The sequence below is a fragment of the Rattus norvegicus genome, chromosome 10, assembly GCF_021556685.1.
Source record: "Rattus norvegicus strain SHRSP/BbbUtx chromosome 10, alternate assembly SHRSP_T2T, whole genome shotgun sequence".
Taxonomy (NCBI): Eukaryota; Metazoa; Chordata; class Mammalia; order Rodentia; family Muridae; genus Rattus; species Rattus norvegicus.
The window spans coordinates 90,054,158-90,113,031 of NC_141543.1; the positions used below are offsets into that span (position 1 = coordinate 90,054,158).

The following is a 58,874-nucleotide window of genomic DNA, read 5'->3' on the forward strand; positions in this document are numbered from 1 at the left end:
GGATTTAGCTCAGTGGTAGAGCGCTTGCCTAGCAAGCGCAAGGCCCTGGGTTAGGTCCTCAGCTCTGAAAAAAAGAAAAAAAAAACTTATAAAAAAAATCTTTACTCATTCTTCAGCGGGAATTAATCACTCCTGTGACATTCCATCACATGTCACAACTCTAATCACACGCTGACTTGGATGTCAGCTGCCTATTTACATGCAAGCCTGTGCATCGAGCACCAGCATGGTGAGTTCCTGGAGGGCAGAAGCTGTCTGCCTTAGTCACCCCCGGAACCATCTCCAAGTATCTAGCTCAATGAATGGCCCAAAGCAAATGCTCAATGTGACATTTAATACTAGTGGGTGGGGCCCAGCACTTACGACAGAACAGAGGGAAAACAAAAAATAATAACAGCCTATGGCTTATCACATGTTTTCCCATTCATTACCCGATGAGCCTCCAAGGACTCTATGAGAGAGAAAGGACAAACAGTATGAGGTAGCTGACACCCAAGAGCACACAGTAAGTGGGGATTAAGTGCCAATACTGCTTTGTTACTTCAGGTACAGCCCTGGTCACTGGATTGACTTGAGGAGCAGTGAGACATAGGGAAGCAATGGGGTTGCTTAGAGTGGTGGCGAGCTTTGTGTATGAAGAGATCCTTAGTCATCTGCAACAGAGTTAAGCAATGGAACCCAGCAAAGGACAAGGATTCTTCTCTCATCCAAGCATCTAGAGGAGTTCACAACACCATGTCTTAGCCTAGTGAGCCAGAGATCCTCGAGTTCAGTGGTTATAATGACCTAACCAATGACTTGCTAGCAGAAGCTCGCCTCTCTGTTGCTATGACAACCGGAACTTGTCAACTGGGCCTCTGTAAGGGTACTATAGATCATATTAGGGCTGTGTGTGTGTGTGTGTGTGTGTGTGTGTGTGTGTGTGTGTGTGTGTGTGTCTGTGTCTGTGTGTGCGCGCGTGCGCTCAGAATAAACACGAAAAAACATATTTGAGATACATCAGTTAGCTCAGTGGTTCTCTACCTGCGCTATTTTAAAGGTCTAGATGCTTTTGACCAATTAAATAAGCATCTCCTGGACTGAACCCTGGCATCACTAGTTACTGAAAGCCTCGCAGGCGGCCCCAGTTGCAGCCCGAGATGCATACCCGGCATCTAACTGCGGAGCTCCGCTCGCGACCTTCTCAAGATGGTGGCGCTCCGCCCCCACGTGCGCCGGTAGAGGGCAGGCTTCCCAGGGCGCATGCGTCCCGCGGCTCTCAGCTCTCGGCTCCCTCCTCCTTTTTTCCCCCGCCTCCATTTTGTTCGCGGACGCTGGGGACGGTGGGAGCGGATCCATTTCCGGGTTGGTAAAAGGGGCGGCGGCGAGAAAGAGAGCTTGCCGCGGGGCGAACGGGCAGGACTAAACCCGGACTGAGGTGACGGAGGATTCGCTCCCGGAGTAGCCCCCGCCAGGTGGGAAAGACGCCGAGGCGGCTGAGCCCGCCGCTGAGGTGACCTGCGGACCTGAGTGGGAGGGAGAGCTGGGAAGGGGGGCTGTGGGGGGGAGGGGACACCGGAGGAGGGGCCTGAGGCGGAGAGGGGCCTGGGGGCGGGGCCTGGAGACCCTAGAGAGGGGGCGTGGGCTATCGGAGTGGAGGGTGGTGGAGGGCGACGGGTACCGACTGAGCAAATGGGCAAGAGGGAGGTTTTTGAGAGACAGGAAATTAGAGATCCTGAAGGGTTGGGTGAGGTGAGTAAGACAGCAACTCTAGGTGAGGAAGGAGGGGAGCCGTGCGCGGTGGGGGAGATGGGGAAGGGAGGACCTGTTGGGAAAGGTAATCATTGGCAGGATGCTCTTGAGTTGAGGAGGATGGCGTGACGTTTCGGGGTGGACTTGGGTGAAAAGGATGATTGAGAGGGAAGCTGTTTACACCGGAGGAAGATCTTGAGAGTGTTGGATGAGAGGGAGTCGGAGAGATGTCTGAGATGCGCTTGGAAGCACCTGGAGTTGAAGGCTCCAGTTGGAGCGGCGTGAGTTGAGGGAAGATGGAAATCTGAAGGCGCTAAACGTTGGCTGTGTGCGCGGTTGAGTTACTGATTAAGAATGATTAGGAAGGGGCTGGGGATTTAGCTCAGTGGTAGAGCGCTTACCTAGGAAGCGCAAGGCCCTGGGTTCGGTCCCCAGCTCCGAAAAAAAAAGAACCACAAAAAAAAAAAAAAAAAGAATGATTAGGAAGGCATATTCTGGAAGGATAATACTGAAACAGGGAGCTGGAGGAAGCTGGTGTGCACTGGAATCTACCCCTGTCCCCCTCCCCCACCCCCTTCTGCTGGCTTTTAAATCCTGATCCACCTGCACGCCAGACAAGGACTGTACCTCTAAGCTACATCCGATCCCTGAACTTCATTCTTTTTTTTCTTTTTCCTTTTCTTTTTTTTTTTTTTTTTTTTTTGAGACAGTTTCTCTGTGTAACCCTCGCTGTCTGGGATTTCAGTCTGTAGACCAGGCTGACCCGGAACTCAGAGGTATGCCTGCCTCTCTCTACCTCTGGTGCACTTGGGAGGCGTGAGCCACCACCACCACTACTGCCCAGCCGGAACTCATATTTTTGTTTTGTTTTGTTTTGTTTTGTTTTTTTCAAGACAGGGTTTCTTTTCTCTCTGTAACAGCCCCCACTGTTCTGGTACTCACTATGAGGATCAAGCTGATCTTGAACTCACAGAGCTCTGCCTGCCTCTGCCTCCTGAGTACTGGACTTAAAGGTGTGTGCCACTACCACCAGGCTGGCTGGCTGGCTGGCTATCTATCTATCTATCTATCTATTTATCTATCTATCTATATATATACATATATACATACACATATTTTTTAAAGGATTTATTTTATGTGTATGAGTACACTGTTGCTGCCTTTAGACACACTAGAAGAGGGCATTGGATCCCATTACAGATGGTTGTGAGACACCATGTGATTGCTGGGATTTGAACTCAGGACCTCTGGAAGAGCAGTCAGTGCTCTTAGCTGCTGAGCCATCTCACCAGCCTGCTATCCTAATATTTTTAATAGTCAAAATTTTCATATTACTGTGTTGTTATCGCCAAGCGGAAGTAGTGGACTTTAGAGACTGGAATGAATGAATTCAGCTCTTAGTGACTCGGAGAATGCACTGCCTTATTTTCTGATTACCTGAGTATTGTAGAGCTTTGAGCCATACGCCTTGGTTCAGTCGCTGAAGGTGTGTGGCCTTGCTGTCACTGGTTGGGACCATGCTGAAGACAAGATTGGATGCTTTCTTGTCAATCCTTTGAAATTCTGTTTTAGCTTGTTCTCTGGTTATAATACTCTGAAATGCTTGGCTGGTAAGTGAACTTGTTTAGCCTAGAAGTGTTTCTGAAAGTCTTGGCATTTCTGAGGTCTGACGTGGATTTGCCAGAGACTGGGCAGTTTTAATTTTCTCTCTTGCTATCAGAAAGGGTGTTTACTCTAGTTGGTGCTGATTACTTCTGTGGACACAAAGGTGAGATTCAGAGGAGAGGAAGGGTATTGGGAATAGAATAGCTGGGTCCCCCCCTCACCCCCACTTGAAACAGGGTTTCTCTGTGTAGCTCTGACTGTCTTGCAACTCACTCTGTAGACCACGCTGGCCTTCATTTATAGAGACCCACCTGCCCCTGCCTCCTAAGTGCTGGGATCAAAGTCAAGTGCCACCACTTCCTGGCCAGAATAGTTTTCAAGTTTGACTTTGGACTTTAAGAACAAGGAATCCTGCTCTGTCGAAGGGAGTATCTTCGCATGCTCTTGATTGCCTGCAGCCTCTCTATCTGCTCCCTGGCATATTTGAGTATGCTTTCCTGTTGCCCTGAGGTAATTCTGAGGTTCATGGGCTGTCCAGCCTGCTGTGGCCAACCCCAGTTTTCATACTGACCCAGGAAGAGCTCCAGACAGCGAAGCGAGAGTGCGCATTTAGACACGAAAACTTGTGTGGTATTGTGCCGCAGGGTTTTGTTGCTGTGTATACCTAGCTGTCCTGGAACTTGTTCTGTGGACTAGGTCTCGAACTCAGAGAGCCTCCTGCCTCTGCCTCTGGAGTGCTAGGATTACAGACATGCACACCACTGCCAGGCTCTTTTGGTTTATTTTTAAGAGGGTTTTTGCTATAACTTGTAGAGACGTAGAGCTCTTGCAATGGCCTGTTCTTTAGCACAGTGATTTTCAGTCTTTCCTGTCCTGTCACATTTTCCCACTGCTTTGCTTCAACTAGTCCTAAGAGGAAAGTGGCAAGTCGTCCCCTCCTCCTCTGGTGGGCATCTTGTCCGTGTCACAGCTTGATACCACCAAAATGAAAGGATTCTTGACTGCTTCTAATGGGGACAGCGACAGGAGCGGAGCTGGGTTTCTCGAGCTAGAGAATGGATTCTGTCAAAGCAAAGAATAGTTGCAGAGACACAAACTGGGACCTTGAAGCTGTGACTAATGTTTTGGCAGCATGCATCCCTCTGCCAAATAACTTCTTTTCTTTAGGAGTGTGATTGTTGATCTCTTTCTCAAAGTAAGTTCTTGTTAACTATCCTTCACACAGCTCCCAAGCACAAGTTGGCGGAATTCCGTCTGAATGACCGCCTCTTGGGGAATATTCCCTGGCCTAGAGTGGATGGGGTGGTCCATGTTGAATGAAGTCCACTGGTAGATTTCGAGGATCGCTCTGCAAGGAAATAGAGGCGGAGCTCTTTGCTGAATGTCTGGCGATCCTTTTCCTCTAAATTCAAGTCTATTTCTTATTTATCTGGTGGTTGAATGCACAATCATTCCATTTGCCTGACTTTGCAAGACCAGGGCCTGAGGAAGACAGTGTTTCAAGCTTGCCCACGTTTTCTCTCCCGAGTCTCTGAACCAGAAGAGCCTTCCACGAGGTTAGGAACAGTTCAGCAGGTCCGTGTCGCTCCTATGTTCTCTCAGTGTCTGGGGATAAATCTCCTGAGGTTCATGGGTTCTAGACAAGTGCTCTGCCTCAGAACTCCACCTCCAGCCTCAGGAAGTGCTGGCTGGCATTGTCTGTGACTGTGACTGAAAGATGTTAAGTGGAAGCCAGGTGTCAGGGTTCATGCGGGTAGTTCCAGCACTCAGGAGGCTGGGGATGCTGGCAGATTCAAGGCCAGTTAGGCCAACAGCGTAAGATCCTGTCTTAGACCAAAGGGAGTACTCTAAAGAATGTAAGGGTGTCAGAGGAAAACCGCTGACAGGCGCGTTAATATCTAAGTCAGTCTTTTTTTTTTTTTTTTTTTTTTGGTTCTTTTTTTCAGAGCTGGGGACCGAGGACCGAACCCAGGGCCTTGCGCTTCCTAGGCAAGCGCTCTACCACTGAGCTAAATCCCCAACCCCTAAGTCAGTCTTAACTAACTCAGTAGTTTGGCTTTGCACGCAGAGGTTCTGTGGAGGCAGGGAGCACTCAGATGGCTGAGCTAGGGATGGCCTACCTGGCCTTTTCGGCTATTTGGTTGTGTTCTACCTAGTAAATAACCTTTTGTTTTTCGGGAGATAAGTAGTTGAAGATAACATTATTTGTACTAGGTCTTGGGGTGGATTATGATGATGTCTTCTTGAATATATGGCAGTAGCCCCAGTAGCATTGGCGATATCCCCAAATGAATCCTTTTTTGTCTTTGAATCCAGACTTTATTTCTCATCATTAGTGTTATTGTATATATGCATGGCGTGTGTGTGTGTGTGTGTGTGTGTGTGTGTGTGTATTATGAGAGGGAGGGAAGGAGGGGACAGGAGTATGTGCTGTGGCACAAGTGTGTTTGTCAGAGGACTACTGATGGAATTGGTTCTCCCCTCCCGCCTTTATGTTCTGGGGGTTGAGGTGAGGTTGCCAAGGCTTACCTGGCAAGTGCCATTGCCCATGGAACCATCCCAGCAGCCATAGAGTATTCTATCTTTAATACTCAGATTTAAAAACCTGGTAGGGCAGCTAATGATGTAACTCAGTGGAGGAGCACTTGTCTACCTGAGCCAGAGGTAGGGTGAGTCCCCATCACCCCTCTCCCAAGGTGGGGAGAAAAAGCCAGTCGGTTTAGATGTGGAGATTTGACTCTGGTCCAGAGCTTTGATTTTTGATTGTGGCAACAGCATGAGTTATGCTTATGTTCCAGATCTTTCTTTTCTGTAAAGTGGTCTATGTGGTAGATTTCATCCCCTTACTTACGATTAAAACAGTGTGTGTGTGTGTGTGTGTGTGTGTGTGTGTGTGTGTGTGTGTACGCGCACGTGTGCGAGCGCTTGTGAGTAAGAGAGAGAGGTGGTAGATGCACAGATGGAAGGCAGGACAAGTGTATAGCTTCAGTTTTTCCTACATTTATGTGGGGCTCCATGGCTCAAACTCAGGTTGTCAGGCTTGCATCATCGTTGAGTGGCAAACACTGTTTAGCCTCTTCACTGGCCCCCACTTTATGAATTTTGAGACAAGGTCTCACTCTGTAGCACTTTACTAACACTGTCAGATGTGACTCACAATTGCCTATAACTCCAAATCTAGGGGATCCAGCATCACCCTCTTCTGGATGCTGGAGGCACCCACATGTGTGTTCTGCACTCACGTAGACACACACAGACACAGACTTACACACACAAAACCACTTTTAAGAGAGAAATAAAGTTGAAGTTGGTTTTTTGCAGATTTTAGATGTTAGGCCAGTTGTGGTGGGGCTTGCTTTTATTATCTGGCTTTAGAGGTTAGAGACAGGTGTGTCAGGAGGTCCAGGTCTTCGTCAGCTGCATACATAGCAAGTTCAAGGCCATTGTGGGCTATAGGAAACCTCGTTCAAAAAACAAATTTTATAATTTAAGTAAGTAGTCCAGAATTCAAGTAGCAAAAACTAAATGAAGCTGAGCCTGTTGACTCATGGCTGCAGTGTCAGCGCTCCAGGGGCGGGGCAGAGGCTGAGGTTTTAAGGTCAGCTCGAGCTGCTCAGCACAGCCCTGGGGGAGTATATAATAATCTACCTCTGACTGCCTTCAGCCCAGCCCGCCGTTCATCTTCACAGGGTTGGAACTCGAACTCAGATCTTCTTGTGTTCTCTCAGTGTCTGACCCTTTTCTGCAGCGTGAGGCTACACTGTTAATACTACCTGCGTTTTTTGTTTTTTAAAATATAAAACACCTCATGAATTTGGATGAACTCCTTCTGCAGAGATCATGCTAATCTCTGTAGTGATCCAGTTTTAGTGTCTGTGCTGCCGAAGGGAGCGTGCATGTTTTTGTTTGTTTGTTTGTTTGTTTGAGATAGGGTTTCTCTGGCTGTCCTGGAACTCAGTCTGTAGACCAGGCTGACCTTAACCTCAGAGATTCTCCTGCCTCTGCTCCCAAGCACTAGGATTAGAAAGGCCTGTGCCACCACTGCCAGGTTACATCTTTTGTCTCTTGATGTGTTTTGGTCATTGTTCCCCATTAGCAATAGACTTGCCCTATCCTGATACTCAGACTTTGCAGCCTTTTACAAACTGTGCTTCAAAAAATTACCACAATGAGCTTAAGCTTTTGAAGTGGGTTTTAGACTTCTTTGCTCAGTCTTCTTCATTTTCTACCAACTGAACTACAGCCCTACCCTTACCTCATTAAAAAGAGATTGCATGTGTGTACGAGACGCTCACGCGTGCCTGTGGACGATAGACCAGGGTGTCGGATTCCATGGAGGCGGAACTATGGGTGTTTGAGAGCCTCGGGTAGAGATTAGACTTGGGTCATGTAGAAGGACTGCAAGTGCTCTCAACAGTGGAAATGTCTCTCCAGCCCCTTGCTTTGTTTTCTTGAGGTAGGGTGTTGAAGCGGAGGCTGACCTTTAAGTGTGTGCACTACATTCGTGGTGGTTTGTTTGTTTGCTTTGAAGTAATCCTCAAGCTCATGGTAAATAAGGGCATTTCCCCATGTGTGCCAAGCACCGTGCTGGGTACTAGGGATACGGCCGAGCAAACCGGCTTGAGTGTTTGCCTCTGTGACAGTTATGGTCTAGTAGAAAAGACCTCCATTAAAGAAATGATTAACTGTTGCTGTGTTCCTGGTGTAGGTAGCTAACGGGGAGTCCAGGCTGACTGAGTAGAGGGCAGTCAGGAGAGAACTTGGAGGAACTGACTTTTAAGGTGAAACCTCAGGATGAGGGAGGATTTAAGGGTGATTTAGGTGAAGGTCCTGAGGAAGGAATGGATTTTGAGGAACAAAGGCCCTCATACTGCTCGGGTGAGGAGCAGAGAGGTCACGGGCAAGAGAATGTGACTCATTCGAGGCACTTCAGTTAGCTATCGAGTTAATTTTTGTGATACTGAAGACCAGACTCAGGGCCTCAAGCAGGCCAGGCAAGTCTCTGCCTCTGAGCTACACCCCCGACCGCAGCTTCAGAGAATGCTGAGCTCAGCGTCAGGAAACTTTCGGGTAACTCTTTCCACAGTGCTGGTTACTGCTGTGGATGCTGGACTTGTCTGCATCTTTGTCTTTGGATCTTGTTTTCCACCAGAATTTCCCTTAATAATGCCTGTCCCTTTAGTCTCAACTTGTCCTAGTTTTGTAGATTAATCTGGTTGGCTGGGTTAGGTTTTAGGATACTAGGGAGCAGCCCTTAGATTATGGGGATGCTGGGGTTATTGTTGACCATCGAGGAGACAAAAGAGCTGTAGCTGTAGGGAACCGACAGCTTTTCTCAATCTTCCCAGGGCCAAGCAGAGAATACAGATGTTCTCTTATGAACTTGTGAGAATAGTGTTCTATCATCCAATCACCTGGGTCGTGTTTTTCCACAGGACACCTAAGTCTTGCTGAGCGTGCAGGTGAATGAGTACCTGAGGGGAGGGCTGTCCTGACCCAGACTGTATGAAAGCATTTTTATCTGGGGCCATTCCGAGGAACAGCATTTGTAGCTGCTGACTTTTGTTCAGAAGTCACAGCATTCAAAGCCCAGATGGTCCTGTGTGATTGACTTTTCTTACGTAATTGGATCAGCCTGCTCTGCTTTCATAACTTCACGTAGACTCTTGATTTAGCTCCATCGCTGGCGATCAAGGAGTGACGGTGTGCAAGTGTTTCCAGCATCTCTGCAGGAAGCGCCTACACTTCTGGTGGCTCAAGGGTATTAGAATGTGAGAGAAGACACTTCTACAAGGAATGTCATGGTGCTGCCATTAGATTATCTGTGGTGAGTTGGGACTGAATATATTGTTTGAGATGAGGCATGGAGCCTCTCCCTCTTTGTGAAGTCTGTCAGCGATTCATGGAGCATCTGCTTAGTGTTTTTCAGGCCTTTTCTTCATGGTTTGTCACTGGCTCTCCTCTTCTCTCTCTATCTGCTTCCTGCTTTGTGTTTGGGGTGTGCACATGAAGGATGCTCTGATGGAGGTGGGCAGCTACTTATAAGAGATACAGCTAGCTTACAGGAAGAGTAGACTATTTTGCCATCAGTGACTAGGTCTCTGCCTTTTTTGTTTGTAATAGATTTCTTTCTTTCTTTTTTTTTAAATTTTTTTTTAAAAATTTATTTATTATGTATACATCATACAGCTTTCTGCCTGCATGTATGCAACTACAGGCCAGAAGAGGGCACCAGACCCGATTATAGGTGGTTGTGAGCCACCATGTGGTTGCTGGGAATTGAACTCAGGACCTCTGGAAGAGCAGACAGTGCTCTTAACCTCTTAGCCATCTCTCCAGCCCCTAGATTTCTTCTTTTAAGGTTGTTTGTTTGTTTTAAAGACAGACTCTCACTATGTAGGCATGGCTGGCCCGGAACTCTGGGTTTGGTCAGTGTAATGTTATCCTTAAGAAAGCAATAGGCAGGGCTGGAGAGATGACTCAGTGGTTACAGCACTGACTGTTTTCAGAGATCCTGAGTTCAATTCTCAGCAACCATATGGTGGCTCACAACCATCTGTAATAGGATTTGATGCCCCCTTCTGGTGTGTGTGAAGACAGCTACAGTGTACTCACATATGTGAAATAAATAAATCTTTAAAAAGAAAAGGGTAAAGTAAGTGTCTTAGTTAGGGCTTCCATTGCTGAGAAGAGACACCATGACCAAGGTAACTTATAAAGGATGACACTTAATTGGGGCTGGCTTACAAGTTCAGAGGTTCAGTCCAGTATCATCAAGGCAGGAAGCATGGTAGCATCCAAGCAGGCCTGGTGCTGGAAGAGCTGAGAGTTCTACATCTTCATCCAAAGGAACCAGGAGCAGACCAGCTTCCAGCCAGGAGGAGACTGGCTCCCACGTCGTTAGGAGGAGGGTGGCATTGCCCACCCCCACAGTAACACACCCACTCCAACAAGGCCACACCTCCAACTCCCCCTCCCACCACCCACCCCCCTGTGCCAAGCATATTCAAACCACCACAGTCAGTGATAGGTCTCCATCGTGTGATCCTCCTGCCTCAGCCTTCTGAGATCTCTGATTCCAGGCATGTTTCCTTTCCTTGTGTTTACTTTTGCCATTATATCTGACTTTTTAAAAAAATCTTTATTTAAATAAATGGGTCCTGTTGTGTTACCCACGCTGGCTCCAAATTCCTAGGCTCATGTCATTTCCTGCTTAGTTGGGACTATGGTTGTGTGTTGCCACACCCGGTTTGGTCATGATTTCTTTTAGTGTCTTGGAGGTTGCTCACATATTTGGCCTGTGATAGAGTAGGTGCTGAGGCCACCGATCACTGTGTGGTTACACCCAGACTGTGGCAGAGTTCCAGGTCACCGAGGGCAGCCTGATTCCATTAGAGGTTCAAGCGAGACGCAGGCCTTCGTGTCTGTTCAGTTCTTCACGGTTGTGGGGAAGCACAGGTGGCTCGCCTGGGCGCTTGTGAGGTCAGAGGGAATCATCACGGAGTTGTTGCTTATCTTCTACCTTTGCTTGGGTTCCAGGTATCAAACATAGGATGTGAGGCGCGAGGGGCAAGCACCTTCACCTGTGGAGCGGCTTTGCTGCTCTTACGTTGGGGTGGGAAGGGGTAATGTATACATTTTTCTCCTCTTACTAATATATTTGGTTTTGTACTGGGTCCAAGATTGGCTTGAACCTTTGGCCGTTCTTCTTATGTGATGATTTTGTTTATACCCTTTCTTTTTAAAATGGAGTCACACATAACACATATAATCAAAAATGAAGTAAATCTTAAAAAATAAATTAACCTAAAAAAAGCTGAGAGCAGGAGCTAGTGAGACATTTCAGTAGGTACAGGCATTCACTGGCAAGCTCAAGCAACCCCAAGGACCTGCATGGGGGGATAGGGGTTATCCTCTGTCCTCTGACCTTCACAAGTGCACTGTGGCACACACAAACTCCACTCCCCACCTCCAAATAAATATTAAAAAAAAAAATTAGGGCCTGGTCAGATAGCTCAGAGTAAAGGCATTTGCCACTCATGCCTGTAACCTGAGTTCAGTCCCTGGAACCCACATGAAGGTGAACCGAGAGAAGCAACTCTATAACGTTGTCTTCTGACCTCCCCTTACGTGTATACGGTGGCACACAGACACACACACACACACACAGACACACACACACACAGACACACACACACACACACACACACACACACACACACACACACACACACTTACTTAACTTACTTACTTAAATGAAGTAAATAAACGGGGTGGGGTGGGGCCATGTGGCCCTGATCTTGCTTTCTAACTGGGGAAGACCTTGAACCTGTGGTACACCTGCTGCCTCTGCTTCCCAGGTGTGGGAGCTCTAGGCGTTGATCACCACACCCCACCTCTTCCCAGGGGTTAGGATCACAGGCGTCCGTGTTCAGACCCACCCGCCCCTGGAATTGATTGCATTTTGTAGCTCAAAGTGGCCTTGAATTGGAAGCACTCCTGCCTCAGCCTCTAGAGAGCTAGGTTACAGGCATGAGCTGAGTCACTATACCCAGTTCGTCCTTTATTAAAACAGTGAGAATATAGAGTTTAAAGAGTCGAATAGAGCACTTGGGAGGCAGAGGTGCGCAGATCTCTAAGTTTGAGACCAACCTGGTCAACAGAGCGGGTTCCAGGACAGCCAGAGCTACACAGAGACACTGTTTCTAAGAAAGAGGGGCAAAGAAAATCAAACGGATTACAAGGCTTGAAATTAAAAAAGCAAAAACAAAACCAAACCCAGCGTTGTAGTTGCAGAGTTGGTTCATGGCTAAGAGCCTTTCCTATGCAGTCATGAGGTCAAGTTTGGTTCTCAGCAGCCATGTAACAAGGCTGGCCTTGCATATGCCTGCAACCCCAGCCCAGAGCTCTTCACCACTGAGCCATCGCTCTAGCCCTGCTGTTTGTTTGTTTGGTTTTTTTTTTTTTTTTTTTTGGTTCTTTTTTTCGGAGCTGGGGACCGAACCCAGGGCCTTGCGCTTCAAGCGCTCTACCACTGAGCTAAATCCCCAGCCCCCCGCTGTTTGTTTTTTGACACAGAATCTCACCATGTGGTGGGTTGGTCTGGAGCGCTCTATGTAGATAGATCAGGCTGGCTTGGAACTCACAGATATGCTTGCCTTTTGTCTCTGAGTGATTAAGTCCACCATACCTGACATTGTACTCTTTCTTAATCTTTATGACGTGTGCATTCTGAACCTGTATTATAGGAGGTAAAGCTACCCCCACCCCACCCCACCCCGACACCTTTTTTTTTTTTTTGAGACAGGTCTGTCTACATTATGTATACCAGACTGGCTTCAAAAACTCAGAGATCCACCTGACTGCCTCCCAGAGGTGTGTGCAGTCTTAAAGCCTGGGCGCCTTTCCTCCCTGGCCTGCTACTTAACTCTGATCGGCTCCGGTTCCACCCGGAGCAGAGCCGCCACCGCAGCCTTCAGTGTCTCGTGTGTGTTACTTACTCACTGCCTTTCCAAGGTCTTGTCTTTTTAAAAGATATTTTGAATTTTGTTAATTTTCTAAATACATTTTTGATTTTATGTGTGGGTGTTTTGCTTGCATGTGTCTTTTTTTTTTGGTTCTTTTTTTCGGAGCTGGGGACCGAACCCAGGGCCTTGCGCTTCCTAGGTAAGCGCTCTACCACTGAGCTAAATCCCCAGCCCGCTTGCATATGTCTTGTACCATGGGTGTGTGTGTGTGTGTGTGTGTGTGTGTGTGTGTACAAGCTCATGTGCTCATACATGCATTTATGTTTATAAATGCTGGAGTATGGATGTCAGAGGTGGGGTCAGTTCTTTTCTTGAACCACATGCCTCCAGTTTAGACCTCAGGTCTTTTCTGTGCCTGTGAGGAACTTTACCCACGGAGTAAAGTCACCTGGCTGCCCTAACGCCCCTGCTTCCATTGCCGCCCTCTTGTCCTTAGGCTGTCCCTTAGTTTAGCAGTTGCAGAGGGAAGGAGGGATCTGGTTCTTACAGGCTTTCAGCCTCCTGCTACCCGTCTTCCCTAGGTTCCAGGGGACTCTATTTGTGAACGCTTTCTAAATCTCTTCCGTGTGAATCCACTGCCAAGTTGAAACAGCCTTTTTCTTTCTGTGTAGTTAGTGATGGCCAGTGCACCCGCACTCCATGGGTGCAGTTTTTCAGCCTCCCTGTGATCTATCTCTTTCCCCATTTTCTTTGCTGTTGTTTTTGATTAATTTAATGCTGGGTATTAATCTAGGGTCTGGAATTTGCTTAGCTGCTCCTCTGCTGCTGAGCTGTATTTCAGCCTGGCGGTTTTGGTGTTTGTTTGTACCTTTAGAAAGTTCATCCCCTTGTATTGAGAGTCTGCTGTTTTATGAGGGCCGGTGAAAATGCTAGCCTAACGAACATTCATTGTCTCGCCTTTGCTGCTGTCCACTCCCATGCCAAAGGTGGTTTCTGGTGACTCCTTCGCTTTGAAGTTTCTCTGGCTGTTTGGGTTAAGGCCTTGTGTTTTAGTTTCTTTCTTAAACAAATGTCCTAGATGTGGCTAATTACAGGTGAGCTCTGAAACCCAACTTGAGGAGAGTTCTTTGTAAACAAAGGTGCCCTCTTATGTCTCCAGGGCAAACTCCGTAGGCTTTCCCTAGTATTGCCTCTATTCTGTTCAGACAGTTTCAGGCTTGGACTTTTGGTCTGAATTTCTAAATTAGAATATGTGTCTTTTTTTTTTTAAAGATTTATTCATTTATTATATATAAGTACACTGTAGCTGTCTTCAGATACACCAGAAGAGGGCATCGGATCTCTTTACAGATGGTTGTGAGCCACTATGTGGTTGCTGGGAATTGAACTCAGGACCTCTGGAAGAGCAGTCGTGCTCTTAACCACTGAGCCATCTCTCCAGCCCAGAATATGTGTCTTTTATCTGATGAACTCCTCTCTTCTCTAGAGTGTTCCCTCCATATTGAGGAATTTATTCAAGAAATTCTTCAGTAAAGGAGCTAAGTCAGTCAGTATCCTAAATCTTGACCTTCCCTAGTATTCAAGCTAGCTGACAGTAATAAATTTTAGCTGTGTGACTCCATTTTTCTTGTTCGTATCTCTTAAACTCCCTGATTGCTGGGATATGTGGGTGGGGAGGAAATATTAATTATGAACATTGAGATACTCTATCATTTAACTGTCAAAATTCAGGAATGTGTTAATGTCTCTGGTGAGTGGGAAATGGCTGCACTCTGAAAGCACACGTAAATTATCTGCTGTGGATTTCCACGGCATCCTTTTGGAGTCCGTAAGGCACTGAGATTTTTGGAAGTTGGGTTTTTTTGGCTTTGGAGACAGGGTCTCATGTAACCCCAGCTGCTCTCAAATTCTCATCCTTTTGCTTCTGTCTCCCAAGTGCCACCAAGCCTGGCTTGGAAATTTGTTTTTAACTGTGGTATGTGAAGGGCATGTGTGCATCTTCTTTTATATTAGAGTCGTAGAAAAACTGCTTGGTCCTTTACTGCTGGCCAGCAAAACATCTGTTTGCAGCCAGCTCCGCCTTGGATGCTGCCAGTTACCTGGAGGTCAGGAGCCGTGTAGTACTTACAGTTAATGTATCGCAGGCTGAGTGTAACACTTAGTGACCAGCTCTGGGAAGCCCCTGTGTCTGTTAGTGAAGCCACGTTGGCGGACTCTGGCATTGAGTGCATTTGCATTCTCTGTTGAGCGAGCGTCTTTATAGTAACAGCTCTGTGGTTTATGTATTTATTTTCTGCTGAGGAATAAACCCAAGGCTTTGTGCATACTATGCTATGTACATACTCTACCACAGAGCCACACCCCTAGGCCCTGTCTTTGCTAAAATTTTAATTTATTTTGATTGTATGTATGAGTGCATGTGTAGTGTGTGCAAGTGCAGACATACATGTGGAGCCAAGGGGGCAACTTTAGGGAGTCAATTCCCTCTTTCTGCTATGGCTTCTGGGAGTTGAACTCAGGTCCTTAGGCTTTGGTGGTGTACTTCTACCTGTTGAGCTATCTCCAGAGCCCATCTCCATCCTAGACCCTTTCTTTTCTTTTCCTTTCCTTTTTTTCTGTTTTTAAAAAGATGTATTTATTTTATTTATGTAAGTACACTGTAGCTGTCTTCAGACACACCAGAAGCAGGCATCGGATCCCATTACAGATGATTGTGAGCCCCCATGTGGTTGCTGGAAATTAGACTCAGGACCTCTGGAAGAGCAGTCAATGCTTATAACCACTGAGCCATCTCTCCAGCCCCCTAGACCCTTTCTAAAATGCTTTTATAAGTTTTAGCAAGCTGTCCCCCACCCAACCCCCCACTCCTCCCAACCCCCGATTGCCTCAGCCTCCCATGTGCTGGGGTTACAGGAGTGCTACACGCCCAGCCTCTGTGCTCCTTACAATGGTGAAAAATCACTGGTCCAGAACACTGGTGCCAGCTGTGGTGTGTGCCTGTAATCCCAGCATTCAGGAGGCAAAGGAAAGAGCGTCAAGAATTCAGGGTCATCCTTGGCTGCATAGAGTCCAGAGCTAGCCCCAGCTATGTGAGACTTTGTAAATGTATCCATCCATCTATTGTCTTTTGGGACAGTTTTCTCTAGGTTGGCCTAGAACTTGCTGTGTAGATTGGGCTGGCCTGAAACTCATAGAAGTTCATCTGTCTTTGAGTCCTGATATAAAAGTCTGTGCAACACTCCTGTCTAAAACGTTGCTTAAAAACAAATCAACAACAACAACATCCTGCCCATTCATATCTGTTTTAGAAAATCTAGGGCAAGCCTGGGGAGATAACTCAGCAGTTCCAGAGCACAGGAGGGCTACCTGCCCCTTCACAAAATCACCTCAGCATTTTAATGCCATCTCTGCATGTAACAGAAATCTGTCAGCCCTCTGACTCAACTGAAATTCAGAAGAGCATTGGTACCATTTCTGTTGAGAGATGAGAGCTCTGTACTCTGTAGCCCTGTAGTGGAGTAGTGAGGGAAAATAGGTGAGACCTGAGAGTTGCTCTTGACGCTTCCTTGTAGACACACTAGAAATGCACTGGTAGACGCCTTCGATCGTCTGACCTGCCGAGAATGCAAGATGCGAGTGCTTTATTCTCTGTGGACTTCGGTTCCCAGCTGAGTGCAGGAACCTGTTTGGTCCTTGTCTGTCTGTCTGTCTGTCGTCTCCTGGGTAGCTGTGGTAATGCCCTCCTGGGCATCTCCTGCTCTCCCTGTACTGAGGTTCTTTGTCCTCAGTGCTAGATGCCATTACACCACTGTGGCAGGGAGCTCCAGATCTTCCAGCTCTCTTGTTTTGCTGCTGTTGTTTTGGGCTATTTTGTTGTTTTCGTTTTCTTTTTTTTTTTCTTTTTTCTTTTTTTTTTCCGGAGCTGGGGACCGAACCCAGGGCCTTGCGCTTGCTAGGCAAGCGCTCTACCACTGAGCTAAATCCCCAACCCCAATTTTGTTGTTTTCTGTGTGTGGTTGATTTGTTTTTGAGAAGTGGTTTCACTATTCAGCCTGGCTGGCCCGGAAGTTGCTATTCAGAGCAGGCTGGCCTCAAACCTAGAGCGCCACCTGACTCTGCCTTGAGTGCTGAGGGTAAAGGCACATGCCAGTATATCAGGCCTTTATTGGTTTTTAGGAGCCATATTAAAGGAAAGTGGACAGGCAGGCACATTCCGTGTGGTGATTTTTAACCCTAGAAGGCACCCCCGTAGTGCCTAAGTCTCCATCTTCCTTCCAGTAAGAGATTGCGTTCTCTGTGGCGCTAGAGCTAACTGTGCTCCTGATTCTCTGTGAGTGGGAAGCTTTTGCCCCATTTTGACTTCTTTGGCATATTGGCTAGAGAAGGACACTTCTGGGTTTGGAGAACGACCCCTTACATTTATTTTAAAATCGCCCCCTTGGTGATAGGGTTTTCACATATGAAGATTTATTTACCACTTCGATTAGTATTTTAGTGACGCTAAGCGTCTGTTTGGGGCCATTGACTAGGATGCGGTTGTGTTTTGCCCAGGTTGGTCTTGACCTTCTGGGTTTAGGTGATCTTCCTACCTCAGCTTCTTAAGTAGCTGGGAGCACAGGTATTGGGCATTGCCCCTCTTAGCATATTTCTTTTTTTTTTTATTTTTTTTTTTGGTTCTTTTTTTCGGAGCTGGGGACCGAACCCAGGGCCTTGCGCTTCCTAGGCAAGCGCTCTACCACTGAGCTAAATCCCCAACCCCTCTTTTTTTTTTTAAATATTTATTATATGTAAATACATTGTAGCTGCTCAGACACCCCAGAAGAGGGCATCTGATCCCATTACAGATGGTTGTAAGCTACCATGTGGTTGCTGGGAATTGAACTCAGGACCTCTGGAAGAGCAGTCAGTGCTCTTAACCACTGAGCCGTCTCTCCAGCTCAGCATATTTTAATTAAAAAGCAATTGGTGCAGTGCTTGTCAAACAGTTTCTCTTACTGTGGTGACCTCCAACCATAAAATTATGTCATTGCTATTCGTAACTGTAATTTTGCTGTTGTGATTTGTAATGTAAATATCTGATATGCAGAATATCTGGTATACAGTCCAAAAAAGGGTCAAGACTCAGGTTGAAAACCTCTGGACTGAAGAGTTAGATCTTGGTAAAGGGAGACTACAATACTCAACTTTGGAACTAGAAGTGGAATGGTATTTCCCTTTGGGGGTGTGTGTGTGTGTGAGAGAGTGTGTGCGCGCTTTTTGTTTTGTGTTTTTGAAACGATTTCTTTGTATATCCCTGGCTGTCCTAGAACTTGCTCTGTAGACCAGGTTGACCGCAGAGTCAGAGATCTGCCTGCCTCTGCTTCCTGAGTGCTGGGAGTGCAGGTGTGCACCAGCACCACCCAGTGTAAACAGCTTTTTAATGTTGGTTCTGGGGATTGAACTCTACGCACGTTACCAACTGAGCTATCTCCCCGTCCCTGCCTGGGTGTGTGGAAGTTAGAGGACAACTAGTTGGACTCTTTTTCCCACTGTGGCCTTAAGGATTGAGCAGAGCCTGTTAGGCTTGGTGGCAAATGCCTGATTCTCCAGCCGTCTAACTGCCCCCACGGCTCCGCTTCAGAGAGAATGTAGGCCTCGGCCTCCTGCGAATGCCCAACCAGGAACTGTTCTTCAGATCGCTGTGTCTTTGAAATAGCCGGCTCTGTTGGACAGCACAGTGGGAGGAGTTGGAGATTTGTCAGTCAAGTTTCTCATCAGTTCTGTTCTCCTGCAACAGTTCCTGGTCTAGAGAACCGTTAGGATTTCTTCTCTTTTCTATCTTTACTGCTGGTCATCGAGAGACTATTGGAAATACTTGTTATTCACGGTGGATCACAGATATCCCTGTAAGGAGTTCAAAACTCGGCCTTCCTGTGGCCTTCTTGCCACGCTAGCTTGACTGTTAAGCTTGGCTTAGTCCACACGGTCTCCATCTTTACTGTGGACTGCCGCAAGTCTCCTTGCCCCAGCCATAGTTGCTTTGTTCAGAAGCAGTTCCTCTGTGCACTGACGAATTGACCTCTTTGTTTCTTCTTCTTCTTTTTTTTTTAAAGATATGTTTTTTACTTTTGTTTCTGTGTGTCTGTGTGCTGCATGTGGGTGGGTTCCCATGGAGGTCAGAGAGGGCATTGGATCCCCTGGAACTGGAGTTACAGGTTCTTGTGAGCAGCCTGATATGGGAGCTACAAGAGCAGCAAATGCTCGTGACCTCTGAGCCATCTCTCCAGCCCTTTATTTTCTCTTTCCTATCTGAGTTTAGATTCCTTGTGCCCGGGTTATTCTGGCTTCCATTTTTGGAGATCAAGAAAAGAGATTTTCTTGGGACCAAGCTTTGGAGAACTTGATGTTCTTGAGCTCTCCGTTTTATCTTTAGCCAGTGTAATGACTTACATCAGTCAATCTGTCCGTCCATCCCTCAGTTCAGTCCTGTATGAACTTAAGCAAATTGTAATGGGCAGATAGCTGTAGGTTTCAAATGCTAAGTGTTTTGTGACCAAGTGTGTAGCTAATTTCTCATGTGGTATTTATTCTCTAATCAAGTCCCATGGGTGTGACTATTCCAAGGTACAGGTGAACTGTGGCCTATTAGTCAAATACGGTCACAGCCTGCTCTTGAATGCCTCTCAAACTGAGAATGACTTTATATGTGTGTTTGTACATATGTGCATATACACACACATATATATATACATATGTGCATATATAGAGAATATATATATCCTAGATATGTGAAAACACACACACACACACACACACACACTTTCCAAGACAGGGTTTTCTGTATAGCTCTGATTTGTCTACCAGGTTGGCCTCGACCACTGCTTCCCAAATGCTGAGACTAAAGGCCTGGACCACTGCTGCCAGTGACTTTATGTTCTTAAAAGGCTGTTAAAAAAAAAATCAGGGGGCTGGGGATTTAGCTCAGTGGTAGAGCGCTTACCTAGGAAGCGCAAGGCCCTGGGTTCGGTCCCCAGCTCCGGAAAAAAAAAAAAAAAAAAGAGCACTGATTGCTCTTCCAGAGGTCCTGAGTTCAATTCCCAGCAACCACATCCAACATTCCCAGCTCACAGCCATCTGTAATGAGGTCCGATGCCCTCTTCTGGTGTATCTGAAGATAGCAATAGTGTACTCATTTAAAAAAAAAACTAAAATAGATAAATCTTTTTGAATAGCTAATTGATAGAATATAGGCTCACCGCACCTTCAAGCCCTGACACCCTCCACCCCCAAGTCAGAGGACTTAAACAGATGCCTCAGCCAAGAAGATGCACAATGGCAGGTGGGCATATGAAAACATGATCAACACCAGGCTCCTTGGAAATTGTGAATTAAGCAAGATTGCAAACTGAACAGTACATGCTTACTAGCGAGGCCAAGATCCAAACCGACAGCACCAAGTGCTGGCAGAGATGTGGAGCAACAGGAATTCTGTGTTGCTGATGCAAACCCAAAGTTGGTATAGCCATTTGCAGCATCTTATAGAATCAAACACACTTGTACTGTATGACCCACCAGCCAGTCACACGGTGGCGAGGTGCGTGCATGGACAGTTACCTAGAAACTCTTGGTGCTTCTTGCTCTGTTTTGCTGTGAACCTAAAACTTCTAAAATTGAGGTTTTTTTGGTTGTTTTTGTCTTTTAGTTGGGCTGGGAATAGACATCAGTGGTGAAGCCTGTGCTTAGCATGCGTGAGGCCCTGGGTTTGATCCTCAGTACCACAAAACAGAATCATTTATAAAAGGAGTCTGTAAGGTGGCATTTTATAGAGCATTTATGTAGGGGACGAAGTGTTCAGGACCTCTGGTCCTTGTCTAATCCTAGACTTCCTGGGTACTCAGAGCCTCTAATTTTAACGCTGTTCTTTTGAATTCTGGTTTTGTTTATAGGTCTATGAATGACCTAAAGCTGCAACTAAAAACGGAGAGAGAACGGTGCCAACTGGGAGCAGGGCAAGCATGCCAATTCCTCCTCCCCCCCCACCCCCGCCTGGTCCTCCCCCACCTCCCACCTTCAGTCAGGTAGGTAACCTCTCCACTGGGTTATCTTCAAACCTCTAAGTAAATTGGTGGGCTTCTCGTACTGTTCTCTTCTTTTTCTTTCCAGCCTTCTTTGTTTAAAACTTCTAGATTTTCTTACCTAACTGCTCTTTCACTGTGAGCTTGCTTTTTGCTGTGTTTACTTTTCTTTTATATACTTGACACGGATGAGTGTTTTCCCTGCTTGTATGTATATGTGCCACTTGCATGCCCGGTGCCCAGGAGGTGGAAGTTAGCCTTGGGATCCTCAGGAATGGAGTTACAGCAGCTGTGGAACCTGGGTCCTCTGCAAGATCAGCAGTGTTCTTAATCACTGAGCCGTCTCTCCAGCACTTACCCTCTTGTGGTTTTGTTTTTTGTTTGTTACAACAAAATCTCGCTATATAGTCCAGGCTGGCCTTGTATTTGCCGTGTAGTCCAGGCTGGCCTTAAATTTGCCTCATTTCTCTTTTTTTTTTTTTTCTTTTTTTCCAGAGCTGGGGACCGAACCCAGGGCCTTGCGCTTGCTAGGCAAGCACTCTACCACTGAGCTAAATCCCCAAACCCCTGCCTCATTTTTCTTAACTGCTGGGATTACAGACATAAAATAACCCTATCTACTAATTGTTTTAAATACCATCTATACTTTTAATATGTATTTAAATTTTTTTTCTTTTTCTTTTTTTCGGTGTATTTAAATTTTAACTAAAAATTTTCTCCTCGGATTTTGAGACAGGATCTTACTATGTGACTGGCCTAGAGCTTACTAGCCTGTAACTTGCAGTGTGATCCTCTTTTCTCTGCCTTGTGGATTGTAGCCCTGAGCATCTGCCCAGCTGCATCCTGGATTCCTGTCGCATTTGTAGACACATTTAATAGCAGGCAATGTAGATAGACAACAAGCCTGTCTGCCTCAACGGGTTTGCATTTCTGAGCAGTCCCCATAACTATCTATTTTATAAATAGGTTAGTCTCAGTTGGGCGGTGGTGGCACACGCCTTTAATCCCCGGCATTTGGAAGTGAGAGGCAAGTGGATCCCTGAGTTCAAGGCCAGCCTGGACTACTGAGCAAGTCCCAGGACAGCCAGGGGCTACATAGCGAAATCTTGTTACCAAAACCAACCAACCAAAAACATAACAAAAATGCGAATAGGTTAGCCTCCTTTCTCTGGCGTTCTTGAGAGAGGGATGAGGACCTGAGGAGGTAGTTTTCTGCTACATTTCATCTTTCCTGCGCCCAGTCAGTTCAGTACAGTTTTTAAAATTGTTTTCTTTTATGTGTGGGTGATTTGCCTGCATGTATCTGTGAACCATATGAATGCCTAGTGTCCTAGGAGCCAGAAGAGGCTGTCAGGTCCTGAACTGGAGTACAGACAATGATGAGCTGTCATGTGAGTGCTGGGAATTGAACCCAGGTCCTATAGAAGAGCAGCCAGTACCCTCAACCATTGATCCATCTCTTCAGCTCCTTGGGTTTTTGTTTTGTTTTGTTTGAGCCAGGTCTCACCGTGTAGACCTGGCTGGCCTGGAACTCAGAGATCTGTCTGCCTTTGCCTCCCCAGTTTTGGGATTAAAGGCGTACACCACCGTGCTCAGCCTTTGTTGGTTTGGGCTTAAGACAGGGTCTGACTGAGCAGCCCAAACTGGCCTGAATGTAACTAGTCCTCCTGCCTCAGCCTTGACCATCCCCAGCTTTCATCTGAACAGTTTTTGCACTTTTCCTCTCTGTGCCAAGCACTGTAGAGTACTGAGTGGTGGTCCTGTTGTCATGAACATGTCATGTTGTCAACAGTTGTAAACTATACTAACTTAATAGGTAAACTATATTGACTCTTAGCCTGCTTTCTTAATAAATTAAAAAACATACAGATTATACGTATGAGTGGTTTTGCTTGCCTTTGACAGCTTGTATGCCTGGTGTCTTCTGAGGAGGCCATAGTAGAATGTCAGATTTGGAGCAGGAGTTACAAGTGGTTGTCAGTTGACTGATGTGGGTGTTGGGAACTGAACTCAGGTCTTCTGTAAAAGGAACAAATGTTCTTAAATCTCTGAGCCGTTTCTTCAGACCCTGCATTCTTTTTAATCTTAATTGTTGCTGAAAAATTTTAAATATCTGCTTCCTGTTTAATTTCTTTTGTGAGGGGTTGGGGGTTTAGCTCAGTGGTAGAGCGCTTGCAGGCCCTGGGTTCGGTCCCCAGCTCCGGAAAAAAAAGAAAAAGAAAAGAAATCTTTTGTGAAGTACGGTCGTGTCCTTGGATTATTAACTGTCGGTGTGTGTCCTAGTCAGGGCTTCCATTGCTGAGAAGAGACACCATGCCTAAGGCAACTCTTATAGGGACATTTAACTGGGGCTGGCTTACAGGTTCCATTATCATCATGCCAGGAAGCAGGGCAGTGTCCAGGTAGACACGATGCTGGAGAAGGAGCCGAGAGCTCTGCATCTAGAACTGAATGAAGGCAGCAGGAGACTGCCATCCTCAGGCAGCTAGGAACTCTCTCAAAGCCTACTCCCACAGCGCCACACCTTCTCCTTCAACAGCGCCACACCTAATCCAACAGGGCCACACCTCCTAACAGTGCCACTCCCTGGACCAAGCATATTGAAACCACCAGTTTGTAAAACGTTTTTATATGTTAAGGTACTGTAGAGCCCAGGCTTTCCCTGTGCTTTAGTTGTGTTAGAAACCGTGAGCCTTTGTGCATAGTTACACTTGTATCTCAGGCTGGACTTGAACTCCAGATCCTGATATCTCAGCCAGCTAAGGTTATCTGCAGTGTGTGCTATCGTACCCAGTTTTAGAATGGTTTTGATTTCTAATGATTTACAGAAAGGTTCATTAAGAGCTTGGAAAGCCCTACCTGGGTGTAGGCTGGTAGAATGGCTCAGAATGCGTGGCAGCCTAAGTCTGGTCCCATGGTAGAGGGAGAGAATTGACTCATGAAAGTTGTCTTTGACCTTCATACATGAGCACATGCATGTGAGTGCACATGTATGTGCACACACAGAGACACAAATGGAATAATTGAAAAAAAACTCTGCATTTAATGAGTGGTGTTAAGATTTAACAGATGGACTGGGGCTATAGCTCAGTGGTGGAACATTTGCCTAGGCTGCAGAGTGTCTGAGTTTGGTCACTCAGACACACACACACACACCCCAACCACAACGGTGTGGGTTACATTTTAGGTATATGTAGGATATTCATTTGGGGATGTATTGTATCTGCTGCTGTGCATGTGAAGCTGAGGTCAGACATGAGGGTGAGATGGAAAACTGGGAGGGTTGTGGAGACAGGCCCCAGTCAGTGAAGTGCTCACATCACAAGCAGCACGGCTTCAGTTTACTCTAGCACTCCTGTTTAAGGAAAAAGGAAGCTGAGTGCAGCAGGAGATAGAGGTGAGTGGTCTCTGAGTGCAGCAGGAGGTAGAGGTGAGTGGTCTCTGAGTGCAGCAGGAGGTAGAGGTGAGTGGTCTCTGAGTGCAGCAGGAGGTAGAGGTGAGTGGTCTCTGAGTGCAGCAGGAGTAGAGGTGAGTGGTCTCTGAGTGCAGCAGGAGGTAGAGGTGAGTGGTCTCTGAGTGCAGCAGGAGGTAGAGGCCAGTGGTCTCTGAGTGCAGCAGGAGTAGAGGTGAGTGGTCTCTGAGTGCAGCAGGAGGTAGAGGTCAGTGGTCTCTGAGTGCAGCAGGAGATAGAGGTGAGTGGTCTCTGAGTGCAGCAGGAGGTAGAGGTGAGTGGTCTCTGAGTGCAGCAGGAGGTAGAGGTCAGTGGTCTCTGAGTGCAGCAGGAGGTAGAGGTGAGTGGTCTCTGAGTGCAGCAGGAGGTAGAGGTCAGTGGTCTCTGAGTGCAGCAGGAGGTAGAGGTCAGTGGTCTCTGAGTGCAGCAGGAGGTAGAGGTCAGTGGTCTCTGAGTGCAGCAGGAGGTAGAGGTCAGTGGTCTCTGAGTGCAGCAGGAGATAGAGGTGAGTGGTCTCTGAGTGCAGCAGGAGGTAGAGGTGAGTGGTCTCTGAGTGCAGCAGGAGGTAGAGGTCAGTGGTCTCTGAGTGCAGGCCAGCCAAAGCTGTGTATGAGACCTGGTCTCAGAACTAGAATGCAGCACAAACATTACCAAAATGAAGTGGAGAGCATTTGAGGAAGACACAGGACATCAACCTCTGGTCTCCGTATGCATGTGTGCACACGTATATACACAGGAATATGTCTGCCCATAGTGTGCAAACCATGATGGGCTTTGTTCATTAACATGTAGATGGAGGCTGAGGATGGAACTTGGGGAAGTGACGTAAGAGAAAGATGAAGAGGGTTGAAAGAGGCAGGAACTCTGAGGCAATCACATCATCTTAGTCAGGGTTTCTATTCCTGAACAAAATACGACCAAAAAGCAAGTTGGGGAGGAAAGGGTTTATTCAGCTTACACTTCCACATTGCTGTTCATCACCAAAGGCTGGAACCTGGAGGCAGGAGCTGATGCAGAGGCCATGGAGGGATGCTGCTTACTGGCTTGCTCAGCTTGCTTTCTTATAGAACCTGGGACTATCAGCCCTACCCACGATGGGCCCTCCCACCCTTGATCACTAATTGAGACAATATCTTACAGCTGCATCTCTTGGAGGCATTTCCTCAAGCGAGGCTCCTTTCTCTGTTATGACTCCAGCTCATGTCAGGTTGGCAGACAAAACCAGCCGGTGCAAGCATGTAGAACTACGCTCAGGTTTGACAGGTGTAGACAGTTGTTGATGCAGAAGCCTGGTGACCCGAGTTCAGACTCCAGAACCCAAAGTGGAAGGGAAGAACCAGCCCCAGAAAGCTGTCCTCTGACTTCTGCATGTTCAGAGGGGCACACACAGTAATGACTAATAACATTTTAAAGTTTAAAAAATTATCACACCCTTAATCCCAGCAGTCCAGAGGCAGAGGCAGGGCAATCTCTTGACATCAAGGCCAGCCTGGTCCACAGAGAGTATTCCAGATCAACCAGAGCTACACAGAGAAACCCTGTCTTGATAAGCCAAAATAAATAATAAATACATTTTAAAAAAACAAAAACCAGGGGTTGGGGATTTAGCTCAGTGGTAGAGTGCTTGCCTAGCAAGCGCAAGGCCCTGGGTTCGGTCCCCAGCTCCAAAAAAAAGAAAAGAAAAAAAAAACAGAAACCAAAAAAAGTTTGGGAAATTGACTCAGAGTATGCTAACCATGAGCCTCAACTTCCCATGATTTCCTCAGTGTGGGTAGGGCTGCCAGTATCTGCTTTAAACATTGTGTAGAAGACAGAGTAGTAGAGCGGTGACAGGTCATGCTGGGATACAATTCTGCAGTCAGGGTGGGGGTGGGGATTCTTTTTTTTTTGGTTCTTTTTTTTCCCGGAGCTGGGGACCGAACCCAGGGCCTTGCACTTCCTAGGTAAGCGCTCTACCACTGAGCTAAATCCCCAGCCCCATGGGGGTGGGGATTCTTTTTACCGATTACTAATCGCATGACCACCGTGGGAAACTATTCAGCTTCTGATCCACACTTTCAGTATGGATAGTGGTACTCATGCCTTTCTCAGGGTGTCTCCGGTTTCAGATGAGGTCATCTGAGTAGTACTTAGCACAGTATTTGAGGCATAGTGGGTGCTCAGAGAAACCCTATGCTGGTGATTGTGCTCTGTTAGCATGTCCGAGATGCGCACTCATGGTTAGTCTTGGTCTCCTCTCAGAAGTGGTGAGTTGGAAGCGGGGAGCCGAAAAGGGTGGCCGCACCACACACACCAGTACTGCTGCTCGGCACAGGTGTCTGTGCTGCACTGGCCTAAGTCACTTATTCCAAGCTTGTGATAGAAAGAGCTCTTCAGGGTAACCTCAACATTTCTTCTTCCTCCAGGCAAACACAGAACAGCCCAAACTCAGTAGGGATGAGCAGCGGAATCGAGGCGCCCTCTTACAAGACATCTGCAAAGGGACCAAACTGAAGAAGGTGACCAACATTAATGATCGGAGTGCTCCTGTCATCGAGAGTGAGTCTGAGCTTTTTTCCTAGGGTGGAGTCAGGAGCCAGGCTTAGAAGAAATCTCTGGTCCATCTTGTTTATTGTAGTCTCTTGAGTGGGAAAATGGTGTCCTGGGTATCTTGACTTTCCTTCCAGTTGCAGAGTTGAATACCATGAAGTTCTTCCTAACTCGGAGATAAAAGCCCTCGCCTGCTGCAGTAGTGTTTGTCAGGGCACATCCTTGGCTATTCCCTCCGGAGACCACCACATTCCTGGAAGCTTCTTGGCTGAAACCAAGGATGGTTCTCTGATTGCTGTTCATGTCCATTCTTGCAGGTGCAGGAGAGTTTGCTCACATTTCATCCCCCTGAGCCACTAGCTGTTCAGGAAAGAGAGCCCAGGGAGCTCTGCTGAGCATATCTTTAATTGAGTTGTTTTCTTGCTCCTTAAAGATGGTCCCTTTGTCCCTTTGTCCTTTCATTTTGCTTGTTTGTCTTAATAATCCTCATGTGGAGGTGTGCAGCTCTAAGGCCTACATGGTCTTGGGTTGTCTGTGTGTTTGCTGTACTGTGCACTGTTTTGCTGCTTCTTGATAGAAGGGCAAAGATAAGGTTGGTACGCATGTAAATGAACACCTCGATAGAGGGATGGTCACCAGCTCAGAGCATGTGACATAAAACCCTTACCTATGTCTTCCAGAGCCCAAAGGGAGCGGTGGTGGCTACGGCCCTGGAGCTGCTGCTTTACAGCCCAAGGGAGGTCTCTTTCAAGGAGGTGTGCCGAAGCTCCGCCCTGTGGGAGCCAAGGATGCTCCAGGTATCTCAGAAAACGGTCTCCCAACTATACGTTTTGACTTGTTCCAAGTGTACCTTAGGATGAGGCCTGGGGCTGAGGGTAGGAGGAAGAAGAAATGAGAGTAGTTCCACAGGAAAGCAAAGCTGAGGGGTAAATTAAAATGTGTTTAACTTGGGTAAGGAAAAGGGGAGCTGGTGGTGTGGTGCATGACTACAGTCCTCCTTGGGAGGCTGAGGCAGGAGAATCCCAAGTTTGAGGGCAGCCTGAACCCAAGAGTGAGAGCAGGCTTAGAGAAACAAAGCAGATTTCAGTGCTGAGTTGTAGCTCAGTGAGGTGAAGGCTTGCCTAGTGTATGTGGAGACCTGCAGAGGCCAGGCTAGGTGTAATCCCAGTGCTGGGGAGCGAGAGGCAGGACAGTCTCAGACACTCAGGATCATCCTTGGCTACAGCCTCAGTTACACGAGACCTGTCTCTAAACCCATAAATACATTCAGAATATTTACACACACACACAGAGGTATATACACAGAGAATAGACTTATTATTTGGCCCTTAAGAAAGAAATTAATGCTCTTCCAGAGGTCCTGAGTTCAATTCCCAGCAACCACATGGTGGTTCACAACCATCTGTAAAGAGATCTGATGCCCTCTTCTGGTGTATCTGAAGACAGCTACAGTGTACTTATATATAATAAATGAATAAATCTTTAAAAAAAAAAAAGAAAGAAATTAATGTTTTGTGAAAACACAGATAGACTCAAAGGACCTCTGTCACGTGAAATAAGGAACAGAAAGACAAGTCAGTCTGGCCTGGTAGTACGCACCTTTAATCCTAGAACTCGGGAGGCAGAGGTGGGCAGATCTCTGACTTTGAGGCCAGCCTGGTCTACAGAGAGTTCCAGGAGCCAGGGCTACACAGAACTACGCCCTGCCCCCCAAAAAGGGTAAAATAAATACATGTAATTCAATTTAAATGTGCTCAAGCTTATGTCAGCAGTGTCTATTACAGGTTCCCAATCTGTTTATACGGACTAGAACTCAAGAGTTCAGGCTAGAGGTAATAGCTCAGCAAGTGGGGGGCCTTGCTTAGCTCTGGGTTAGATCCCAGGGCCACAGGAAAGCAAACACTGAGGAGGCTGGGTCAGCTAGGGACCCGACTGACAGGCTCTGCCTCTTCACACAGTGTTGTCTGCTGTGTTTGCAGAGACCCCAGCTGGTAAGCCGGCTCTTCAGGTACCCAGTTCTCGAGCTGCTGCTCCAAGGCCTCCGGTGTCTGCAGCTAGTGGGCGACCTCACGATGATAGCGACAGCAGCCGAGCCTCCCTCCCAGAACTGCCCCGGATGCAGAGACCCTCTTTACCGGACCTCTCTCGGCCTAACACCACCAGTGGCACCGGAATGAAGCACAGCTCCTCTGCACCTCCCCCGCCCCCTCCAGGCCGGCGTGCCAACGCGCCCCCTACCCCTCTTCCTCTGCACAGCAACAAAGCCCAAGCCTACAACAGGGAGAAGCCGTTGCCTCCAACACCTGGGCAGAGGGTGCACCCGGGTCGAGAAGGACATCCTGCTCCACCCCCTGTAAAGCCGCCTCCTTCCCCTGTGAACGTCAGAACAGGACCCAGTGGCCAGTCTCTGGCTCCTCCCCCACCGCCTTACCGCCAGCCTCCTGGGGTCCCCAATGGGCCCTCAAGCCCCACCAATGAGTCAGCCCCCGAGCTGCCACAGAGACACAATTCTTTGCATAGGAAAACGCCAGGGCCTGTCCGAGGCCTTGCACCTCCCCCGCCCACCTCAGCCACCCCCTCTTTGCTGAGTAACAGGCCACCTCCCCCAGCCCGAGACCCTCCCAGCAGGGGAGCAGGTGAGTGCTTGGAAGCCCTGAATCCTTTTGCTTGCTCTCAGAATGTCTCTGCCGTGACTGGGGAGAGTAAGAACTCAAGTGTTTTAGTGGATGCCTTTTTATGTGCTGGTGATGGTTAGGGAAAAGAGAAAGAAGAACTTGTGGACAGCCTAGTACATACCTAAAATAATGCTATGTTTTGAGCTGGGGGAGAAGTTAGAATGAGATGCCAGTGTGAAAAGACCTGAAGTAGGAACACTTGGGACAGCAGGGAGGTCACCATAAAGTGAGGGAAGGATAGTAGGAGTGAAAGTGGGGCGCTAGTTCTCCCTAGAACAGCGCGTGGGGTTTTGTGAAGACTTGAACTGAGCCAGTCCCACACCCAATGGGATTGTTTTGGTTTTGAGACAAAGTCTCTATGTGTGTCCTTGGCTGGCCTGGAACTCATAGAGATCCACCTGCCTCTGCCTCCAGAATGATGGGATTAAAGGTGTGCACACATAGTTCTAAATACATTTTAATTAATAATAGTAAAAACAAACAAAACAAAAAACCCGTGTGCTTGGTGGTTGGAGAGATGGCTCCATGGTTAAGAGCACCCACTCTTCAGAGCACCAGGGTTAGTTTCTTAGCACCACAGGCTGGCTCTCAATTGTGTGTGACTTCAGTTTCAGGAGATCTGATGCCCTCTTCTGGTCTCTGAGGGCATCAGGCACACACGATGTACAGGAATCAATGTAAGCAAAGCACTCATGTATACATAAAATATTAAATATTAAAAGGCAAAGCAGGGGCTGGGGATTTAGCTCAGTGGTAGAGCGCTTACCTAGGAAGCGCAAGGCCCTGGGTTCGGTCCCCAGTTCCGAAAAAAAAAGAACCAAAAAAAAAAAAAGGGCAAAGCAAAAGTCATGAGCTTGGTAGAGTGATGGAAAAACTCCAAGATGAAGGGTGTGGTCCTCTGTGCGGTGTACAGTGCGCAGGCAGGGCGGTTGGACCCTGAGAACTGACCGTCCGAGTGACGGGGACCCTTCTGTGCAGCATCAGTGCAGAGTGGTAGGTGAAGGAAGAAGCAAATTGGAGTGGCTTGAGAAATAAGGAATGGGGACGGGGAAAAAAGAAATAAGGAATGGGGGAAAAAAAAGAAATAAGGAATGGGTCTCAGCCAGGTTGGAAGTGGAAGCAGGAGGCTGGCTTGAGCCACAGGAGTTGAGTCCAGCCTGGACAACATAGGGAGACTGTGACCCACATGAGAAAAAGCCATTTCAGAAAGCAGCATAGGAGCCTCAGTGAAGGCCTGTGCACACACATAGAGTGGCTGCCAGGGCACTTGCTGCTCTCCCTGAGGGCCTGGACTTGGTTCCCAGCACCCATATCACACAGCTCACAGCCTCCTGGAACTGCACTTCCAGAGGACCTGATGCCCCCTTCTGGCCTCCATGAGCACCTGTACATAAAAAGTGCATATACAAATGTGTAGGCACACACACATGCATAACGAAAACTAAATACAAATTAAAGATAGGCCAGGCCTAGTGTCGTTTTCCAGCATTTGAGAGGCAGGAGGAGCTCTGAATTTGAGACCGGCCTGGTCTAAAAGTGAGTTCCAAGATAGCCAGGGCATTACACAGGGAAACCCTGTCTCACAAAACAAAACGGGAGTTAGTGAAAAGGCCATTGTGCTACTCTGTTGCCTGGTTAGGATGACATAGATGTGTGCTCTCCCCAGCAGTCTTTTAGGGGGTACCCCAGACAATAACCTGATACACTGATGTGCTGTTTCCCTGCTTAGAATAGCATAGCATAAAGTAGCTCAGGATTCTGTGAAGTTCAGGTTTAAAAAAAAAAGCTGCACCCAGTGGGTAGGGGTACAGCTAGAGAGATGGATGGCTCAGTAGTTAAGAGTGCTGGGTGTTCTTCCTGAGGACCCAGGTTCAGTTCCCTGAACCCACATAGCGGCTCATAATCCTCTGTAATTTCCAGTTCTGGGGGAAACTGGAAAACGCTGTTCTGACCTCTGCTGGCACCAGGCATGCACATAGTTCACACACACACATATGCAGGCAAGCATGTATACACATAAAATATAAAATAAAAAAATTAAAGCTTTTAACCTAAGAGTTTTTAAAGAACGTAAAGTGAGCAAACCCCATAACTTCCTAATCCCATTCTCTAATAAGAGCAGAGAAAAAGTGACGTGTGTCCAGGTGAGACAGTTCAAGTGTCTGCACACTTCCTGCTTTTCACATCCTAGGAGTCGTATTCCGTCCATTAGCTGTGAGCAGTGTGAACCAAGAAGAGGCTTAAGCCTGCTGCCCCATCAGGAGCCAGAGCAGCAGTGCTTGAGACGCCCACAGTCTTCTGAATGGTGTCTATATTGTTGTGTGACATGGGGCAAACCTCTTGGTTTTCTTGAGTTTGTTTTTTGTTTATAAGCTAGGAGGAGGGTATGAAATGAGCGCACTGATAATGATCAACTTGCTGTACAGAGAGGGTTGTCTAAGCGGTTGGTTCATGGACTTACTCTATTAAGTTACATTAGGACAGTATCACATGATGATACATATTTGTTTCTGTGGAGGTGGAGCAGGAAGTAGCAAGTTCCAGACCAGCCTGGGCTGCGTAGCAAGTCTGAGTCAAGCCTAGACAAAGATAAGATCTATTGCTGGGTCATGGTGGTGCGAGCCTTTAACCCCAGCACCCTGGTGGCAGAGACAAGAGATAGGAGATTCTTGAGTTCAAGACCAGCCTGGTTTACAGAGTTCCAGGACAGCCAGGATTACACAGAAAAACCCTGTCTCAGGGGATAAAAAAGAAAGAAACAAAGAAGAGATCCGTCTTAAAAATGCAAAAACCATAATAAAACCCCAATAGACCAAAACTAAACAAACAGATGAGGTGGGCAGCCGCAGCTCTGGATGCGAAGGTAACTGGAGACTTACCTTGCCACTCAAGGCTCCTCTTAGAGCCTGAATCTCTCTCTTATTTTCTATGATTTTTTGCTTGTTTTGTTCTTTGAGACAGGGTTTCTCTGTGTAGCCCTGGCTGTCCTGGAACTCTCTGTAGACCAGGCTGGCCTTGAAGTCATAGATCCACCTGCCTCTGCCTCCCCAGTGCTGTAAAGGCACGCACCTCCACTCACTGCCTGGCATTGTATGTTTTTATAGTCAGTGTATAATGATAGATTTATTTTAGATTTAATCATCGCAACATTGCTGCGCATCTGTCTGCGTCATTGGGCATTTCTCACACCCGCTCCTTTACTAATGCCCCCAGACTGCTTTCTTATCTTAGCTCCTGTCTCTCAGACCTTTTCTTCCTTGGCCAGCTCCAGCCCAAGCCTAACCGTTTTGGATTTTAATTGCAGCCCCTCCACCCCCACCGCCCATGATCCGAAATGGTGCCAGGGATGCCCCTCCTCCCCCACCACCTTACCGGATGCATGGGTCAGAACCCCCAAGCAGAGGGAAGCCTCCACCTCCACCCTCAAGGACACCAGCTGGGCCGCCCCCTCCTCCACCACCACCCTTGAGGAATGGCCACAGAGACTCCATCACCACTGTCCGCTCCTTCCTGGGTAAGTAGTTAGTGATTTTGTCTGCTAGTTCTGGTGGTGACTTCGCTGATTCCTGTGCCTCCAGGTTGCCGGAGGAGATGGAGAATGCCCAGAGCAGTACCCTTCAGGCACAACAGGTCCTCTCCTCACTTTCTGTTGATGTCCTTTTCCTTACATGAACAGATTGAAGTCAAGTCATCAGGGGTCATGCTAATTCATTCGAAAGCTACTCTCAGGTCCTCACTCTCAGGTCTGGTTCATATATGTCCTAGAGTTATCTATCCAAGAGGGGATACTGGTTATTTAAACTCAAGAGGCTCAGGAGGAAGCTCCATGGTACAGCACTACCCTACTGTGTGTAAGGTCCTGGGTTCAATCCCTCGCACTACAGAGAAGCACAGAAAGCTAACTGCGCCTTGCTTACCGAGGCCTCAGTTCGAGCCCCAGCACTACAAAAACAAAATAGAAGAAAAAGCAGCCAGTCCTGAGTTTTTGGAGGAAGTCATTTCATCTCTTTGGACTTCACTTTTCCTATGTACAGAACCAGGAAATGACTAGACACTAGCGAATCGGGTCACCTTTCCAAGTTATGACTGTTGAGGACTCTACTTAAGTAGAGAGGTCACCTCATGAGTTCAGCACTTCACTGTCTGGAATGAGACCACAAGAGAAGATGTGCAGAGGGGTTATCAGGCTCTGTTGAAGACTTTTAGAACAGACCGTGAAGTTTCCTGTGACTCCCCATACTGGACGTTCTTTTTTTTTTTTTTTTTTTTTTTTTTGATTCTTTTTTTTCGGAGCTGGGGACCGAACCCAGGGCCTTGCGCTTCCTAGGTAAGCGCTCTACCACTGAGCTAAATCCCCAGCCCCATACTGGATGTTCTTGAGTGGGTTCCTCCATTGCTACCCGCCAGCACATTCTAGACTGTTTTTAACAGATATACCAGGGTTTGGCTTTGAACATACATCCACATTGCAGAAATCTTTAAAATGTAGTAGGGCATGGTGCACATGTCTATAATACCAACACACGGGGTTAGCCGAGTCAGGAGAATCCTAGATTTCACAACTAGCCTGCAATCATAGCAAGAACCAATCTAAACAAACAAACTGGAAGCTTTGAAGCGGAGAAGGAACTCTTTTTTTTTTTTTTTAAGATTTTTTTTTTTTCTTTTTTCTTTTTTTCGGAGCTGGGGACCAAACCCAGGGCCTTGTGCTTGCTAGGCAAGCGCTCTACCACTGAGCTAAATCCCCAACCCCTATTTATTTATTTTATATGAGTACACTGTAGCTGTCTTCAGACACACCAGAAGAGGGCATCAGATCCCACTACAGATGGTTGTGAGCCACCATGTGGTTGCTGGGAGTTGAACTCAGGGCTTCTGGAAGAGCAGTCAGTGCTCTTAACCACTGAGCCATCTATCTCTCCAGCCCTGGAGCTCTTACAGTTTGAACAAGCTGTATCCATAGGACTTTTGAATCTTGTGAAGGCTCCTAGAATGTAGGGGTGGAGCAGGACAAGGCTGTGTGAAATGTATTGCAGAGCAGTATAGAGTAACCTTGGCTGAAGGAAAACTTTGTGGTAGAAACTCACCAGCTAGAGACACATATTCCCATTTGAAGTTACTTTAATTGTAAATTTAGTTCAGTTCATTTCCCATAACATCTTTTCAGCCCAGATGTTTCTAGAACGAAGTGACACTTCTTTCTGCCAGCATGCACATGCACACGTTAGCTCCTTTTCGATGGTGTCTGGAGAGAAGTGAAGGATAAGCTTAAAACGCCTTTCACTTAGGAGTTTTAAAAGGGCTGGTGCTAGGTCTGGTCATGGTGGCGCACACCTTTATCCCAGCACTCGGGAGGCAGAGGCAAGCTGAGCTCTCCAGTTTTGAGGCCAGCCTGGTCTGCACAGGTTCAGACTAGCCAGGTCTACAGAGTGAGACCCTATCTTTAAGACAAACAAACAACAACAATAATAAATTGTTGGGGTTACTGCTGCTGTTAAGAAACACCATGACCGAAAAACAATCTGGGGAGAAAGGGAGTATTTGGATCGCTTTTCCAAATCGCTATTAATCATTGAAGGAAGTCAGGACGGGAACTCAAAACAGGGCAGGAACCTGGAGGTAGGAGCTGATGCAAAGCCCATGAAGAGGTGGTGCTTACTGGCTCGCGCCCTGTGCTTTGCTCAGCCTCATTTTTTTTTATAGAACCCAGGATCACCAGCCCAGGGATGGCCTCACCCACAATGGGCTGGGCCCTTTGCCATCAGTCACTAAGAAAATGAACCGCCCTACAGGCTGATTTTATGGAGGCATTTTCTCAACTGAGGCTCCCTCCTTTCAGATAACTGTAGCTTGTATCAAGTTGACATAAAACCATCCAGCACGTAAGTAAAGGGACTGTAGAGGAAGCTCAGTTTTGCAGAGTATTGACTGTTTATAGAGGACCCAGGTTCAATTTCCAGAACCCACACGGCCTCACAACAGTCTGGAACGCCTGTCTCAGAAATCTGATGCTCTCCTCTGGCCTCTGTGGACAGACACTGTGTGTACACGATGCACAGACTTACATGTAGGCAAAACACTCAACACACACAATTTTTAAAGAATGAATAAATTTTTTCTCTGTGTGTACATGTGTGCACATGTATATGTGTGCATGTGTATATGTATGGGTGTTTGGGGCCAGAAGCCACCGTTAGGTAACTTCCTTGATCATTCTCTCCGCACCATACTTTTCTGGGACAAATCCTCTCACTGAACCTGTGAATCCACACTTGGCCTGTCACTGGCCAGCCAGCCCTGGTGACCTTCTCTTCTCTGCCTCCACATCCTGGATTATGGGCTCCGGTCACCATACCCAGTCTGGTGCTCTGGATCCAAACTGAGTCCTTACCCCTGCATGACAGCACCACTGACTGTCCCACCTCCCCACTCCCAGATGAGGGCTCTTTGGACATCCACTGTAGTGAGATGCACCAGGGCGACGCTTTGGCTGGTGTGGGGTCTGCTTTGGTGGATAGGGCAGGCTCTCGATGTAGCAGAACTCGCAGGACATTAGTAACTAGGGAGGGTCCTAAGAAGTCAAAAGTCTGCGGGAGGGTGACTAATGACTGTCCTTTTCACAGATGACTTTGAGTCCAAGTACTCCTTCCATCCGGTGGAGGACTTCCCCGCTCCAGAAGAGTACAGGCATCTTCAAAGAGTGTACCCCAGCAAAACAAACCGAGGTGCGAGGCAGAGAAGAAAGCGTCCATGGTTGTATGCAGCAGGGCTTGTGTGTTCTCTGAGGTCGCTTGTACTTCCACACGTGTAGATGTCACTGGGTGTTCTCTCCTCCCACCAGTGAATCCTGGGTTAGATCTAGGTCAGCAGGCTTGGCTGCAAGCACTGCCTACCAAGCCCTCTCTCCAGCCCGAGTCTCCCGAGTTTAAAGATTGACTTAAAGAGCCTGCTTGGGGGCTGGAGAGACGGCTCAGCAGTTGGGAACACTAACTCTTCTTCCAAAGGTCCTGAGTTCAGTTCCCATCACACACATGAATATCTGTAGTCTCATGGGATGAGATGCCCTTTCCTGGTGTACAGATAGATGTATAAACAGTCAAAGAGATTAAAAACACAATCTTTTTATAAAGAAGCTGTCCTGTCTGGAGTGTGTGCTGAATATGTTTATTTTTGTTTTTTCTCCTCCAGCTGCCCGTGGAGCCCCACCTCTGCCGCCCATTCTCAGGTGAAGCCTGGCGTGGTCCTGCTCCTCAGGAAAAGGATGAACCTCCTCTTCTCAGATGGTCCCCAACCCCTAACACCTGCATGAGAGCTCCTACAGTGTTTCTCCAGTGCAACCAACCCTAGACTCTGAGCACCCTCCCAGCCCAGCGCCATCTATGCATCTCCTCTCTGGACTTGGTGATTGGACTCTTTCTATTGGCCACGGGGCCTCACGCCCATGTCCACCTTCTTCCAGCAAGCCTGCTAGCCAGAGGAGCAGAAAGCTTTCACGCCTCCTGCTTTCTTCCAGAGAAAGGTGCCTTGTTAAGGTGAATGGACTCCCAGGGGCAGGGTAGAAAACGTGACCCTGTCTCTGTCATTCACCGAGGGCGAAGTGTGCTGTGTGCCGTTATACTCCATAGTTTAGGAGGTTGGTGTGGCCAGGACTTCTGGGAAAGGGTATCCCGTGATGCGGGAAGGGGTTTGCAGAGAAGTGATCTGTTTTAAAGGTCGGGTTACGGAAAGGACAAGGAAATGGGTCTTCTTCATTTTTAAGAGTGTTTGGTTTTGTTCTCATCCCTCTTCCCCCATCCCAAGAGATGAGTTGTACATACACACTAAGTACTAATCAGTTAACCGAACAGTAAAAGGGCATGAAGTACGCTGAGGATCATCTCAGAGCTAGTCCGCTCTTGTGCAGCTGAGGGCCAGAGCTGTCTGAGCTCTCTCATAAGACATGAAAAGATAGGGCCTTAACCACAGCCTCCTGATTAACCCTGAAGTGGTCACAGCCTGAGCCCTTCAGCCTTTGGGAATGCTCCAGGGAGACTGAGAAGGGAAGCAGGAAGCACTCAGTTCTAGGGAGTGTCTGGTTCTTCAGGGTCAGTAAGATCTTGACAGCCGGCTTATATGAAGCAGGCTCTTCCTGCTTTCTCTGCCACCCATACCTTCCTGCGACTGCAGGGTTTAAGGCCACAGAGGAGAAAAGGGAGCTTCAGGGGGATATGCTGAGTCCTTTAAACCAAGAAGCACAGAGACGTAGTCCAGGAGCCTGCTCTTCCCTGGCGGCCAGCAGTACACCGTGTGCTTGTCTTCCAGGTTAGGCAAACAGCACAGGAAGCGAATGGTCCAACTGAGGCTTGTCTGTTGGCCAGGGAGTGTCTTCTCCAGCAGTGTGGGGCACCTGAATTCCACACTCAGACAAGTTGGTTTCCTCTGGTCCTTGACCTAGGCACACGCTGCTCAAATCTTGCATGACAATAAGGAGATCCGACTGTTCTTTGAGTTGGGTAGGGGAAGCAGGTGAAAAACTTCCAAATACACCACAGGGTTAAACTGTCCTAGGGACCTTTCTTTTTTTCCTTCTTATTTTTATTTTTACTCCTCTTTCTCTCTCTCTCTCTCTCTCTCTCTCTCTCTCTCTCTCTCTCTCTCTCTCTCTCTCTCTCTTTTCCTGAGACAGGGTTTCTCTGTTCATTCCTGGCTGTCCTGGAACTCACTCTCCAGACCAGGCTGGCCTCACACTCAGAGATCCACTGCCTCTGTGTCTGCCTCCACCTCCCAGGTGCTGGGACCAAAGGTGTGTGCCACCACACCTGGCTCATAGGGACCTTTCTGATCTAGTGGATCATAGGATCTGTGCGTTACGCCAGGTCAAACCCAGATCTTCTGGGACCGGTGAAGGTGGGCCTAACTTGGTTTATTTATTTATTGTTACCCATTGCCAGCTCCTGGACCACTTGGACTCTTGGGACAGGCAGTGGTTCGATCTCACCAGATTTTTAATTGTTCACTATTTATCCTTCTCAAATCTGTTAGCCGTTCCGCTCCCAGCATCCTGAAGTGAACAGAGCTAAGAGGGAGAAGAGCTAACACTGGGAGAGCTCCAGGGTAGATGCTAAATGTTGAACTTGACTGTGAAGTCCTCCCATTTGTTGTTGAAATGGGAGCTGATGCCTTTTATACAATGTTATCAAAGTGTGAAAATTTTCCCTTACTGAAACAGAGAACATTAAAAATATATGTGTGCGTATATATGTATACACACACACACACACACACACACACACACACACACACACACACACACACACACACACACCCTACTCACAAATAAAGCCAAAGCCCAGCCTTTTGCTCGGGCTGATGTATCCTCCTCGACTTGACCTGCGCCCTTTCTGTTTCCCAGATCCCACTGTGTCATGTGGGCATTGATTTTATTCTCATTCTCTTTGGTGCCACAACCACCAAAACAAGGCCTGGGTCTAGACCCAAGTGAGCTCGCTCCTCCACTTGAGCGTGTTGGTGACACACCTAACTTAAATGTCTTTGCCTTATTCATCATTTGGTCCTGCTGTTAATAACAAATTTATTATCGTGTATATTTGCTATTGAAGATGGGAACGTGATCCTCAAATTGTTGGTCTGTTTTGTATGTTGTGCAAAACTTGTAACACAGGTTTAAGGCGGGTGGGCTGTGAGAACACTGAAAACGTGCCCTTTGAAGCCGTTATGTCCTCATGGGAATGTCGTCTCTTCAGTGGAAGATTGGGTGGTCTCACGTTGAGGTTACTGCTTAGTCCCTTTAACTCCCCGTGCCCTCCCAAAGGGGAGAGACATTACTCAGCTAAGCAGCCAGAAGCTATGTCAGCAGCTTCCATGGTATTTTTCCCTAATGGGAAGCACTTGATAGCTATTTCTTCCTGCCCTGCCCGAAGCCAGGCAGTGGTCTGATGTTCAGATGAACTAGATGCTCCTCTTCCCCTTCTCCAGTCCCCAAACCTGGACCAAAGTACTTCAAGTTCCAGGTGTGGTGTCCTCTCTCCTGGGATGTGCTGCAGCTGCAGAACCCTGCCCTTTTCACAGCCTGGGCCACAGTGTGAGCCTCTCTGGCTATCCCAGCTCAGGACGTGAGGCGGTCATCACCAGGAATTTATCCCTGCCCCCTTCCCTAGCAGAGGCAAAGAAACTAGTCACTGGCGGTTGAGGGGAATTCCCTCACCCTATGGCTTCCCAGCTTGAAACCCGGACTCACCTCCTGGGAGAGGTGAGGGGCGGGGAGAACTGTAAATAGATTTGCTGCAGAGCAACTCAGGGTTGGGGTATGTTTTAATTCTCCTGATCACTTGAAAATAATCTGTAGGCTGAATGCTTCTGGAGTGTGGGAGAAATGTGACTCCAGGGTCCTTCGTTCTCTGAGGCTCTGGGGGTGGAGTGTAGGGCCTGAGAAGCCCTTTGATAGCGCGACTGCACTGTCCTTCTGGAAACCCAACCTGCCATCAGCCGGAAATCCAGATTCCTCACATTCCAGTGTGAGCTTTCTTTCCCTGTGACTCTCAGTCTCTAGCTATGTGGTCTGGGGAACTCTGTTAAACCACCCAAATTTAGGGAATGAGAGGGAAGAAAGGAGGCCATTATAACTCTGCCTTCAAGAATCATTTCTTGAAAACAAAATGGAAAAAAAAAAAAGATAACCACCTTCAATCACAGGCAAAACCAAAACAAAAAAAAAAAAACCAACAGCAACCATTTAACTGAAGGAAGGGCCTGGTTCCACTCCACCCCACGTTCATTGTGCCTTTACTTGTGTTAGCTCTCTGTGCTTTCTTCCTCCCCTCTATGACGCCATTGATTAAAACCTTCCTTAATAACCGCCGTTTCCTTTCTGCTCATTCCTTAAAGCTTGGTGGGTTCCTTCTCTGATTGTCTTCCGCCTTACTCGCCTGGTGGCCGAGGGGCTCAGCGCACCCCCCTTTTTCATGTCTAACCCGTCTCCTTCCCCACAGTTTCCAGCCTGGAAGTTAACAGTCAACACTGAGTGAGAGACCAGAGTGCTGTGTGTGCATGTGCGTGCCCGCGTGTGTGTCCATCTGCATGTGTGTCAGTTTCCTTGAAAAATAATTTATTGTGTGATTTATTCTGGAGTTTTTGTTGGGGTTACAGAGCCGCTCCTCGATGGCACGGATCCCTGCATCCCCCCACCCCTGGCATAAAATGTATTATCTGGTCTCAGGTTGGATTCCCTGGTACGGTTCTTTCTGTGCGGTTTAATTAAACCTTAAAAGCAAAAAAGAAAGCTCTGTGTATTTTTGTCATGAGCAGTACTGTTTCAAGGGACGGCACGGAGAGAGGAGGAAACCCACTGCCTCCTCTTCTGGGCAGGCGTGGCGGTTTGATTTCAGGCTCGTGTGGGTGTGTGCGGCAGGAGCACCCGAAGCTTTCTGCAGGCCTCTGCCTGTGTGTGTTTTTTTTTTTTTTTTTTAGATTTATTCATTTATTATATATAAGTACACTGTAGCTGTCTTCAGATACACCAGAAGAGGGCATCGGATCTCTTTACAGATGGTTGTGAGCCACCATGTGGCTGCTGGGAATTGAACTCAGGACCTCTGGAAGAGCAGTCGGGGCTCTTAACCGCTGAGCCATCTCTCCAGCCCCATGCCTGTGTGTTTTAAAAACCACCATTTTGGCCTGGCTGACCAGTGATTCTGTTTTGTATTTGCTGCTTAAGTCCGCATTGCCTTCCATGGGTTCTGTTCCTTGTGACCCCTTCAATTCTATCTTCCCGTGCCTGTGCTTTGAGGCTGATTCTCACGCAGTCAGTGGAAGAAAAGGTGGAGGCAGGGCCCTCCTCTTGTGAATCCATTTGTATGTGGGTGCTGTCTATTTCTCTTTGTTTTCCAAGACAGGGTTTCCCTAGGTAGTCCTGGATGACTTGGAACTCACTCTGTAGACCCGGCTAGTAGCCATGAACTCAAAGAGATCCTCTTGCTTCTTCTGGTGATGGGCGCAGAGGTGTGCACCGCCACATCTTCATTGCCTTTTCAACAGAAATCTTAGCTGGTTTTCTTGAGCTTTGACTTTAGGTGTGAAAATTCAACCAGGCCTCTTTGTCTCTGTGTTTGCCACTGACAGTAACTACAGCAGAGTCCACTGAATGTGACTTGAACTTTCACTGATAGCAGACCGGCCAGTTACTTCCCTCTGGGTTTATAGTGGGTGTGTCTGTCTGTCTGTCTGTCTGTCTGTCTGTCTGTCTGTCTCTGTATCGCTCTCATGGAATCTAGGCAGATATAATGGGTGTGCGTGCATGTGTGCGTGGAATGCTCTCGGGGGATCTAGATTAGAAAATCCTGCCGGGGAAGGGTTACTACCAGAGTGGCTGAATTCTTGATTATTTGACCCATTATGTTATTAATATGAATAATAATAAACTATTTATTGATTTTATTGTTCTTTCTGACTTAATAGCCTGCCCATGGCACTTGCTTAAGTGACCCTCAACGTGTAGCCTGGTAAATTCTCTCACTCAGATAGTATAGTTGGTCCATTCGGAGTACCTTTGTACATGCTCAGAAACAGGTCTTTCCAGTGTGACTTGATTCCTGCCCCGTGACCCTGTGTGAGTTAAGTGATAAGAGGACCAGCTTGCTCAGTGATGGTTGCGCAGGCACAGCTATGTGTACGTGCCTCTTAAGTATTTCCTGGCCTCGACCGTGAACTACACCTCAACTAGACCATGATGCTGCCTTCCTCTTGCTTCTCAATACTCTGTATCCTCAGGATCCTGACCACACCAGAGAAGAATTCCAAGAAGGGTTTTGCTTTTAACACCACAGATGCCCAGACTGATGTTTTTACACAGTTAAATTTATTCTTCTGTGTTTATGGCTTAGAGATTTAGAGGACTCTATATGTGCTTTACAACCATAAAAATTCCTGCAAACAGTGGACATGAACCTGACAGAACGTCCTTTTCATCCTTTAATCTGGCAAGCACTTGTCATGAACTTTATGAATCTACACACGAAAATGGGTTTGCCTTCAAAGCCTATACTCTAGTAGATCATAGTCACCAAGAAGAAGCTATGCAGGCTATCGAAAGACTTTAATAGGGGCTGACCAGGAAGAGACAGTAACACATTCCAGCCAGGAACCTGGGTCCAAAGGTACAGAGATGAACTGCTGTGTGTGTGAGGTCACTGGATGAGAAGCCTCCAGCAGGTAACCTTTTACAGGTCAGTCCTGACCTTCTGCCTGCTAGCCATCATTTACTCTTGCAAGCTTCTCTTGAGCTGATGCCTTTAAACAAACAAACAAACAACCGAGTGCATGCTTTTTTTTTTTCTTTTTTCTTTTTTTTTTGGAGCTGGGAACCGAACCCAGGGCCTTGCGCTTGCTAGGCAAACGCTCTACCACTAAATCCCCAACCCTGAGTGCATGCTTTCTTAGGTTGCAATATGCACACTAAACACAACTTCCCTGCTCCCTCCCCTGTGACTCAGGTGCCACCATCTCCTAACCTGACCTGGCATATATTGCTATTTCAGACAGTGTGGGCAGGTTTTAGGTCCTCAGGTTACAAAGATGTGAGCCTTAGAGGTGGTCTCAGGTTCCATTGTCCTGGCAGAACCAGCATCCTCTCCTCTGTCTATTGTAGCTTGTTTTCTTCTGGAGTTCTTGGCTGCTAGAAAACCTGGACAAAAATGTACCCCTTCACCATCTTGACCTGTTTACAACCCAACTCTTTTTAATCCTCCTCCATAATTAAGTAGTCAAGAGTTTAGTTTTCTGTCAGACTTTAAAATGCAAATATCAGCTCTTCCATCTAGTTATAAAAACTGCCTAGGGTGCTCATTAAGGTGATAGAGGTAAAATACCAAACTCAGCCCTATACACTTAAGACTCATTAGCTCTGGGGTTAGGGATTTAGCTCAGTGGTAGAGCGCTTGCCTAGGAAGCACAAGGCCCTGGGTTCGGTCCCCAGCTCCCAAAAAAAAAAAAAAAAAAAAAAAAAGACTCATTAGCTCTTACCAGCTATTTGAAATAAGTTAACTGATGGTTGTCCTGTTGCTCTCCTATTCCTAGCTTTATGTCTATTTTATTTGGTATCGGAGGATAAAAGATATGTTTTATAGCTAGGTATGATGCATTCTTTTAATCCCAGCACTTGAGAAGCAGACCCAGACAGATCTCTGAGTTTGAGGCCAGCCTATTCTATGTAGTTCTAGGACAGCCAGAGCTACAAAAAAAGGGAAAAGTCTCAAAAAAAGAGAAAGCAACAAAAAACAAACAAACAACAAAATCCCATAAACTTCACCATTACCTAGATTTGGGTTCTGGTCTTTAAAAGAACCCAAGGGTTATTAACCTTAGAGCATGCAAATTACTGCTCTAATTAACATTTTTCATTAAATGCTCAGCTTGCCTCTCCAATAACTGTCTTCCCTGGCTCCGAAACCCTAGTGCTTGGCCATAAAAGATTTTCAAATTAAAGGGACATAATTTTACTCCCTACGATGTGTAGATAGATTAATGTTAAGAAGGCACTTGGAATGTATTACCTTGAAATTGTACGTTTGGTGTTGGACTTGCTTCTCACTTTTCAAGCGCAAGTCAACAAATAGTGAGATGATGTCAGTTTGCTTATATAGGTCTAGAACTTGCCCCCCCAAACCCTGGTTCAAGTCATCAGCCCCTCAGAAAACTGTGACCTTATGCATTCATTTGCTTCCTGCCATACAAGACTGCCCCCTTAAAATCTAGCTCACCAGAATAATGAAAATAGGTACATTTGGCAGAGAAGAGGAGCAAAGATAGCCCAGGAGAATGAGAACGTTAGGCAATACCAGGAACAATGATCTCCCTGTAGAAATAAAAATGCGGAAGTAGACTGCGTGGAAGCAAAAACTACACTTCCCGCCAGGCCTTGCGGCGTGGCGTGGTCGCAAGCGCGCGCCCTTCCTCCGAGGTCTCTGAAGTTAACGCCCTCCTGGACGAGTGGGTGTGACTTCGTGTTGGGCGCTGAGACCTGGGGCTGTCCCTATTGGCTGCCAACTGCCACCGGCGAAGGCGTGGTGATTAGTGACAACTAATCAGAAGCCTGGCTGGGCTTTGGCGGGAGAGGAGAACGCTGAGGTGGAGCGAATTTGGCGCGAGCTGACTTTGCAGCAGCTGTGGACCTTGTGGCCGGAGAGTCCTTGCGGTTCTGATCGAGATCAGGGGAGCGTGCACTGAGCGACACATTCCTGAAGAGTGCAAAGCTCCGTGAGGTCTGGTGCCCACAGAATTGAGGCTGGTCTGAGCAAGGCCGGTGGAGAGCGGAAATCGCCTGGGGTCTGAGGCTGGGTCAGGGAGGGCGTTGTGAGCTCTAGAAGCGGTCCGAGCATGGAGTGTTGGGAAGGAGCAGAGAGCTGCTGGGAGGAAATGGTGTAGGGTGGGGTTGAGAGCTTTGTGGAGTGCTGGCTAGTTCTGTGCAGGGGAGGACGGAGCTGCACTGCCTGGACTTGGGAGAGCCTAAATGTCTGGAACTAAACTAGTGCTAAAGACGTCTCGCATGTCTGGAGTGAAGGAACTAGAAGTATTATAGAAATTACTGGAGATAAACTTCTGGCATCGCTCAAGTGTAAGAACTTGGGTTCTGGTCCCTGGATGACCAGGATAGCCGTGGTTTTCTGTGATTATCTCTTTAAGAGAGGGCTAATAGTTTCTACCTCTGAGGTATGGTAAGACTGAAGTGTGTAATATGTGTATAACGGAATGTTACGCGTACTAGGCAGACCGATGTTACACTTTTACATAGATTTGCACCGGAGGCAGGAAATGTTAAAAATGCTATGTTAACATGACTTATGGAGTCCTGGTCCCCAGTATAAAGTAAGCTCTGTGTGTTTTTCTCTTTGCTTTTCCTGATTCTTCTTTGTATCCAGTTGTGTGGCCATCATGCCTCAAACCCGATCCCAGACACAAGCTACCATCGACTTTCCGAAAAAGAAGCAATCTAAGACCCTGAGCAAGACAAACTCCCGTGACAGTGAAGTAAAACTTAGAAACGTCCAGCCTGTACCCACCACTCCGTGTGCGGACATAAAAATTCTGCCTCTCAGTCCCCGAAAACGTTTGGGTAAGCTTTCACTCTGCGAGTGTGACTATGACTGAGCTGTCAGCCTTTCTTACCTCTGTGCGGAGATGCCTGTCCCCTAAATCCTGGGCTGTATTTGTTTCCATAATGGCTGCCAAGTGTGTACTGAACTTCACAGTTAAGTCGACAACTAACAGGGACCATTTGCTGAGGAACCTAGGTTTGATCTTCATTTCCTTGGTTCTGTCCTTTAAATTTTCCGTGAAGTTATAGTGTTGTGAGATTTGCCTGCATACTTGTGAAATTAAGAAGCAACAAAGTAAGCCAGGAGGTGGTGAGCACACTTGGAACCCCAGCACTTAGAAGGCAGAGGCAGGTGGATCTCTTGAGTTTTGGGGCCAACCTGGTCCACAGAGTAAGTTTCAGGACAGCCTGAGTTACACAGAGAACCCCTGTCTTGAGAAAGAAAAAAAAAACAATTAGATGAGATTATTAAATTTTTTTATTATTTTTGTTTTTCTTTTTTTAAAAAAATATATTTATTTCATGTATGTGGGTGCACTATTGCTGTCCTCAGACACACCAGAAGAGGGCATCAGATCCCATTTCAGATGGTCGTGACCCGCCATGTGGTTGCTGGGAATCGAACTCAGGACCTCTGGAAGAGCAGTCAGTGCTCTTAACGTCTGAGCCATCTCTCCAGCCCTGTTTTTGTTTTCAAATAGTACTTAACTATCATTTCCATTTTTTGATGTCTCTTTTTTTGTTGTTCTTGTTGTTTTGTTTTTGTGGGTTTTTGTTTGTTTGTTTGTTTTTGCTTTGTTTTTTTTGTTTTTTGTTTTGTTTTTAAAGAAATGTTCTGGGGTTGGGGATTTGGCTCAGTGGTAGAGCGCTTGCCTAGGAAGCGCAAGGCCCTGGGTTCGGTCCCCAGCTCCGAAAAAAAGAACCAAAGAAAAAAAAAAAAAAAAAGCTAACAAGTCTGCTGGACATTCAACAATGCACACAAACAGCTTCCCAGAGAGGGAAGTTCTTTACCCCGAGATGTCAGGTCCCTTGAGCCCAGGTTGACGAGTCCTATTTTAAAACAACCTTACAGTTTCACCCCACTAGAACTACCAAATGATAAGATTCAGGGGTGCCATCTGGTGGCCACATTTGCTCCTTGGTGAGAAGTTTCTTCGGTGGTTCTGACTCAGGTAGAAATTCACCTCTTGTCGGTGGTGGTGGTGGTGGTGCACACCTCCAGTCCTCCGGAGGCAGAGGCACACAGATCTTTTGTGACTGCGGGGGCATCTGGGTTACCAGGATAGCCAGGGTCTCCTGTCTCAACAGAGAAAGAAACCACCTCTTTCCGGATGTGGGAGATGTCTGTAGTTCTTTCCTGTCCTCCTATGAAGGACCACATTCTGCAGTTAGTGTTTTTGGGGGTGACAGCATTGCAGTGAGTGAGTGAGTTCTGCTCTGTGCTTCAGGTGATGACAATCTGTGCAACACTCCCCATTTATCTCCATGTTCTCCGCCCAAGCTGGGCAGGAAGGAAAACGGCCCCCCTCGCTCACATACACGGAAGGGATGCAGATTAATATTCGATGATGAGCTGGCAGTTAAGGCTTCCGCCCCAAAAGAACAAGACAGAGTTCCCCAGCACCAAATACTTTCCTCCGCTCAAAGAGGTCAAGAGAGCGAAACAAATCCTGAGCAGAAATGCCCACCAGAGAAGGAATCCGCGTGTATGCGACTGTTCAAGCAGGAAGGTGAGTCCTTATGTGGTAGCCTAGCCATCATGAACTATGCTGGTGGAGCCAAATGAAACCCGGTCACCTTTGGCTGTGTCTTAATTGACCTTTATTCCGGCACAGGCACTTGCTATCAACAGGCAAAGCTTGTCCTGAATACAGCTGTCCCGGACCGGCTGCCTGCCAGAGAACAGGAGATGGGTGTCATCAGGGATTTCCTGAAGGAGCACATCTGTGGGAAAAAAGCTGGGAGTCTCTACCTTTCTGGCGCTCCTGGAACTGGGAAAACTGCCTGTTTAAGCCGGATTCTGCAGGACTTCAAGGTATGCTAAGAATCTGAATTATGGACACTTTTGCTGAAACATTATGTGTATATTTATGTATGTTTGTGTGTGTCCCCACACATTGGCATTTTACTTGCATGTATGGTTGTGTGAGAATGTTGGGTCCCCTGGAACTAGAGTTCTAGACAATTGTGCGCTGCTATATGGGTGCTGGGAATTAAACCCAGGTTCTTTGGAAAAGCAGCCACCACTGAGCTATCTCTCCAGCCCCAACAATTGACTCCTTTTTTTTTGGTTCTTTTTTTCGGAGCTGGGGACCGAACCCAGGGCCTTGCGCTTCCTAGGTTAAGCGCTCTACCACTGAGCTAAATCCCCAGCCCCCCCCCCCCCCTTTTTTTTTAAATTTATTTATTATATAGAGGGCATCAGATCCCATTACAGATGGTTGTGAGCCACCATGTAGTTGCTGGGATTTGAACTCAGGACCTCTGGAAGAGCAGTCAGTGCTCTTAACCGCTGAGCCATCTCTCCATCCCCCAACAATTGACTTTTTTTTTTTTTCTGGAGCTGGGGACCGAACCCAGGGCCTTGCACTTGCTAGGCAAGCCCTCTACAACCGAGCTAAATCCCCAACCCCCAACAATTGACTCTTAAGGGTTAAGAAAGAATACATGATTAAGAGATCGGATGCTTCCTAAAAGTGAGACATTTTGTTGTTTCAGGGTATGAGTCTTTCCAAAGAAAGCAGAGCTTCGCTCTCGTGTCCTGTTAGCTCTCAGAGACCTGGTCAGGTTTGAGGAAGTTATTGTCTGAAGCCAACTTACCTCCCATGTTTCCGTCTTTTTTTTTTTTTTTTTTTTTTTTTTTTTTTTTTTTCTTTTTAACCTAGAAGGAAGTGAAAGGCTTTAAAACTATCGTGCTGAATTGCATGTCCCTGAGGAACGCTCAGGCCGTGTTCCCAGCCATTGCTCAGGAGATTGGTCGGGAGGAACTCTGCAGACCCACCGGGAAGGACTTGATGAGAAAGCTGGAAAAGCACTTGACAGCCGAGAGGGGCCCCATGATGTGAGTGTTTCTCTGCTGCCTGATGCTCAGTGGAAATCTGCAAGGTGTTACCCCGGGAAAGAACTTAATTTTCAGAACATTCTAACTTATTTATTGATGGTTTTGGGGCTGGAATCCAGGGCTCTGTGTGTGTTAGATAAGCGTACTGCCACCCAGTCACACCCACAGCCCCTGTGCTTTCTTTCTGATTATTGAGTTTAAATTTTAACTGTTTTGTTTGGGTTGGGTTTTTTGGTTTGTTGTTGGTTTTTGGGTGTTTTGTTTGTTTGTTTGTTTTTTGTTTTGTTTTGAAACGGGGCTTCCTTTGTGTGTCCTTCGTTGTCCTCGAATTAGCACTGTAGACCAGGCCAGTATTAAACTCACTGTGATCTGCCTGCCTCTGCCCCCTGAGTGCTGGAATTAAAGGCGTGTATCATTTCTGCCAAGCCTAGTTTAAAGTGTAACTGTTTTTAAGCAAGTTCCTTGAAAACAATTGGACAATACCAGTTAGTGATGGGGGCTGTTGTGTTACCAACCTCAGGCAAGCATCCTAAGGTTAGCTCAGATCAAGCCTTGGAAGGTTGAGAATATGACGGGTACTAACGATGTCTCTTTCTATGTAGTGTGTTGGTGTTGGACGAGATGGATCAGCTGGACAGCAAAGGGCAGGATGTGTTATACACACTGTTTGAGTGGCCGTGGTTAAGCAATTCCCGATTGGTGCTCATTGGTTAGTGCTTGCTTGTTAATGTGACACGTTGTTAATTGTCTCAAGTCTGTTCAGCTTGTGACATATGTGAATGTTGTGTGTACAGAGGTTGACATCTCAGGTCTTCATTTTTTTACCGTCAAGTTTTTTTTTTTTTTTTTTTTTTTTTTTTTTTTTTTTTTTTTTGTTTTTGTTTTTTTTTTTGTTTTTGGAGCTGGGGACCGAACCCAGGGCCTTGCGCTTCCTAGGTAAGCGCTCTACCACTGAGCTAAATCCCCAGCCCCTCCATCTCTCCAGTTCTTCACTGTCAGTTTTTTTATTTACTGAGGCCGAGACTTTTGCTGAACCCGGAGCTCACTGGCTCCCTGGCTTCTGAGGATCTGAACCCAGCTCCTCGTATGTACTTAGCCAGTGTTTAATCCACTGAGCTGTGACATTTCCCTGCGCACCTTCGTTTCCTCTCCTTATTTTATGTGCACAGGTGTTTTGCCCGGGATGCAGTTCTTCCCTGCTTGGGTCCCTGATACCCATGGAGGCCAGAAGAGGGCATCTGATCCCCTAAACTGAAGTTACAGACCTATCATGAGCTGGCTTTCTGTCTTAGCAAAATAAGAAAGTTACTGTGGTAGAGTAAGCTAATATAAGGCACATTGATTTTATTAGGTCTGAATAAAAAAGTGACAAAGAAGCCAGACAGCACAGGAGGAAGCAGGGAGGGCATGATTTAGGGCGTAGTAGTAATAGTAGTGGTGGTAGTAGTAGTAGTAGTAGTAGTAGTGGTAGTAGTAGTAGTATTGCTGCTGTTGAAGAGATGGCTCATTGGACAAGGTTCTTGCTGCATTAGCATGAGAGATCCTGACTCAAAAAATAAGGTGCAGAGCCCTAAAGGAGAACATCTGACACCAACTTGGGCTCCGCCCACACACACACACACACACACAGGGAAGCGCAAATACACATGTGTACATACAACACACAATCGTACAAAGTGACATAGGCAGGGAGGGGTGTGAGTTGCCGGTAGATCACGTGCTTAGCGTGCACAAAGCCCTGGCCTCCGTTCTCCCGTATGTGCTCTAAAGAAAAGCACAAAATACCGCATTCTGAAACAATAGATTTGCTTTTTTGGTTTGTTTTGGTGTTCCAGTCAGGGTTTCTCTGCCTTGCCCTGGCTGTCCTAGAACTAGCTCTGTAGACTGGGCTGGTCTTGAACTCAGATCTGCCTGCCTCCCAAGAGCTGTGATCAAAGTGGGGGCACCACCGCACCTGGCTCAATAGATTTATTTTTTAAGACAGGTCTCACTGCAGCCCTGGCTAGCCTAGAATTCAACAGAAGTCTGCCTGCCCGCCCTCTTTTCTTACCCCCTTCTTCCTGGAGACAAGATCCCTTGTAGCCTCAAATTCATGATCCTCCTGTCTCAGTCTCCTGTGTTGGGACTATGAGCGACTATCCCCACCTAAGTACTACATCCTACCTACTAGGTCCACCTTACCTTCCAGTGTGGGGTATGGGGCAAGCGGAAGCAACCATTGAAACGCTGGGTTAAGCCTGGGAGTCTTAGGGGGCTTAGTTTCCTTCTAGGATGATTTTGCTGCTGGTGGTAATTGTTATTTACCTTCGCAGGTATTGCTAATACCCTGGATCTCACGGACAGAATTCTGCCGAGACTTGAAGCTAGAGAAGGCTGTAAGCCGAAGCTACTGAACTTCCCACCTTACACCAGGAATCAGATAGCTGCGATCTTGCAGGATAGGCTTAGTCAGGTGAGTGCCGATGCTGGGCCAAGTTCTGCTGTGGGGATGCTCTCCGCGATGGGACGCAAACGATAGGTTTAAAAGACTCCAATCTGATCGCTTTATTAATGGTGTGGCAAGCGCCTACAGACCATAATGAGTGAGAACATTTTTATGTGAATTTCTGCACGTGGTTTCGCTTATTGGCCATTTCACTGTCGAAACAAGAGTGGGAATTAGAGGGCTCATGACTCCTTAATGGCTTTTAAACAGTGCGACCCGGGCCAGTGTGGTGGCTTCATGGGTAAAGGCACTTACTAGTCACTGCTGGCTCTGATGGCCTGAGTTCAGTCCCTGTTTTATTTATTACCAGTACCGGAATTCACGAGGCCTCTCGTGCTAGTGTTTTGTGCTGAGCTCTCTTTATTTTGCATTCCTATTTACTATGCATTTATTTGAGACAGAGTCTCGCTGTGTTAACTTGACTTTAGATCCTCCTGCTGTAGTCTCCTGGTAGTTAGGATTTTGGGCCAGTGTTAACTAAGCCTGACTCAATCATCTCCTGGGTCTCGTCCGCAGGTATCAAAAGACCAGGTTCTGGACAGTGCTGCGATTCAGTTCTGTGCCCGCAAAGTATCTGCTGTCTCAGGGGACATCCGGAAAGCGCTGGATGTTTGCAGGTGAGTTATGGCTAGGTTGACTGTTTTTATTGAAGGAAAAAAAAAAAAAAGGAGATGTTGATGATCTGGTGTCGCCTAGATGAATATGACTTAAGAGGCTCCACTCTGCCTCTTTCCGAGCTCGGAAAAGAGGACTCGTCTCTCAGTGGGGAGTGCTGGGTTTCCACCGCGTTAATGTCTGAGACATTATCAGTCCATTACCTACGGAGGGAGAAGCAAATGAGATGTTGCCAGCACTCCCCGTGGTGATTATAGATTGGTTAATTACATTTGTATTAAAAAAGATGCGAGTTTGCTTTTCCATCCGCTGGTCTCAAGCAGGTTTATTTATGGACCTGAACCACCTTTTGCCTTCAGACTTTCTTCTTTCCTTTGCTTTTGTGGGCACCCCTTCCTCCTTCCAGTTGGTGGTCCCCCAAGTCCTACCCTAGACCTCTTTCTCTCTTCTGTCCCCCAGCTCCTCCTGCTGGGGAAAACCTCTGTGCTGACTGATGAAAGTTCTTCCTCCCAGTAGGGGCACTGGGTCCATTAAAATGATCCTCTGCTGTGCTGGCCCGCTGGTCCAACTTACCCCTATTGCCTTACAGAAGATCCAGGTCTGCCCATGGCCTCCTGTGGGCAAAGCACTTAAGAAAGAACAGTGGGAGAGGAAGCTCTTCCTGTTGCTAGATGGTGTGCTCTAGACTGAGAGTTCTCCCTAGTCAGCAAACTTACTTGAGAAAAACCGACAGCTATGAGTGATGACCATGCAGCAGGCCAGCAAGATTAGCCAACACATGTCCTCCTATATCTGACGACTCCCCTTTTGGGTCTGCTGGGTGGGAGTGCTGTCCAGCCCCACACTGTATACCCCGGCTACCCAAGACATTTTTCCTCATCTAAAATGTTATTGGCTCAGTGTATGACAACCTACCTGACATCGTAAAAGCGAGAAGAGTAGCAGTGTTTCCTAAATTCCTGGAGTTGTTATTTTAAAGGTAGATAAGTCTCTCTTAGGCCACAACATAACCCAGTTTATTTTCAAGCAGGGTCTCCTGGGTAACTGACTGGTCTGGAACTCACTATGTAAACTGGCCTCTTTTTTTTTTTTTTTTTTTTTTTTTTTTTTTTTTTTTTTTTTTTTTTTTTTTTGGTTCTTTTTTTCGGAGCTAGGGACCGAACCCAGGGCCTTGCGCTTCCTAGGTAAGCGCTCTACCACTGAGCTAAATCCCCAGCCCCGTGAAAAGGCTTTTTTTTTTTTTTTTTTTTTTTTTTTTTTTTTTTTTTTTTTGTGGTTCTTTTTTTTTTCGGAGCTGGGGACCGAACCCAGGGCCTTGTGCTTCCTAGGCAAGCACTCTACCACTGAGCTAAATCCCCAGCCCGTAAACTGGCCTCTTAATATTTACTGTTTTAGCTGTGTGTATGTGTGCTGTGACTATTATATGTATGTGCAGTGCCTGTGATGGCCAGAAGAGGGCATTGGGTGGTTGAGTGAGCTGCCTGTTGTGAGTGCTGGGCACCAAACTTGTAAGGGACATTTTTTTTAATGATTTTTTTATTTATTTATGTATATGAGTTTACTGTCGCTGTCTTCAGACACACCAGAAGAGGGCATCAGATCTCTTTACAGATGGTTGTGAGCTACCATGTGGATGCTGGGATTTGAACTCAGGACCTCTGGAAGAGTAGTCAGTGCTCTTAACCGCTGAGCCATCTCTCCAACCTGGGTCCTTAATTTTTTAAAAATGTCTTTTTAGTTAATGTGCCTGCTTTGGGGTATGGTGGCTTGGTGTGATATTTGGTTTGGCCCAAACTAAATTAATTTTAGAAATCTTTTTTCATAGGCGAGCTATTGAAATTGTGGAGTCGGATGTCAGGAGCCAGACAGTCCTCAAACCACTCTCCGAATGTGAGTAGCTTACCTGCTTCCTATCCGCCTTTCTAAAGAGTTACCTTGCTGAGGAGGGGGAAAGACCCAGTTAAATCTCCCTTCCCACAGCCGATACAAGAGGGAGCAGGGTGTGGCTTCGTCTGGTTCATTGCAGTCTTGCCTGCCAGGGTCAGTCTGTGTAGTACTAGAAATGAGTTCCCAGGGGTGTTCGTGAATGGTGGGGCTGGAGGACTAAGGTTTCTTCCTAGGCTCTGGGAACGAAAATGAGGTTGCAAGGTTGAGCCACCCTCTCAGGGTATGTCTGGTGCCCTTTAGGTGGTTCTGTGGGGGAAGGTAATGCCTGGTAAGTAAAGGGGAGAAAGGAAGAAAGCTTCAGGGAGCACGCAGATCGTGAGTTCACCTCAGGGCAGTCTGCGAGGCAGAGCACAGACCCCGGGGCTGTCACGGACAAGGCTGGTTTCCCTTTTCTTCGCTGGGGGATGTCACTCAGCTGCAAACCATATACTTACCAGTGTTAGGTGTCCAGCGTTAGTCTTTAGTTCTTTTTTTCGGAGCTGGGGACCGAACCCAGGGCCTTGCGCTTCCTAGGCAAGAGCTCTACCACTGAGCTAAATCCCCAACCCCGCGTTAGTCTTTAGAAACAGGGAGGGCTGACCTGTTTCTTCTGGTTGAGAGTTCAGAATAGAAACTTCCTCGTCAGAATTTACTGGTAGAAGCCGTTTAAAGGCTTTCAAATGGTAACCCAAATTAGTGCTTGGGCAGTGAATAGGCAGTGTATACCAATGTGTAGACTGTTTTCTCTGTCTGTAGGTTACTCCATCCTTACAGGCTCCCTTCCCCTAGCAATAACACACAGGCTCGTCAGTGGCCCTGGGGTCGTCAGTGGCCCTCGGGTCAGCACTGGCGCACGCTGCTAAAAGAGCTCCCAGGTTCCTGGTGTAGGTTATGGGAATGAGCTACTTCCTGTCTTTTGACTTCTGGGGGCGGGAGGCTGGCTATATAGAAAGCTATAGCGATGGTGACTTCCACTAAATAAGAGGGACTTTCTAATGCGCAGAAATAACTCGGTTCCCCAGCATTGAAGACAAGCAACAAGAAGTTGGCTAGACGGCAAGGGTGGCGGGCCATACCCGGGATCCAAGCACCCAGTACAAGTTCAAGGCCAGCACAGGAACGTAGACACGACTCTTAAGTCTTGAAACAGACGGATGGGATAGGTGTCACGCTGGGATTGTTTCAGAAGGGACCTTGCCATTGTGTGGGGAGGGAGTAAGGATAGACTCCCCGAGTTCCTTTTATCGTAGAACTTCTGCTACTCGATCCGTGAGCTCTGGTTTCTCTATTAGCCCTCTGCAGCTTCCTGCTTGTGGTAAAGCAATAGAAGCTGTTGTGGGGCAACTGCAGACGGCCTCAGGAAGTAACTGCAGGCATAGGTTGTTAGAGAGCAAATCCTGCCTCTCCCGCAGCTGCTCTTCTCCAAGCAGTGGGGCCACCACGGCCCGTGTGCCTTCACCGTAGTTCCCAGCCTCCAGCTCTGGGGAGGGCGCTACACGCTAGGCTAGCCCCCGACATTTTTCTCAAGTGTCTTACAGAATAGTTTGGACACGTGAGGGAACCTCAGACAGAGGTCATTTGGGAAAGCCATCTGGGGTGTGGGGCCTAAGCCAGGACTGAGTTACTAGCCATGCTTACCCACCCACTTGATTCCAAATATTAGATGATTTTCCACAACTGTTCCTTTTGCTATTGGGCTTTGCTTCAGAGTTTTAGGCCCAGGATCGGCTGAGGGGCTTTGCACAAGGCAAGTGCTGGAGCACCAGGCTTCGTCCCCAGACAGCCTCTGGGACGCTTAGCCGTCCTTGTTGGCATCTGTCCGGGTTCTTGCCTTTTCAGGAGGGTAGATTAATTATCTTCTCAACATTAAACTACATTCTAAAGGACAAGATAAATGGGTGGGGCTGGGGATTTAGCTCAGTGGTAGAGCGCTTACCTAGGAAGCGCAAGGCCCTGGGTTCGGTCCCCAGCTCCGAAAAAAAAAAGAACCAAAAAAAAAAAAAAAAGGACAAGATAAATGGAACTTTATTTCCCAGGGAAAAGACAATCCTGCCTTCTGGGACTGCCTTTCCCCTCATCTTCCACCCCAGAAACAACCTTTGCTGTCACGTGGGCACGTGGGTTTCTTTTAGCTGAAACCTGCATTGTGCGTCTCCACGCATATAGAGGCCGTATTTTAGAAATGGAATAAAGTGCCAGGCGGTAGTGGTGCACATCTTTAATCCTAGCACTCAAGAGGCAGAGGCAAGCAGAGCAGAGGACAGAGTTCGAGAGCAGCTACACAAGAGACCCTGTCTCGGAGGAGAAGGAAGGAAGGAAGGAAGGAAGGAAGGAAGGAAGGAATTAAATATAAGTCTTGCTTATTTACTTTGCAGGTAAATCACCCTGCGAGTCGCTGGTTCCCAAGCGTGTCGGTCTCGCTCACATATCCCAAGTCATTTCGGGAGTTGATGGTAACAGGGTGACTTTGAGCCAAGAAAACACACAGGATTCCCTTCCTCTCCAGCAGAAGATCTTGGTTTGCTCTTTGCTGCTCTTGACCAAGCGGCTAAAAATCAAAGAGGTCACCCTGGGGAAGGTAAGCTTCGAGGCTCGGCAGGTAGAGCCGAGGCTCCGCTGCACTTGGGAGGCAGAGGCAGGTGGAACTTTGCACATTTGACCCGGTCTGGTCTACATAGTGGGTTCTAAGCCAAGACTACACAGTAGTGAGGCATCATCTCAAAAACATGAGCTAAGGCCAAGCAGTGGTGGCCCGTGCCTTTAAGAACAAAATGCTGGGAGGCAGAGGCAGTGAGTTGACCATTAGCCAGATGTGGTGATATAATGAGTGATCCTGGCACCTAGGAGGCAGAGCCAGTACGGTTGCCTTCCGGGGCTGCGTAGAACCCATCTTTGTCTCGTCTCTGTTTCCCACCGAACTTGCATAGAGCTCCGTTCCTAAGTTCTACCTTCGAGTGAGATGACTCAACCATCAATAGCAATTGCTGCTCTTGCAGAAGACCGGGGTTCCATTCCCAACGCCCACACAGTGGCTCACAACCATCTGTAATTTTAGCTCCAGGGGCTCCGACAATTCTTCTGCCCTCCGTGGGCATCAGGCATGAAAGTGGTGTATGTACATAAATACATGCCAGCAAAACACACTGAATGAATTTTTTCAAGGATAATCATAAAGTATTTGGGGCACCAAAGGTCTGTTGCCTACTCGAGGGTTCAGTGAAACTGGGTTGGGGGGGGGGGGATATTCAGGTAACTCAAGACACGGTTTCTGGGTTTACTTCTGTTTTTCAATCCGTAAGGTTATGAGATGTGGCTTTTAAGTGAGATCTGTTCTCCCTCATTTCCCCGCAGTTATACGAAGCCTACAGTAGCGTCTGTCGTAAACAGCAGGTGGCAGCCGTAGACCAGTCTGAGTGTTTGTCCCTTTCTGGACTCCTGGAATCCAGGGGCATTGTGGGACTGAAGAAAAACAAGGAGAGCCGCCTCACCAAGGTACAGGAGTCCCCGCTTTTAACCGTGCTGTCTTGGAGCGCATGTCCTTTGCCAAAGTAAAGACTAGAAGTGAATAGTTCTGCTGGGTAGGGCTTAAGATGTGAGGACGGGGCAGTTCGATTCGGGCCATTGAGGACGGCAGCAGTTAGCCTGCCGGTCTGAGAGTGAACTATGATGGGGGGTGTGACTGTGTATGCCTATGAGCGCGTGTGCTCTTTCTTCATCATGGAAAGTCCTTTTCTCTCTGCAGGTGTCTCTGAAGATTGAAGAAAAGGAGATAGAGCATGTCCTAAAAGGCAAAGCTTTCATTGGGAACATCCTCGCTGCCGGGCTGCCCTGAACGGTTCTCTTCCTTAGGGCACCTGCAAGCGTCCTGCTGGCGTTTGCAGCTCGGGGGAGTCTTCGTTTTAGTAAGGTCGTTAGGAAACAGTTAACGGCCTTTTTTACTCCGCACCAGTAAATTTTAGTGTATGAATTCCTGAGTGTTAGCACTGGCTAATGTCCTTGGCTCTTACTGTTTTTACCCATAAAAATGACCGAGTGCTGGGTGTGATGGCGGATGCCTGTGCTCCCAGCGCTTGGGAAACAGAGTCAGGAGTTCAAGGCCATCCTTTGCTACACAGTGAGTTTGAGCTAGCCCGGACTACACAAGACTGTAAAAAGTAAAAGCAGGGCTGGGGATTTAGCTCAGTGGTAGAGCGCTTACCTAGGAAGCGCAAGGCCCTGGGTTCGGTCCCCAGCTCCGAAAAAAAAAGAACCAAAAAAAAAAAAAAAAAAAGTAAAAGCAATGACCCCTTTTAAAGCAACATTCAGTACTTTTCCCTTCCTGACCACGGTACCTGCAAGTGTGTACAGACTTGTGTTGAAGAATTCGTATGTATATTACCTCTGTCTACAAAGGGTGTGTTTTGTAAAGAACTTTGAGGTTTAGAAAGATGAAACGGAATGATCCAGAAAAATACACAAGCCTACATGGGAAACACAAAGGACATTTTGTGCAGAGGACGCTCCATACATGTGACAGGTGCTGCCGCACCGGACTTTCTAAAGACGGGTGGACGATTCTCCAGCGCTCCCCACCAGTATGGGGGTGACAAGGAGAGTGTAACTACAGATTGTGAATATATTTATTTTCAAGTTTGGTTCGTTTGGGCTGCGTTTGTTGTCTTTGAGGGTTTTCAAGCACACAGGTGCCGTGGTGTTCATACCAGGGTCAAGCTGCCGGAGTCGTTTACCTTCTATGGTGTGGACTGCAGGGACTGGACTCAGGCCATCAAACATGGCAGCAGGCGCCTATCCTTCGAGCCATTTCATGGGCCTGTGTTGGTTGCCTTTTTAAGCAGCCACACGCTGTAGGAGTTTACGTTTTCAGAGGTTAATAGGAAAATACCTTCCCAGGCCTTGGGGCTGTACACCTTTAATCCCAGCCCTCTGGTGACAGAGGTAGGGGGGGTCTCTGTTCCAGACGTGTTCTAGGACGGCCTGGTCTACAGAGACTCCAGAAACAACGACAACGAAAATTAAAAAGAACAAGTGGAAATAGCCTCTCGCTTCCCCACAGTGTTAACTTCCCTCAGATGAAGCCATTGTTTCAATAGGATACAGTTCAGGATGGATTCTCATCTGAACCCATCTTTCTAGGCTCCCTACAGGAGCTTGATTTCCTGCAGCGTTAAGTGGCAGTTTGTGACAGGGA

General features: G+C 47.3%; 2 protein-coding genes and 1 non-coding gene across 8 annotated transcripts; 2 read left to right on the forward strand and 1 right to left on the reverse strand.

Moving 5' to 3' along the window:
* The first annotated feature begins 1,302 nt into the window (after nt 1-1,302).
* Nucleotides 1,303-41,944, forward strand: Wipf2 (WAS/WASL interacting protein family, member 2). Of its 5 annotated transcripts, none has more exons than XM_087573172.1 (8): nt 1,303-1,492; nt 20,729-20,860; nt 26,714-26,846; nt 27,518-27,634; nt 28,796-29,473; nt 32,817-33,026; nt 36,136-36,237; nt 36,701-41,944. In XM_087573172.1, exons 2-8 carry the CDS (start codon nt 20,798-20,800, stop codon nt 36,739-36,741), a joined length of 1,344 nt encoding a protein of 447 aa, XP_087429298.1. In that variant the 5' UTR covers nt 1,303-1,492; nt 20,729-20,797; the 3' UTR covers nt 36,742-41,944.
* LOC120095376 (U6 spliceosomal RNA) lies at nt 7,127-7,230 on the reverse strand. The gene has a single exon (XR_015632547.1). It is a non-coding gene; the product is annotated as a U6 spliceosomal RNA (small nuclear RNA).
* Nucleotides 41,945-44,661: 2,717 nt separating the features above from the next.
* Cdc6 (cell division cycle 6) lies at nt 44,662-58,320 on the forward strand. Of its 2 annotated transcripts, none has more exon segments than NM_001443721.1 (12): nt 44,662-44,766; nt 45,424-45,617; nt 47,048-47,329; nt 47,435-47,634; nt 48,485-48,660; nt 49,263-49,369; nt 50,973-51,112; nt 51,662-51,762; nt 53,586-53,650; nt 56,062-56,264; nt 57,038-57,178; nt 57,429-58,320. In NM_001443721.1, coding segments are annotated over 11 exon segments (1,686 nt in total). In that variant the 5' UTR covers nt 44,662-44,766; nt 45,424-45,436; the 3' UTR covers nt 57,519-58,320.
* The last annotated feature ends 554 nt before the right edge of the window (nt 58,321-58,874 follow it).

Coding starts and splice junctions, on each gene's coding strand:
- Wipf2 (XM_087573172.1), top strand. CDS start 20,798: ATGCCAATTCCTCCTCCCCCCCCACCCCCGCCTGGTCCTCCCCCACCT. Junction 26,847..27,517: donor GAGTGCTCCTGTCATCGAGA/GTGAGTCTGAGC, acceptor TATGTCTTCCAG/AGCCCAAAGGGAGCGGTGGT. Junction 29,474..32,816: donor CCCTCCCAGCAGGGGAGCAG/GTGAGTGCTTGG, acceptor TTTTAATTGCAG/CCCCTCCACCCCCACCGCCC.